Here is a 72,089-nt window from a genome sequence, read left to right on the forward strand (position 1 = left end):
TATATTATATATATATATATATATAGACACAATGCAAATGAGCTGCCCGCATGCGTTTGAATTCAAGAGTTAAATTTGTAACTCCCAGTTTTTACTCTGCACCATTCTTCGCCGTCACTACAACGTGGCAATATTTCATTGATGCTTTGCGCGGCTCATTCTTACATAGTTTGGCTCTGCAATGAGCCACCAAAAATGAAATCGCATAGCGACAGCTTCTGATGCGATACGACATGGTCGTTGCAGGTGTCTTGCAGAGCAATCTCATAGACAGACGACGCCAGCTTACAAGCGCTGATGTCATTTTGCGCTCTATGGTTACTTCGCAGGTAAACATAAAGCGTCCCTGCAGGCGTACATTCATTAACCAAGCCCGTTTTTTATACCTAAAAGCGCATACAGATCACTAAGCTGTAGCTTCAGACTCAGTTTCGAGCAGGCTGTCCGCGGCCGGCCTTTGACGCACGAAGCAGTCCAGCAACACAGCCGAGCCGGAGCTTGTTGCGTGCCGACGCGTGCCAGTGGTCGCGTCTCAATTTCATAGCTGAAACACGCGGTATTGTTGCGCAACCTCGCTTACACAGCGACTCGGGCTGCGCGTCACCGACAGAAAATTGTTGTTCGTACTGGAGCGTCTTTTATGTTTCGCCGCGCGACAAATACCCCTCACACACGGGCAAAACTAAAGTCCTTTCCAGTAATTTGCTACTCTGAAGGACCCTTTGCAGAAAGGAGTGGCGCCGATGACACACGGCACCGCACTGAACTTCTTTAAGTAGTTCCTCAGATGAACGCCGCAAGAAAAATAGCGCTGGCTGTTAAAGCCACAAGAGAGAAAACATTAAAAAGCTGCGTATTTAATTACAGTTAGCTACTGTAGAACCTAAAAATATATTTTTTTTCATTGTTGATGGCTGATAATGCTTATAGTCGTTTATTTTATTCGCGTTTTTGCGTTGTTAGCAGCCATTTAACTTGGTCCAGCAACTATGTGCAGCCGGTGTTTTGCTGTGCGTGCTGTTTATTCTGGTGATGCCCACGTTTCTGTCGTCCCTTTTCACGTCTTTGTCGTCCCTTCCTTTGTGCGCGCAGGTGTAACGCGTTTTATTCAATATGTTATTCCAACAACTGTGGTTTCTTCTGGGTATTTCCTGCGGGCGCTGATTGTGCAGTCTCCATCTCGCGACGTGAACACACCACATGGGCGCAGCAAACGACGACGACACTGCCGGAATTCAACATGGCGGCACTAGCGACGTTATGCGAGTGTTTGAGAGTATAGCTAGAGGAAATTTTCACTATTCGACAAATTGTATTACCGCTAACAATTAAAACATTTTCGCAAGGTAAAAAATACCTATGGGCACCGTAGTTGTGTAGCAGGTTTTCTTCTATTGACGAGTTGTGCACGCTGTGTGCGACAGTAACTCCTTTTCCCCTCGAAAAGTAGTTGCGCAATCTCCTTTCCCGAAAAGGAACTTTGCCGTAAAGGAGATACTCCTTTGTCGTGTGTCACTGCACATGAACGCCTTTCCGGGAGATGTCCCCTTACCTAAAGGACTTTAGAGTCACCGTGTGTCAGGGGTAAAAGACGGAAGGAAACAAAAGTGTCGAGAACTGTTTATTTGCTATGTGGCTGAGTTAATGGCGGACTATTTTTTCCTCGAGAGAAGCTTATGCCGCGCCGCAAGGCAGACATTAAATTTTTGTAATCGGATGCGCGTCAGCATGGCTTCCTTCAAAGCAGCGCCTCAGTTTCTCGAATAGCTCACTATGCACGAATGAAGCAGGAAGAAGCAACGTAAAAAAGAAGGGGTCCCCTTTCGCAAGAAGAAGACAGGCGTGAGTGCTGTCGAGTTTGGCTTTCCCGCGAAAAAAATTTCCCGCGCAGATGCAGGTGTGGCCGCCGGCAGGCGCGGACAGACCGTCGACAAACAATTCTCAGGAAGGAAGCACGGCGGGTTTGTGTGGCCCTCCTCGCCCCGTGTACGGAGAAGCCCCCTCCGACGTAGTCGGGCATCGCTGTATACTGCAGCCACCCACGAAAAGCTGGCGCTGCGCGCGGGGTCTCGCCTTGCGGAAACGCATGAGAACTTCCACGGCGCATTTAAGGCAGCCGATTAGAAAAGCTGGGTGCAACTCTTGCCATGCTTCGACCCAGCGTAGGCGGCCCGAAGCATCGGCCTCGTCCAGCGCAGAAGCTTCACAGCGAGGTCGGCACGAGCTGGCTGCGTACTCAACAGCGTCGTTACAAACTGCGTGCGCGTTGTCAAATACTAAAAAGACGAGACTAATATGAAAAGGGGTTGCTCCGGATTACTGCCATCAACTTGGTTCTTAGACCGAAATCGCAGGACAGACATTTTTGACAGCGCTTCCGTCGAAATGTGGCCGTCACTGCATATCGAACGACCATTGTCGCTGATGTCACCGCGCGCTGGACAAAGATGCACGCGCCAGAAGCCAGCAAAATTATCGCCGGTGATGCGCGGGGATCTACGCACGCAAGCGAAAACCCCCGATGCACGCGTGGCTGTTTGCGCGTGATTGCGGTACTGCGTAGATGACGCGTAATGCTCGAACGCATGACGTCATTGCTTTCGCGGGTCGCCAAATAGGGAAGCCAAGCGCTGGCATTTACCCGAAGCGTATGCAGCGTGGTCGCGGCTGGCGTCTCGCGTGGCACGAGTCGCCGCCTTTCGCGTAGCGGCGCTTCAGCCAACCTTGACAGGAAACTGTGGCCTCGATTTGGCCGCCGCTAATGTTGCAAAAGGTTGTTGCATAAACTCGATTACTATTATTCGCCATAGAAACAACGAGAACGCATTTCGGAAATGACACGAGCTGAGGCGTTCCACATGTGCACCGCCCTGAAACACGATCTGATGAACGATGTCTCGACGCCACGCGGTCGGAGCAGCGGTGGTGTGACAAGCGCGCTCGGGACGGCGCATCGCAAATGCCAAATTGAACTCGACGTATTTCTTTCTTTTAACAGTTTCATGCCGGAGTCCAACGCTTCACTTCCTGTAACGGATGCGACGTCGGCGCCAAGGAGTAAAATAGCTGGCTGGTTGTAGCACTGTGCAAGCTACACAAATTCTTAGCCGATTGGAAGACCGAATGCCCCTTGCACATTCGCGCCTCGACGTCTGCTCCTCAGCGTCTGCTTGCCATCCTGCTACATGTTTCATGGTTGGTGAATTGACGCCGTAACCATGAGCTGCGTTGACACGCATGCGACAGCAGGTTTCACCTCGTACGCTTTCTCTGCAGTTACCTTGCAGCCTCCTTAACCAGTAGTACGCGCGAATGCCCTTACAAATGTTCACCTGGGCCACAGTGTCTGCTCGGCGTCTACTTGGCGTTCGCTCTCTACCGCCATCATGTACCATGATAGAGCGGGTTTGTAAATTTATGATGCAGTGAACAATTGAGACTTTATAGCGTTCTGCATCGTCAACGCATCACAAATACCAATGCTATGGCGTCATCTACTAACCAGAAATCGAACAAGTTTTACTGCTCTTTTCCGTGTCTGTAGTGTTAGCAGCGTGAAAACAAGCAGCCGATCTCAATAATTACGAAAAGACATACCTAATGATTCGGCCTTAGCTTGAGATGAGACTTGGCGATGACGGATGTGGCGCTTGATTCTTGCTGACAGGGCGGAGAGCTAGTAACGAGCGCACATTCCGATCGAAGCGGGTGGTAGGCGCTGCCATGCTTGATCACGGTCGCTATTACGGTTACCGGCGGTAACTGCCACAGTAATTCTCGGCATATGACGTGCATTCACAAAGGTCATAACATGTCACGTATCGCTGTACCGTATCACGTATCGATAAAATATGGCCATTCCACTCTGAAGATGAAATGGCAGCGAAAGCTGACGACAGTGAAAGCTCTGAAACGAAAAGTGCTTTCGCTGCCACTAATGCACACGCCCAGTTTTGCGACGTCCCATGCAGTGCACGCGGTGGTGTCGGAAAGCAGGTGCGTGCGCAGCCAGTGTGCACCGGCATCGCGCCGAGCAGCCAACGGGAAAGGCTCCCCGAAAGAGCTTTGCATACATCGCCTTGAAACTGGATCGAAGGGGGACACGAGGGCTGTCGGCAACAATGTGTGTATCAACAGGCACACAGGGAAAGTGAGAACGTTCTAAAAAGCAATAGTCACGCTGTGTTTTTATCAGCTAACCTATGTGCCCCCCCCCCGATCTTGGATCGCAAGCTACGTTTTCACGAAACCGAAAAAGTCCGGTCAAGGTCTAACCGATGGGTTCACGCCCTGGGGGTCAAGAAAGCGTCGGGGACTGGCGCTATCGCACACTTTCCAAGCCACAAGTATATGTTGCAGGTTGCATAGATTGACGCTTGGGCGAGACAAATGCTACAAGAACGGCAGCGATAGGGGTACGCAGTCCCAAGTTATTCAGCATAGAAAATACGAGAAAGAGAATACGTGCCCTCAACTGAAATTTTTTGCCATCTCCTGCACTCATTTCACTCACCTGTGCTGGATAGAACCCTTCGTTTCCAATGGCATCGTTACCATGGTTTAACGCAACGTGAAGCCACATCACATCGTTTCGTTTACACAGTAGGCCACCGTAAGTAAGCTAATGCGTTTCTCTGACGATAATGGCTAGAGGCACGGCTTTCCCGAGCATCTTGAGACGTCTGTTTTCATAGCCTGCGCAGCGCAGCCACTTGAGCCCAACAACAACGATGAACCGAAGCGCCGCATAATGCTCCCGAGCGTACAGAAGCGAGGGTGCACGAGCAGAGGCCTCTACTACCGTGCTTTTGTAGATTACAGCGGTATTCTTCTACGGCTGCGTCCATTTGCGTTAATATAAATAGTACAGCAAACAAAACGAAATCTTTATCACGTTCTTGCTACAGTGCAGTGGTTATCTTCGGCTTTGTTCTGAACCAATCAAGGAGGAAGGAATGTGTCATCGATGATGCTTCTGGTGAGTGCCACTGGGCGATGATGCAGTCGGCAGCGATGTAGTGATTCGATCACGTGAATAAAATATGACATATCGGTGCTTTGACCAACCCTAAAGGCGACTACGACACGCAGCCTGCAACAGAAAGACTGCCTCGAAAACTGTTGGAACATAAGTAAGCTTTAGTAACAAAATTTCGCAGTAGTGTGTCGCTTCATGTGTTTGCACACAACTCTCTTAGAGAACTGACGAGGGCTTTTCATATCATTTTACTAACACCGCTTACGATTCTCAATGTACAGAGAATTACTCTAGTGTAATCTGAGAACACGTTCAGTCGGCATCCCTTTAAATGCGGCTCGGGCAGAGTGCATAGGCGCGCACACGGAAATACCCGTCAGATATCACGCGGCGGGCAAGCACACGCTTGCTTGCTTTCTTGCCTTCTGTGCGTGCAATCGATGCGTGCAACCCATGGGGAGGGGGGCACGCGCCACGATGGCGGCCGTGGACGACAACAAAACTCGCTTCGGCAACGTGGTCGTATTCATTCATCGGCTGTGGAGTGACTCACTGCTCCAAATGCGTCTTGTATGTGACGAGGCCTTTATGCTTAGCATGCGAGTCTCCATGCTTTATTCGCAACTTTCACAGATGGTAGCGACGCCATGCGGCAGCCGTCGTAAGCCTCAACGAGGGGATGCCCGCGTTTCGTACCCGCGTCGTCCGTGTTCAGTTAGTGTGGTGCACTGGAGCCTTTGTTTTGTATTTCATTGGGGTCGCTTTTCACAGCGGTATTTCAGAGCTCTACAGTGATCTAAGCAGCTGAGGCACAGGTTGCCTTTCGAAGTGACACTGTTTTGACGGGTTACGTGTTTGATGAAATGGGCACGACGTACAAGAGCAACAAAATGTGCTGTGTGCCTCAGTACACACACCGTGCAGTGAAAGGCGAGGTAAGCCTTCGCTCGTTTCCTTGCGACGAACGAATGAAAAAGGAGTGGACAGTGAAATTGCGCATTGGGAAGCCTGTCCCGAAAACAATGTGTTAAGTGCATACACTTCGAGAGCTGGCTTCTCGCACGCCTTGCCATATCTCGTGGCGTCGTTTCCTTGGAAGTTTTGCGTCAGCAGTTTTTCAATTTTGTTTTGCCAGCTGTTTGTTGGTGATGGCACAAATCTGTACAATGTGTGGCACTTGCTTCCTGTTATTCTGAGCATTCGCTCTCTTTGCCACTGTGTATTATTTTGCCCAGCAGTCTCGGCACAAATTCTAACTGCTTGTGCTGAGCTCACAGCAATCATGTCCTTATAAAATTTTGCTAGCTGAGCACTCAGATGGTTCATATCAGCTCTGTAAATTCTTAACTTGCCCCAGTCTCTGAATGCGACTTTACAGAAGAGAAGTTCCTCAAACTTTTGTGCATGCTGGTTGGTTAGGATATGCTGCACAATTAGGTCAGGCTCACAGCCTGTGTTGCCTGCTTACTTGCCTGCTTTGCAAGAGCAGTGACCCTGTAAGAAAAAAAAAATATTGTTGCTTCAATGCAGGACAGGCACTCTTCGTGTTATGTGAATAAACGTGACGTATTGCTCTTTCTCCCGTTTCATTGTGTATCTTTTTTTGTTCCTTTCGCGCTGCCTTCGTGCAGTAATTTCCTAGCGGCTTTTCGCGTCTCGGCTCAACAACAACAAAAAAATGAAAACTCCAAAGAAGTACTGGAAGAACCACTTTTGAGGTGGGGGCACGCGAATCGAGTTCTACGGTTCATCGGAGAATGACGAAATAAATGTAATGCTTCTACGGCGATGAAATCAGCTTTGTGGTATCATTAAACGTTTGCCATGTGCTGTACGACTGCATAGACGATGTTTTAGCAAATGAATGCGAGCGAATACCCTTTGTTTACTGGCGCATAAAGCCAGCATAGTTTGCCAGGCAACACGAGGCAAGGGTTCGGACACCGAAGCCGCGACAGTACACGGGGCCCCTCTTAGCGCGTAGCCGTGCTCACAGCCGCGCATCTTAGAAAAATGCAGACGACGTGAAGCAGCAACTCGTGGTCCCTTTACGCATAAACCAGTCTGCCTGGAAACGCACATGCGTCGGACGCACTTGCAGGCTGAAGAGCGCAGCCATGTGCTCGCGTGTTCAAATTAAGAGTGGACGACCGAATATGTAGTACACGTACACCATACCACACGCACCAGCAGCAAGCTATTCATTCTCACGGAGCGTTGGGGCCCGCTCACGCCTCTGCAGTAAACACAAAGAGCTATTTTGATTTCCTGAAGTGCGGCCACTGAAGCCTATTTGGCGAGGGACTCGCAAGAAAAAAAAAACAAACAAACAAAGCCAGTAAATAGCGCATGTAACCACCTTTATGGTTTCGTCGCTTCTAAATTCGAACCACAGCTCGTGCGGTTTCTGCCGCACTTGTGATGTTTGCAGGCACAATCCTTGGACGGTGTACGACGAGAATGTGCATTCTTTCAAGCCGCAGCAAACGATGTGTCCTGCGTTCAACACTTCTTAACCTTCAACCAGTCACCGAACACGCGCTTCTGAACCCCCGATGTGGGTCATAATACATCCCAGAGTCAGTGGTCTTTCAAATGAAGACCTGACAATACCACGCTGCGGCCGGAAACACTATGCGATCCGATGCAGCGTGTACACTAGCCGGTGGCGTCTACACGATCCCCTTAACGACAACCATATTGAATTTCGAGTAGCGCCACCTATAGGCGATGAAAGTTGCGAATATCTCACACTGGTCGCTTCGCATCACAATGTTCCCAATGGTGACCATCATTTATTGGCATGCCCTTTAAGACAGGGCGTTGACAAATGGCACGGCCGCTCAATGGAAAGGCACTTGGTGCGGTCCGTCGCGTCGCGCCGGCGGTTTCACTGGGAGAGTGTACAGTTTCCGCCGTCGGGGCGCCACTGCTCCGGGACGCTTTGCAGGAGGAAGTGCGCCCGAGCGCCGCAGAGCCAGTGGCTCTCACGCGTCGCAGCGGGTTTCTTTATGACATTGACGCGTGTACTTATCTTTATCGGGCGACCACGTTTCGCCGCCTAACAAATGTAATCGCACAGCGCTGGATGCGCCTGCATGCATCCGAATTTTCTGGAAAGTTATCGATGCTTCCATCCGGCTGTCTGTTGTCGCAGGACCTTGTGTTATCTGATCTCATCGCGTGACGCGAATGGTGTAGAACTTTGTGGAAGGCACGCGGGTCCGAAGGATTAGTCTGGAACATTCGATGACTGCTGTATAAAAGCCGACGCGCTTGACCCGCTGATCAGATTTCCGACGATCGCCGACCTTGTTCGCCGCTATCGTTGTGCTATAAGTGTAGCCTGTTCTTGTGGGCACAGGTTCGCCCAATAAAAGTTAGTTTTTGCCTTTCACAGTATCGCTACTGTGTTCTTAACGTCACCACCACGTGACAATATACGACTGCCCTACTGGATCTTCGCACGTGTGTGATCGTGTACGGTGTGAACAGACGTTAGCACAGATGCCGCACAACTGCTGTGTGCCGCTGTGCAGCACCAACGCAAGGAAAGATCCGACGATCCCTACCATGAAATTCCGTGCGATCCTCAACGGCGGACAGCATGGTTGAAGAACATGGCGAAAACAGCCGTTCCCATTCAGGATGGTGAAACTTGTCTTGCCAGCTGCCGTCTCATCTGCAGCCAGTGACCTCTCGAGTGAGCTTGAATTCATCACTATGTGGAGTGAGCTAGCGGCTGATATAGAGTTAGCACCAATTGCATACCTGGCAGGCTACGTTGCACGTGCATGTGAGGAAAAGGTACAGTTGTTTTACAAATTTAGAAAATTGGATTAGGCTTGCATTCCTTTGTCCTCTGTTTAAGCGACTAATTCACACGCACATATATATATATATATTGTTACGAATGATGTTTATTTACAGGGTGAAACGAGCTCCGAGAGGGAAGCTACAGGCCAGGCCCAGCCGGCGCAGAGTACCGCGAGATCACGCGCGCACACTCTACTTCTTGCTCTGCCTCAGCCGCGCAGTGCTGCGACTATATATATATATATATATATATATATATATATTGAAACATGTCTGTGGTTGATTTCATTACGAATATAATAGAGTATGTTCTTTTAGTACCGTTTTTCAAGCTAAATTGTTATGCTCGTCTTCAGGTGGCTTGTGATTCCTGCAAACTCCTTTTTCAAGCAGCGAAGCCAGCTGAAGCAATTTATAGATTGATCCGCAACGTTCGTGATGGATGGCTAAGGTACCCAACAATAGTTGGCCTGTCTAAGCTTGTATGCACCTTCGTCACCAAGGTCTTGAAGTGTTCAGACGTGAGACGAACCAGCAGGCTATGCAACACCTTGATGTCAGCGCTACTTCCTCATTTCACACAATGTCCGGCGCTGACTTGTGAAAAAGAGGATCGCAACCACGCTGAGGACCTCTGCAGAGTATTTTTGAGCAAGCTCATAACACCATTGTTGACGAACTGGGCTAGCAGCCTGAATTCCACAGTGGAAAAAATTTTGCTTACACATAAACCTCTCTCGAGGAAAGTTCTGCGCTTGTAACGCTTTCAGATGTTGTGCACATGAACTTTGAAATGAAAAAAAAAAAAAAAAACTGGACTCAACCTACTGACTTCTGGCTTTACTGTTTTCTTTCCGACCATTGATGTAGGCTAGTAGTGCCCATTTGCAAAATATTTCCCGCATATACCCGTGAACCGGCTGAACTATAATGCAGTACATTTCTGCATGTCCAGAAACGTAAAACAGCATTAATAATCGGCTCTAATTGCGGACCAGACTGATCAGAGTTCGGACTTCTTAAAACAAGCATTTTTATGCTAACCAACTAATTATATGCAACAAGTTAATATAGCGGATAACCGGCTTCGTGTGTGTCGAACGCTCGAAGAAGCGCACCAAACATGGGTGACTTCCGACACAAACTGTCGCTGATAACTGCAGCGATGCTGACGTATTGCTATCAGTAGCAAATCGCCAGTTGACATTACCATTCATATTTTGTGAAACACCGCTACACAGTTCTTTATCGGAACAAATCAAGCGCTGTCCGCGCGGCGGGCGGAGCACAGCTCTCCCCCCGCAACTGTCCCGGAGCAGTGGCGCTGCGGCGGTGGCGATGGGAACTAGGCGCGTCACGCCTCTCTCGGCCGACGCGACGGCCCGCACCAAGAGCGTTCCATTGAGCGGCCGTGCAAATGGTCACCTAGCCTGATTGAGTTACTGAGGTATGCTATACATGATTTTCATTCTAGCATTTCTGTATACATCTCATTTATCTTTTTTCTCTTCCTCAAAACTTGTCTATCTGCCTTGTGCCACTATCTGCGCCAGTGCCAGATCCGGTCGTATAAATCTCCTCGCTGCTTTTTTTTTTTTTTTTTTTTTGCCACACATACTCGGAACGTCTTTTGCTTATCTCGACTACTGACCGGTTTATGCTTCCGTTGACTTTAAATACAAACGCTTTTGGAAGGTGTGCGTTACGTATGAGTCTCACTGGGTGAATACCTTCTCATTCCATTAGGATGTGCTAATTGGTATCCGGATTTTCGCTTCAGCAAGCACAGGCCTCCTCCTGTTGAGAATATTTGTTCCTCGTTGAGGGCGACCATCCCTTGAAGTCCCAGCCAAGGGGTCACCTGCGAGCAAAGTAAGCCCGCGGTTTCGCCACGCTCGGCCTCGATTTTTGAGCGTTATATTGAACCTCTAATGACGACTCGTATAAGCGCCGGAAAAAAAATGTTTGTTCTCTATGTAAATGTGCTAGTCATATTCGGAACAAGCGCAATCAACGAAAGGAAAAACAATTGGCGGAAAATTTTTCAGCCACAGGAGCCAAATCACAGGCAGAAACTGAAAGTGGGGCAGCCCCAAGCAACCTAAGGCACCGTTTGGAATATGTGCAGGCAGCTGTCGTCATATGTCTGAAGTTTGAAGTTGAAGTTGTAGCGCAAGAGAAAACAAGCGTACATCTTCAGCAGTACATTAGGAGGTCCCAAAGTCGAACTGTCCGGGAGACCCCCTGTTTCACAATGCATACTTGATAATGGTATAAACAGCAGTAGGATGCATTCAACAAAAGATTAGCAGATTATTATATAAATACAAAATAACAAGATAAAACAATGAAATAAAGAACTGTGCTAACAAAAAAACATAATTATGATAAGCCAAAGAGGCGCAAACAGATTATCAAGATTGTTTATCAATAATTTATAACAATACAACACGAAAGTATTTGCTTAAAATGAATATAAACAATAAGAATCAGGAAACTTATACATAGTAGAAGTTGCTGCAAAAATAGTAGAAAACACGCGTCCTCAGAAAAAAAAGAACGAAATCGGCAACAACAACAACGAAAACACACAGAGGAAGAAACGACGATGACAGTGCAAGCAGCTCTCCTAACAATTTTATTTTGAATTTTCATTTAACGGAGTACAAAGAAGAGATGATCTTGCTGTCTGCAGGCATTGTATTCCAAACAGTTATACAACCGAATCTGAGGGTGAACTTTCCATAGTTTGATGTGATTCTGGGTAAAAGAAGGTTATTCTGCTCAGAAAACGTAGTGTTGTATGAATTAACGAAGTGACTCAAGGAAACGACATCGGTAGGTATGTCAAGATGAGTGAAACGAAACGTGAGAAGTGATAATTTATATTTAATTAAGTACCGAAGGGGTAGAATATGAAGACGTTGGTAAATAGGCATGGAATCGTAGCGCAGAGGTCCGAATGTAATGAGTTTCATTGCTTGGTTTTTAATGGATTATCAAGGCTTTAGGTGAGTAGGATATGTCTTTCCCCATGTAGAAAAACATTTTAAGTGGCTACCTATACATGCATGATATAAGGAAGTAAAAATATGTGGCGCAAAAGAGAGAGATTTACTTACAGAAAGCAGAAAGGTTGGCCTGAGCTATAACTTGCTCTGGCCTGCTACTCTACACTCGGGAAAAGGGACGGAGACGAAAAGGGCCGATGAGTGATGATAATGCTATGAGGAAGAGATGCGTATATACAATAGTATGCAGGTGTTTCGATGAGAACATGAATACCAAACGATACTTAGTATCAGTAATGAACTGACATGACAGTGGCATTTTAGGTGTTTGTCAAGGGCAACACCAACTAATCTCACTGTTTCAGATATCGGTAGTTAATAATTATTCAAAGAAATTGTTACGGGATTTACTATTACTTTTGGTGGACTATACGGAACAGGACAAACGTTGTTTTAACTGGATATATACGCAGTTGGTTTAAAGTGCACCACGTGTGGGCGTTGGAGAGGTCAGTATTGAGTGTAGCTTGCAGAGCTGTTAGTGTGTGCCGAGATGAGTATAATGTGTTATCGTCGGCATATAATAGGCAGTCTGAATCGGTCAGTACATTAGGCAAGTCATTTATGAATAATAAGGAAAGCAACGAACCTAAGATGGAACCCTGAGGAACACCAATGGTAACTAATTTATTGGTAGAGTAACGATCATCTACACCGACAACTATGGAACGATTAGACAAGTAGCAGCGGAAAAGTTCGAGAGGTGGACCAGTGATGCCTAATTGCGTCAGCTTTTTTAATAGAATGCACTGATTGAGGCTGTCAAATGCCTTTGTAAGAACAATAAATATAGCCCCTACAATTAGACCCCGGTCAATGGCTTGCTTAATTTTTACAGTTAAGTGAACTAGAGCTAAGTTGAATAGCTATCCCTGAACACAAACTGAAGGAGACTTACAAACCGTAACTTATTTAGATAGTTCATGAAGCGAGCATAGACAATTTTTTCAACAACCTTCCTAAGAAATAGCAAGATAAATATGGAACATTAATTGTTAATACTTCCTCGATTGCCTCTTTTGGAAGACAAATTATTTCACCACTGTAAGTTGGTTAGGAAATATCCCAGCACGGAATGAGCAAGAACAGGCGAGTTGTCAGCAGAAACAAGCTTCCCATGAGCTGGTTTGATACAATCAAACCACCGAGATATCGATGTACTTGATGGTGAGCCACGTACTTGATGGTGAGCGTCGGAACGGGGCATGAAAAATGTGCGGCAATGCTCGCGAACTCACTTCGTGGCTTCAAGGTTGTCTTGAGTCAAGTGCTGTATGTTGGATAGGTCCGGAGCTGCAAGAATATATTTGCATGCTTTCAGTGAAGTCATATCAAACATCGTTAATTTGCACACTGAGCCTTGGGGTTGCGCTGAAAAGGCAGCTTGACAGCCGATGGAATGTGCAGACTGTTGAGATCGCCTCCGCAGTGCTCGTCTGTGTCGCGCTAAAAAGGCAGCTTGACAGCCGATGGGATGAGCCGTCTGTTCAGGTCGCCTCCACAGTGCTCGTCTGCGTCGCGCTGAAAAGGCAGCTTGACAGCCGATGGAATGTGCCGTCTGTTCAGGTCGCCTCCACAGTACTCGTCTGCGTCGCGCTGAAAAGGCAGCTTGACAGCCGATGGAATGTGCCGTCTGTTCAGGTCGCCTCCACAGTACTCGTCTGCGTCGCGCTGAAAAGGCAGCTTGACAGCCGATGGAATGTGCCGTCTGTTCAGGTCGCCTCCACAGTACTCGTCTGCGTCGCGCTGAAAAGGCAGCTTGACAGCCGATGGGATGAGCCGTCTGTTCAGGTCGCCTCCACAGTGCTCGTCTGCATCGCGCTGAAAAGGCAGCTTGACAGCCGATGGAATGTGCCGTCTGTTCAGGTCGCCTCCACAGTACTCGTCTGCATCCCTCGGCTCGTCGTCAGAGGCGCAAGGGGTGCGGGCAAGGGAGGGACATTGCGCACCACCATTGTCAGATGTTTCTCTTTTTATTTACGAATGCGTACTTGTTCATTTTAAAAAAATAAGTACATGATCCGCTTTGTAAACTCGTTATGAAAGCTTAATTCAGACATTTGCATATGGGCATAAGTAAAGGTGTGTACTTATGTGCATTTATATGTATTTTTGCACCTTTGATATCACCAAACTTGCTGTGCATTTGCAGGTCTGCTAGTGTGTTCTTGAAGATTGTTTTGTTGGCGTTTTCATTTCATGAACAGGTGTGCGTGTGCTTGCGTGTGTGGTCTTTTTTTTTTCATGCCAACCTATAGCTTTTTTCGATCGTGCGCCTTCGAGTGCAGACTATGATTTATCTAAATCAGATTACTAACGCAAAAAGTAGTTTTATAGTAGGATGTCAGTGCAGGTGGCGGGAAAACCAGACGTCAAAAGAACGATCATAACATACGATCCAGATTGGGCACTTGTATTTTTGGAAGGATGCTCTGCTTTCACCGCACCGTTGCTACGAAACGAAGTACGAGGCTATTTAGAGATTTAGTTTTAGAGGCGGTTTAGGACATTGCCTGTTGGCAATCTTCAAGCATTCAAAATTATGCTGTAAGAGGGTGTACCCTGTTTTCAACATCATTTGAAGCAGCGCGAGCCGTATGAACAGCGAACACCAACAATTGCTTGATTTGGGCGAGTTGGTTCGCACTGACAGTGATCTCAAAACGTCGATGTGAACGAGAACGTCCTCCTCCATAGAGCTGTTTAAAGAAGATCGTCATGATGAACCGATCAACTTACTTGAAATACATGTACGTTGTTTTAAATGACGCGAAGCAGGGCGTGCCGCTTGAACCGCGCAGGTAAAGTTTATCGGTCGCATACAAGAAGTCCAATCGCTTCAGAGCGACCATGTATGAAACTGTACGTATGTAGTAACTGAACTAAAGATCGTGCAGAAGTCATTGACGATAACTTGAATGTAAGAGAATAGTCCCGCGAACGAGCGACACGCGCTCCCATGTTCAATTCAATGCTTCATTTGCCTTTCAGTGAAAGAAAGTAGCAGTCACAAAAAGCTGCTACAGCAAGTAGCTTGATCAGCTGGCCGTTTTTGCCAGTGTTCCCGCGGAGGGCACGCGTCACCGAATGGGTTTTATGGAAGAGTGTTTGTTGCCTACGGGCGATATTACAGAAAAAACAATTGTTTCCTGCTGAGTTTCGGTATTGAGTACGAAGGTTCTGGATATGTCTATTTGGCCAACACTCAATGACAAGCAGCAAGAGTAATTTTTTAGAGCAGGAACACAGGACGAGGAACAACACGTTTGGCACGTGACTCGCTTTCTTTGAGGTCGACGGAGACAGATCACGATGCAAGATCTCCGCCTGCAGTAGTGTCACAGACGTGATGGAATGCACGAGATATGTGCACCTATGGCTCACATGACAGCTGTCTGCACATATTCCAAACAATGCCTTAGGTTGCTTGGGGCTGCCCCACTTTCAGTTTCTGCCTGTGATTTGGCTCCTGTGGCTGAAAAACTTTCCGCCAATTGTTTTTCCTTTCGTTGATTGCGCTTGTTCCGAATATGACTAGCACATTTACATAGAGAACAAACATTTTTTTTCCGGCGCTCATACGAGTCGTCATTAGAGGTTCAATATAACGCTCAAAAATCGAGGCCGAGCGTGGCGAAACCGCGGGCCTACTTTGCTCGCAGGTGACCCCTTGGCTGGGACTTCAAGGGATGGTCGCCCTCAACGAGGAACAAATATTCTCAACAGGAGGTGGCCTGTGCTTGCTGCAGCGAAAATCCGGATACCAATTAGCACATCCTAATGGAATGAGAAGGTATTCACCCAGTGAGACTCATACGTAACGCACACCTTCCAAAAGCGTTTGTATTTAAAGTCAACGGAAGCATCAACCGGTCAGTAGTCGAGATAAGCAAAAGACGTTTGGAGTATTTGTGGCAAAAAAAAAAAAAAAGCAGCGAAGAGATTTATACGACTGGATCTGGCACAGGCACAGGTAGTGGCACAAGGGAGATAGACAAGTTTTGAGGAAGAGAAAAAAGATTAAGGAGATGTGTACAAAAATGCCGGAATGAAAATCATGTATAGCATACCACAGTAACTCAAGTAGGCTAGGGGACTATATGTCAACGCCCCGTTTTAAAGGGGATGCCAATAAATCATGCTATCATCGATACTCCGAAATTCGCCAGGGACCAGATGATTATACGATGATCCCCTATGAAATGGGTCGGTGACAAAGTCACCGTGCCTGATTGATGTAATGAGGTATACGGTACAAGTTTTTCATTCTAGCATGCTTGTATACATCTCCTTAACAATGTTTTTCCTTCAATTTCTACCTTGTACTGATATGTGGAATATATCCGGTCGTATCAATCTTTTCCTTCCACGGATACTGTATGTCTCTTGCTTATCGCGACTGCTGGCAGATTGACACTTTCGTCCACTTTAAATTCAAGCGCTTCGGGAAGGTGTACGTGTCCTACGGATCTCGCTAGGTGAACGCCTTCCCCTTCCATTACGACATGCTGGGGGGTCTACGGATTTCTTGCTGCAGCATACACATGGCTCATCTTGACTCGTATATTTGGTCTGGTATCTTTTTGTCTTTAGGCAACCAGCTCGAGCCTCAAATAGCAAGGCACTGCCCTTTGTGTTATCGTACAGATTTTCCCCTTCTAATTTCTTCCCATTCTTATAAATCTCCACGGTCTTATTTGTTTTCATCCTTGTCATCCAATTCGCTGTCTCTGTTCCTCTTACTTTCATTCCGATTCCACCTGGTTATCTATTTAGACTCAATCACCGCATACTTGGTTGCCAACTTCCTTGAATTCTTCCTCCATTCTCTATCTATGCTTTTCAGGTACAGATACTTGTGCACTTTAGCCTCGTATTTATTTTGATTGATGTCCCCGAGTCTTTCTTAAAAACAGATTTTGCTCTGGGCTTCTCTTACTTCAAAAGAGGGCTATCCCATGTCACCCTGCACTGCCTCAATTGTTGTTTTATTTATTTTTATTTATCAATACTGCAATCCCCACTGGGGATATTAGCAGGGTGGGAAACAATACATATGTAAAGAACACTATAGCATAGGAAACAAACAATGCAAATCAGGTCAACAGAGCTTAAACACTGGAATGGCACAGCAAGATACATTTTTACTCAATACTTGAAACAAACGCCGAAAGTGATGGTTTTAAAACTTGGTCATTGGTTAGCTGATTCCATTCAACCACTATTCGTGGAAAGAAGGAATACTTACAACAATTATTACGCGTACTAAATTGGGTTATTGTTCGGCGATGTCGTTGACTAGTAGCATAACCAGATGAAAAAGTAATTATTCCCGTGAGATCTGTCTTATCATGACCTTTAATAAGTTGAAAAAGGAATTTTAGTCGTGATATACGGTTTCTTTGCATTAATGGTGGCAGTGTTGCTTTTGTTAGGAGGTCTGTCACTGAAGTGCGTCCGAAACTGTTATAAATGAAACGAGCTGGTTTCCTTTGCACCATTTCTATTTTGTTAGTGTACATTTTAGTAAAAGTGGTCCCAAATTATCTTTCAAAAATGAACAAAAAGACAGGACAAGGCGCTACTTGCTACTGTTTATTGAAGTCAAAAGTGGCTGATTATATAGCCATGGGGACAGGGGGACGAAAAAAAGAGGGACACCGACTGCGTCAACGCGCACGTTTTTTTCGTCCCCCTCTCCCCATGGCTATATAATCAGCCACCTTTGAGCTCAATAAACAGTTGCATGTAGCGCCGTGTCCTGTCTTTTTGTTGCTTCTTAGCGTGCCGTTACCGTTGGCGCTTCATTTTTTGAAAGCTATGCACTAACTAGCCCCACAACGTGTTTTACTGCAATACCTTTCTTCTACAGTGGGCCCCTTACTATGTTTACTTTCCAGTGCACCAAATCCTTCGGTGGTGGTCTGCCATATCGCCCTTGCGACGTGCCGAGCGGGAACCCTAGGATACTGCTTTAGGAAGGGACTTGTGTCTACAGAATTTACCGCTCTGTTCGGTTGCGTTAGACCATCGGCTGGCCATGTTAAAAGAATGTGCCGGATTATACGTTCCGAGTTTTGGCGACAGGTTCAGCTGCTCTACGACTGGCTTCACCTGGTATGCTTTTCACTGGATCCAGTGAATATTGCAAGTACTAAGCTGCAGTCCCTTCGGAAGCTTGCATCTCAGAACACGCAATTTTTATGGCGTAAGACCCTAGCCATTCTTGCCAAAGGAGGCGCAACAAACAAAGCCAGCAGCTTGGCGCTGTAAGTTCTCGGGGAAGCCTTCATCCCGGAAGACATCGCTGACGTCCTCAAGAAAGGCCCCAAGTTCAGCTCCGAGCCGAGGATCGCGGCACATGAGCTTCTTGCCTTGAATAGAAGGATTTCCAACAAAGCCACTTCAGAGGAGAAGGAAAGGTGTCTTCTGGACGGAGTTGACAGCCTGACCAGAACTGTGTCTAAAAAAGGAACTCGTCCAAGAACCCCACCAAAACGTATTGTGAATATTTTCAAGGACAATGACGTTCGACTCCTGCAGGCCGACAAAGAAGGAGGGTTTGTAGCCATGCCGTCGGGCATGTTTAATGAAAAAGCTCTACAAGCCATCCAGAGGAATTTCAAGGTAACGAAAATGAAGCCAAGTAAGGAAAACAGCCATGCCATATCTTTGTGTGAAGACCTTGGACTACAGTAGCTCGCTAATGGCGTCCAGAAACGTAGGGAAAACTGTTTAAATGTATTCTTTACTACAAAAACGCACAAAGATGATATACCGTTCAGATGTACTGTGAGCGAAAGAGGATCCTGGCAAAACAACGTTAGCCGCTACGTTCTAAATCTGCTTAACACCTTGGTTATAGATGACCCGTTCATGGTGAAGAATAGCCTTCACATCATAGGTTTTTTACGCGAGACCAAGTCGCTAGGATGCTTGTTTTCAATTGATGTAGATCTTTTTTACTCTATGCCGCAAAAAGAATTGTTAGCTGCCGTCCCGAGCTGCATTGATATAAACGGGCAGGTGTCCTTCCAGTATACGGCGGGAATTTCTGTGGATAACTTCATAGCACTCCTGGAGTATTATTTGTGTTCAACAGCTGTTTGTTTTCAAGGTCAGTTTTATGGGCAAAAGAAAGGAATTTGTATTGGCTCGTGCGTGGCTCACGTACCTTGCAACATTTTCCTTGCGGGCATCGATAGAGCGCTATCCAAGGTGTTCGGCGGAGGCAAAGTGCTCAAGCTATTTAGGTATGTTGATGATTTTCTAATTTTACTGACGGAACGATCATCCATGACTTACTCGCATACTGTGCAGGGCATTTTATTTGATTTTAAACAGCAAGACAAAAGCTTAGATTTTACTTTTGAACTAGCCAATGATAACAGCTTACAGTTTTCAGATCTTGACATAACCCTTAATGACTAAGGTTCCTGCTGGATGAGCCGACCCCGTGCCCGCAAGGAATTGCCGTACGAGTCTACACACTCCAAGACTGTAAAATGGGCGATTGCCACTATGTGCCTCGAATCCGCCCTTAAAAAATCGGGCTGTCATAAGGCACACGCAAGCTTTGACGAACAGATTTTGAAGTTGAGGAAGGCTGGCTTTCCTTGTTTGGTTTTAAGCGCAGTTTCGGAGGCGATATTGAAAAAGGTGAAAAAAGAAAGAAAAAGAAGCAGTGAAGAATGTCAAACATTCGAAAAGAAAACTAAACCAGTGGTGATACCGTATTCTCATAAAGTGGCGCATAATCTTAAACACGTCGCCGTGGTTTCTTCCGCGCCCCGAAAGCTTGCTACATTGTACCGCCTGATTGGTACTGATGATTTGAAGAAAGCAGGGTGTTCTATTAAACATATGAAACCTTTTGTTAAGTGTGAAGAAGGGGTCGTATAGCGCATATTATTATAATTATTATTTGTTTTGAACACATATACACAGTTAACAGGAAAGGGAAAGCGAGGAGCAGGCTGGCAACTGCCACCGGAAGGGGCGCAACGCCTGCCTACTCTTCTGAAGGCAGGTGACAGCAGCACAGAAAAGGAAGATAGGAAGGAGGGAAGAGGAAAGAGGAAAGGAAGAGCAACAGGACAAATCTAAAGTCTAAAGTAGAACACAGTACACTACGCATGTTGTTCTGCCGAGTTTCGACTCTGCAGCCGGAATTAAAGTGACATCGCGTCGAACAGCCTCCACAATTATCAACCACGTCAGTGGCGTAGCCAGAAATTTCGTTCGTGGGGGGCTAACGTTGCAGCTCGGCCTCCTCCTAAGAGGAAACATTAGGTCGCATGCTCTTATCTAAATACATCTAAATACATGTAGAAGGAGAATTGGTTTTTCTCGGGAACCACTGCACCAAATTTGATGAGCTTTGTTGCATTTAAAAGAAAAACTTAAAATCTAGTGACTGTTTCGAATTTTCCATTTAGGTAGTCAATATTTTATTGAAAAGTGGCAAAATCGAAAATTTTCAGGAAACGAAACAATGCAGTTTACAACTCTGTATATCCGCAATGAAAATTGATATCACAATTCTGTGATTTGCACATAACAGGACATCTACAGCGGACAAAGTTGATATGTTACACATGAGTCTAAAAAAATGAAGTCTTATGGAAATACGGCTTTTGCAGAACCCTTGTATATAACATAACCAATTCACGTAAGATACAAATAGACATATCGAATTTGTCCGCTTTGAATGGTGCAATGGATGCTGTTTACACAAGCGGGATATCTGTTCTTGATGCAGAGCTATTAATTTGTAAACTTCGTGTTTCTATTTTTTTTTGAAGTTCCGAATTTTTTAAAATATTTTAAACAAAGTACAGGCCCTAAATCGGAATTCCGCTTCCAACAGACACTAGAATTTAACTTACTCTCTGAAATGCGACAAATTTCCTTAAAAGCGATTCAGGAGTTATCTCAGAAAAGCGTTTCTACGTTTTACATGTATCTGAATAGGCCACGTCGGAGTTCGGCCCGAGCTAAAGCTTCCTCTTAAACAATTTGCCTATGGATCAAATACATGAATAATAACTGCATTATCATTGCCAAAGATGCTGCAAACGAATTCTTGAACGCTACGCACTGTCAATACAAGTAAAATATGTATTCTTTTCATAAAATATTATACTCGTATGTGCCAAAAATTGTGCCCAACATAACTGGTGTCAATGCTTCCATGTTTTTCGTCTATTTAATAAGTAAAGAAAATATCACACTAACTTTAGAACTACATCAGTTCGAAACCACCAAAGCATTCCATGCCGCTGATATGAAAAATGTAAAGGCCATGAAATGAACAAGTTGAGGATAAATATGTTAATGAAACTTTGTCATTCAAGATTCTTGTTTACATTCTTGTACATATGCAACGGCCAGTGAAAAATCTCAATGACGCTGGCATTTCTTCCAATGTATTACACAGGAGCAGCTGTGACCGGTCGTGTATCGTGAGTAATTGCACCGAAATTATAGTCGCAACAGAGAGCACGTATAAAAAGCAGGAGTTTTGCAGAATATACGAGGGTGAGTCAAATGAAAGTGAGCCAGGGCGAATATATGAAAAATGGGGTACTTTGTTTAAAAGTAGCCTTCATTTGCATTCAGACATTTGTCCCATTGACAAACGAGTCGCGTAATTCCCGTCTCCTAGAGTTGCTTGGGTTGCTGCTTCAAAACGTCTGCAACTGATATTCACGTCATCGTCCGAGACGAATCTGGTTCCCTTGAGCTGTTTTTTCGGTTGCCCAAAAATGGGGAAGTCGCAAGGCGACAGCTCTGAGCTGTCTGGCGGATGTTGCAGCGTTGCGCGATTGAAATTTGCCAGTTTTGTATTAACCACATCAGCGACGTAGGGACGGGCATTGTCGTGGAACAAGATGACCCCATTCGTCAATTTGTCACGTAGTTTGTTCTTGATTGCGACACGCAGCCGATCCGGCGTTTAGCAATATCGGAAACAATTGATAGTCTCTCAAGATTAAGCAAATTCTATCAGTAATGGCCCCTGACAATCGAAAATTAAAGTCAACAATACCTGTCCGGCGGAAATGACGGCCTTTGCTTTCTTTGGAGGTGGTGAATTCAAATGTTTCCATTATAAGATTTGCTGTCGTGATTCAGGCTCGTAGTAGTGGCATGATGGTTCGTCTCCGATCACAATTGCAGACAAGAAATCGTCACCCTTATTGTCGTACCGGATCAGATGAGTGAAGGCAGCGCCGAACATCTCCGTATTCTGGCGGTGGTCCAAAATCTTGGGCATCCATTGTGCATACAAGAGCCGATAGCCGAAATGTTCATGAATTACGGCGTGAACGGTGACGGTGAACCGAACCGTGAGCGATGTTCGTACGCTCTGGCAGTTCATCGATGCTTATCCTCCGTTCTTGTGTCATCAGCTGATCAACCTGTGCAATTTTGTTAGCTGTGATTGCACGATGGCTTTGGCCCGGTCTGGGATCGTCTTTGTAACTTTCACGTCCTTCTTTGAACCGTTTGTTCTAACGCTTCACAGTGGCCAATGAAATGCAATGTTCGACGTACACGGCAGCCATACGGTGACTTAATTTCTTTTCGGGAAACACCTTCAGCTGTCAAAAACCTCACGGCACTACGCTGCTCCACTTCTGGAGCGTCCATTACGTCACGCTACCATGTTCATCCCACTGTATGAGAGCGTTAAATAACATTTATCCTCAAACCTGCGTGTCACTTTTGTAAATCACAGATGCCTGTGTGCTACGCGCAAGCCTTGCAGATAATGAACAGAACCATAATTGCGCGGGGTGGGTAGGCTCACTTTCATTTGATTGCCCTCGTACATTAGAAATGCGAAGATACAATGGAATATACAAATGCGAAGACACATCTTGATAACGGGCAAAAAAGTGCCACTGGAAACATAGTTCACTGCACGTATACACAAAACATACGTATAAGTCTCCAATAAATCTACGTATCTAAGGAAGAGTCACGCTATATAATGGGTCAAACAAGGCAAATAAACATGTTACGCAATCACAGATTCACAGAATCCTAGATCCCGCCCCCATTCCATCCACTCCCCCCGATGTATTGTGCGCGACCGAAGGCGGCGCGCTTGCTCCTCACTTGTCTCCCTTGCGCACGCAAGACTGAGTCACCATCGTCGGCTCACCCATTCCCCCTCACCCCCCACATGCTTTCACTCGCACATACAGCATGCGGTGCACGGTCACGATGTTATCGCCCTTAGAATTTATGCGGAACATGAGGGCGACGGCGACGGCAGGAATGCGCCTAGAGTGTCCCTATAATTGCTATTGCAATAATATAATAAGAGTATCCGCAGCTGAAGCGTCCCATGGCCCATTACTTTCCGCAAAATAAGTAACAAAATAGAACTTTCATCACGCGACAATTCGCTGCGCCTCAACGTTTCTTTTTTTTCCTTTTGTGGGGCGGGGGCACCATAATGAAAAAAAACGCAAAGGAAAGTATGTTGGTCACAATCGAATGCCTACTTTGGGCAACTAATGTGGCTATTAAAGGAATATCGAAGAAAACACGAGACGCTTGGTCCACCAAGAACCATGCGCATACTGCTCGGTATCCTACACCGGCGAGGCAAGACATTCTGGAGAGGTTGCGCTCAAGCGAACGCGGTGCAATCCGTCGTCCCCACAGTGATGGCGGCGAGCGACCATTGTTTCTTTTTCTCGTCTGCTAGCCAGAAAGCGTCTAAAACTGCCAGACGGAAATGCACTCGGCCAGAGAAAACCGAACTTGCACCGCAGTGCGCCGCGCGGTGGTCGGGGCAACACGAGAAAAACGCATGCGCTCTGGCTGGCTCTCGCAGCCCGCGGGCAGGGGAGCGAGAACAAAAAAATTGCAGGGGATCAATGTGTCCTCGCGATTAAAAGTCAAAGTAGAAAAAATAAATAAGAACGTAGTTACCTTGGCTGGCTTTAGTGTCTTCACTGGATGCTTTCGCGCAGGTGAAAAATATGTTGATATTTTTTTATGTGACATGACGGCAGGAATGAACCACCACAACGCTTCGTCCCATCGGGCCTCGCTGCGGGCTTTGTACAACTTGTCGGATAGTGTGTTGATTTGGCTTGTCTCGTTGTATGGCCCGATGTGTTACTTTGGAAAAGTTAATGCACCTTTGGCGTCAAATATTTATGGAAACATTAAACTTACAAAGTTCCGCAATCGAAAATCTAAAACACATGTTTTGAAATACAATGCAGCTTTCACATCAAAAGTTTATGAGAACTTTATACCCATAAAATTTCGCAATTAACATCCACGCGCTCCGTAGATTCCATGATATAGTGTAGATTTCGCGGCCTCCGCGAGATGCCGCGCCAGCCCATTCGCCATCAAAAGGTCCTTGAAATTTTGTGCTCGGATGGGGCTGCTAGCGTTATGCGACTCCCGGTGCATGGGCGTTGCCGCGAAATCCAGCCCGAGTTGGCAATTTTCGCGGTGAAATGGCTTTTTGAGCGTGAAAAAGACGTTCCAGACAAAATCCAGAATGATTTCCGGCGCCGGGGCTTGCTTTGGTCGGCGGTGAATGGACAGCACGAAAAAATTTAGGGGGGGGGGCTGAAGCCCCATAAGCCCCCCCCCCCCCTGGCTACGCCCCTGAACCACATCCATGGCTAGTTCGCTATGCGGCTAATTGTGCTCTCCACAATGAGACGCCAAGTACAGCTGCATGCAATCACCGTTTCACCTGTAGTCGGTTCACAATATACACTACAATGTGTTTGAACTCGCTACCTCCCATCTTCGAAGGAAGAGGCGTTAGGGCACAGTACTGATCACACACAGTAGGGCCGGTCACTGGAGGTCACGCTGCTACAGAATGTTGAATGTTCACGCTACAAACGTGAACCTAAGTTAGTTAACTCTAGAAAGGTTAGTAGGGCGCGATGGGCCCGATCACGTTTAGATGCACAACCACTGGGATATAAACATTCCTCGAGTGTCGCACACCGCAGGCCAAGGAGATGATAGTTTCTCACTAGCGACATGCCCTGCGCACTGAAAGCGGGACACTCAAATATAAGGTGCTGAAGTGTCTCGTAGCAGCCACAAGACGTACACAATGGACTTGCCACACGCCCTTGTCTGTATAAACATTCGTGCACGTTCACGCAACCAACCCTCAGCTTGAGCAGTTGTGCTCTAGCGCGACGAGGCAAGCCTCGACCACGAACACGAGGCGGGAACGTTCCATTCGCGACGCGCTGATCTGAATGCTGCTTGAGTAGGTGGCGATGAATCAGCAGACGAGCGTCAGCAAGATTGCGTAAGATTTCTGGACAGTCACAGTTGTTATGAGCGCAACTTGAAGCGAGCCGATCAGCCTCATCATTTCCGGCGATTCCTACGTGTGAAGGTATCCATTGAGCAACGAGAGATACCCCACGTGATGTAATTTTGCTCGCAGAGTCAGTAATGCTGCGCACAAGCGGACAATCAAGCTCACTGCGTTGTAACCTGCTAAGGGCAGCACGGGAGTCCGTAAAGATGACAACCTTCGTTGTAATTAACTCCTCTTGCACGTATTTCAGTGCAACATTAATCGCTGCTAGTTCCGCAGTTGTTGACGAAGTTGGATGAGGTATTTTAAAGAGTCGTCGTACTTGAGTTTAAGGGCAGAAGAAAGCTGCAGAGATGCATTGACCGTCGTTGTGTACAGAAGCATCTGTGAAAACTGAAATCTGGAAACTTTTCGAACATGTGAGACTGAGCCAATTGGAATATTGCCGGAACAGCCATATCAGACTTTTTGTGCATGTCAGGGATTGTGAGGTAAATGGGGATTACGTGTTTCGTGATACCTTTTGGAGGCGGAGACGTATCTGAAGCAGCATGTTTAGAAATGGTAGTGATATCCATAAATAATGCCGCCACCTTTCTGCGAGATGAGACGGTGAATGAGACGATCAAAGAACGATTGGCCATTCAATGCACGGTGCAGACGCTCAATATGATACAGAGCTCTCTGATCTGCTTGCAGCCTCAGGGGTAACTGATGCGCTTCAGTGAGTAATGCAGTAGATTGTGCCTCACGAGGTAATCCAAGCATTAGTCGAAGGGCAACGCGATGATCTCGCTCCAGTTGGGCCATCAAACTAGGTGGTATGTTCAAAATTGGTAATGCATACAGCATGCCTAAGAGTACAGATGACTGGTACACTTGAAGAGCCGTTGTTTGGTCACAACCAACACCACGAGCAGTCAAGGCGGCCACATACTTAAGAGGGAGTGCGATTTGCGTCGTACACATTTAACGGCAGGACGCCAAGAGATGCGATCATCCACAATTAGCCCCAAATAACGGTGTTGTCGCACCCAGTTTATAGGCGTTTAGTCAAGATACAGTCGGCTCATTGTTCGACGAGCGCGTTGTTTAGGGTGATATGCTATTGCAGCCGAATTAGCAGGCTCTTTGAAGGCTTGCACGAAGCCGCGGACCAAGGTGCGAAGGGCCGCTTATTCACAGAGCAATGTCATCTGCGTAGACAGCTATGCTCACAGGGAAGTCAGTGTCTCGAGGCAAACGACTTGGAAGCGCGGCGAGTACCGCGTTAAACAAAAGTGGCGATAATACGCTGCCCTGTGGAACACCGCACTTCACATTTCGGTATTCACTAGTTACTCCTCCGACACGCACTTGCATCCGGCGCTCCGATAGAAAATTATGCACAAATTGGAGCAGACGACCCGAAATTCCCGCGGTTGCAAGAGCGAAAATAATCGCCTTATGCGGAACTGAATCGAAAGCTTGCTGTATGTCCAGGAAGAGCATGTAGGCGGAATGCTTGTTTTCTTTAGCAAATTCGAGTGCTGAGACAAGGTCTGATATGCTGTCTAGAGCCGAACGGCGGCGACGAAAGCCACTCATGACATGAGGGAAAAAATTGAGTTCCTCCAGTCTGACATCTGAGCGAAACAACACCATTCGCTCCATTAATTGATGACATTTGAAGTTAGGGGTATTGGTCGGTAGGACTTGAGGTGCCTTGCAGGACCGATGTATTAATGAACGCCTGCGGGAGCATAAGCTTTCATTGAAAAATGTTTATGGTTCAAACTTGCCGCTTCATTGCAAGGTCTGCGGGAATGATAACAAACAAGTATGAAGCAAGGCTTCATGACACAACAATCATGTTTAAAAGTAAAGATTCTGTGGCACGTGAATTGTTGGAGGTCAACCAGATTAAGAAAGGAGGGGACGCCTGTGTGAGCACCCCGTCTCTGAATATTTATAACAATGAAAGCACGTTTCTAGGCAAGTTTTCGATTTTGATTAATCGCGATTCCCTTCATATATACCTTCAGTGTTCTCGCACGTGCGCATTGACATAATCAGTGTCCCTCATTTTTTGTCCCCTTCTTCCTATGGCTATATAATCTGCCACTTGACTTCAATAAACATTTGCAAGTAGCGCCTTGTCCTGTCTTTTTGTTCCTTCTTAGTGTACAGTTACCGTTGGCGCTTCATTTTTGAAAGCTATGCACCAGCTAGCCCCACAACGTGTTTTACTGCAAGTCCCAAATTACATATGCATAATAAAGGACCTCTTGTTGGGCTAGTTGGTAGCTGTTCATTATAAAATATGAAGACGCCAAATAAACAGACACACACAAGAGAAGAGAACGGGACAGGGGGCCACTCGCAACTGTTTTATTTACAGAACGCAGGCACATATATACTGTCAGTCAACACATACGCACAGAGCAAACATTCATTCACGCGTCTAATCAAACATTCATGGCGCACCACGCTCAAGAAACCTCGTCTCGGCCTTATATAATGTTATCAAAGTTTCGCTAACGCACAAACTGCATTTCTTGCCTATGTGATAGTCTTCAAGCAGTTCCCTTGCTCTAGTATCTTTACTTCGGGCAAGAATCCGCACGTCTGAAAAACGTGGTTCACAAGAGCGTGAGGGACAGGTCCCGATGTGCGTAGGCAAATTTGGGCCCTCTTTCAATTGCTCAACATTTCTTTCATGCTCCCTGACACGCTCATTAACACAGCGCCCGGTCTGACCGCACGAAAGAGGGATCTCGTAGACAACCCCTTCGGCACACTTCATGAAAGGTCGCCCATGTTTGGTTCCACAGCCTCTTTCACTTCTTTTTTCTTTTCTTTTGGTGATTTGGGAGCACAGGCTTCCGAGCTTCCTTGGGGCTGAAAACACTAGCGGGACGCCATGTCTGCTCACTACCTTCTTCAGATTGTGGGCCACCTTGTGCACATACGGTACAGCCACCGGTCTCACCTCTTGCCGAGGGGCCTCTGCTCCAGCTCTCATCGCCTCTCTTCATTTTCTGTAAGAGGCTTTCGGCTACTCCTGTTGGGAGCGAACCAGGGAACCCAGCTGAAGCCAGCTTAGCCAATTGATTGTCGAAACTCAATGCCATCTTGTGAACACACGACTTCCTGAGCGCGGACTCAAGGCAGAGTGACGCAATTCCTCTCTTCCCCAATTTCGAATGCGCTGAGTCAAATGGCAGAAGCCCTTTCTTTGCACGTGGTGCATAGCACGAACGAACATGATCCTTACCGAACTCAATGCTAAGATCTAAAAACTGTAAAACTTTTCCTTGCGGCAGTTCATGTGTAAAATCCAAGCCTTTTCCATGTTGTCTAAAAACGGATAAAACATTAGCCACAACCTCTGCTGAGTTTAGACTCCCGTCCTTAGTCAAAATAATTAAAAAATCTACATACCTAAACACTTTTGAAACTTTGTTAGCTGGTAACACATGGTGCAATACTTGGTCCATTTGTGAAAGAAAAATGTTACACAACACAGGGGCGACACAGGATCCTTGCCAGAGAGTAGGCCATGCGGTTGCCAGCGACCCCAGACTGACCAGGTATCCATGCGAGGCGGACAGTGTGGCCTCGTCGGTGATTCGCATCGCCCGGTGTATCGCTGAACTGCAGACAGGGCGGCAGGAGGCCGCGGCGGTACGTGGGCCGGTGTGCGCTATGGCTGAAGCTTCGTCACCGAGGGCGGCGTCGGTGTAGACAGCGTGGGGAGGAGCGTCGCGAACTTCATGCCTGCTGCGTGATCGGCATTCACGGTGCAACGGTCGCCGGTCAGGGAAAGAGGGCAGATGCGTTGAGAGGACGGGAAGATGAAGAAGGGAAAGGATGCTGCGATCGGATATCGTGGATACTGTGCATGAATCCAGAGCCTCGGTCGGATTCATCTGGGCCAGGCGATGTAAGGGGGTGAAACGTGGTAGGCCGGTGACAGCCCTCATGGCTTCGTGGTTGAGGAGCTTGAAGGAAGCACGCCACATTCACAGATCTCGGGCACGTCTTTGATGAAGGTGCATACTATGCGTCCGTTTACAGATAAACTCGCATGTCTTGGTGGTCACATCTGCTGACACATTCATAGGAGCCTCTCTTTTTCACGAGGCCAAAGAAAGCTTGTGCTCAGACGATGCCGACGTGCATAAGCAGCACAATTTACTACGCAGTCCGTCGACGCGTCACTATTGCAGTCCCACCTCGACGTCATCTTTGCGGAAGCACGCAAACCATAGCGTGGGATGCACTGCATTGCAGCTGCGCAACGAGTGTGCAAGGCACGAGTTGCGCTATGCCAACTGATGTTACCGTAATGACAGAGTTTAGCGTTTCACGTCACAATCGTCTCTTGATCGGGTTACAGCAAATTATTGTGAGAAAGAACTGCCATATAACACAAGAACAACAGAAATATGGAACGTTCTATATTCTCACACTGGTTATGGTCAGCAAATACCTCACAACAAACATTCTCCGCTTATTAAATTATAATAAAAAAATAGACAACCGCGAAGTAAAATTATCCGACTTCTACGCGTTGTTTCAAGTCTGAAAACTATACCGATGTTTGATTTCTAGTTAATCATGTTCTTAAACGTCACTATTACCATGTTTCATTACCATTATTTATCGTTTCTGAAGTACTAAAGCACCATACAGACGACACAAGAAAAGACACGAACGAGCGCTGTGTCGTCTGTTTGGCGCTTTAGTACTTCAGTAACATGCACCAACTAGCCGAACAAGAAGTTCTGCTGGAATTTATCGCTGCTTTATTTCATTTATTAAGCACAAGTAGTAATTTCCCCTATGTTATTCTTGGTGTCAGTGTTTGTTGGCTTCTTATGATATGACTATTACAATGTGTACGTTGTAAATGGGACTTGTGCATGGTGTCTGATGCTTAAAAGCGTGGCAGTTTGGGCGAGTTGGTATGTCGTGACTTTTTTAGGCTTGTAGTGCAGCTCAGAAAGAGCAAAAGGGAAGGTGGAAGGGGTAATGAAAAGGAACGGAGAACAAAGTGAGCGCTCAGTCTGTTTTCCGTTCCTAATCATTACCCCTTCCACCTTCCTTTTTGCTCTATCTGAGCTGTGCTACAAGCCTAGAAATGTCTGATGCTGATGTGAAGTGATTTACGATAATTAGGGACGCTCTGTATAAGAGTAATTATAGCGATGCGCTTAATTTTATGGTTTACGACAAATAAAATGCTAATGTTTCTGCTGCTGTCTTTGCCAGTAACTCCCTCAAGCTGCTCTTGCATGGCTTTTCCTTTCGCTTCCGACCAGATCGATCAACCAATCAACAAATTTTTGGAAATGCCTTACAGCGAGAGTCCCCAAAACGTTCGGTTGCCAACGCAAATTGCAATGCGCGGCGCACATGACGTCCTGTGGCACTGTATAACCCGTCCCAACAAATTCAGTCAGAAGTTTTAGTGGCACGGCGGGCTATGGCGGCATCATCGGTTGCGAAACTGCCTACATTCGGGCAGGCCACCACCACTCACGTGGCAGCCTGACAGTATCAAATAATTGTTTCTCTTGAAAATAAACATACACGTGGGAGGAAATCGAGGAGCAAGCTGCCACCGGAAAGCCTACTCTGGACAGAAATGGGAAAGAGAAAAAGCACACCCTCGCACACAAAGCACAGCTGCCACGCACACTGCGGTGAAGCAAACCAGCGCAAATAAAGCGTGCGCCGACCGCCGCTTGCTTGCCGCGAGAAAAACACGGCTGACGCACGTCCGCACGCGCCGAGGAGCCACGCGCAACGGGCGCGGCACTTCGGGCCGATTTGCGCTCGGGCCGCCCATCGCCGCGAAAAATTGCACATATCCAGTACTCGTGCACAAATTACCATTTACACTGTGTGCACAGTGTGTACCTTACACATTGTAAACCGAAATTTGTGCACAAGTGTTTGATACGTGCAATCTTCCGCGCGACCACACGCGTGCGGTGCGGCTTACGGCGATGGGCGGCTCGAGCGGAAATCGGCCCTTCGCGGGCTGAGAAAGGAAACGCAGGCTCGGGCGGTACTTCCAGTACAGCGGTGCAACAGCATCTCGCCTACACGCGTTAGCCATAAAAGCGGAAAGCCCCAAGAATAGAGGGAAGGGATAAGTAAAAGCAGCCAAGTCATTCAGCAAACTATCGTGAATTTCAACTATGCTAGACATTCCCGGCGACTTCCGCCCGCTGCGAAAGCCGAGTACTGGGAACCAAACTTACGAAATTGTTTGTCCACAACTGGCTTTCGCTAGTCCTCGCTATATCGAGAACGCGAATGGCGCCTTTCGGTCGCAACCGCTCTTGCGCGCACTGCACGTTGAAGCCTGTGAATGCAGCTGCTATTGTTTTGTCGAAGCGGCCGGTACTTCACATCTCCGCAATCGCCTTTACTCACGGCGGCTAAAGCAGGACAAGAAATGCCGCCAGTGTTGATTTCAGCTACACAATCGGGTTAGGAAAGACGCCAAATTAATGTAGTTCCTATTTAATTATTGACCCTGAAGGGAAACGAACATCTCTTCCTTTTATCCCATTGGAGTGCGGCCGTAAAAACGTCGACGAACTACACTTTCATTACAGACCTAATTCATATAAGCCGTACAGTCGGCGTCAAATGTTAACGGACCTCGAGATCTCATAAATGTGCAGGTACTTCCGTAGCCTGGCCACGCCGCTTTTTACGGGAACAACATACAGTCTGGTTCTACTCACAAACTGCTCGGAAATTCAAAGTTTTTCTCAGATCCCTCGGTTTGTGAACTTTTAATGTGGACTGCTTTTTTTTCGTCTCGCGTTATGCAAATCGGTTAGTTCCGCCCTCACTAACAATAGCGTCACGTCGCCACGGTGGATGCCACAGCTGCACCGTAGCTCGTCATTGCTTAAATTTGTGTTGTTGCTCCAGAGCATTGTTGCAGCGCTACTAGGCTAGAGCATGCGTTAGAATGTTAAAGGGACACTAAAGGTTACTATTAAGTCAACGTGGACTGTTGAAATACCATCCCGAAAACCTCGAAACGCTTGTTTCGTGCCAAGGAGAGGCTTATTTTAAGAGAAAATACGATCTGAAGCGTCCGCGTACCTCTAGCGCAGTTCAACTCGCCCGCCCTCCGATCGAGGAGTACTGACATCATGGTCTCATAGTGACGTTGCGCCATCGGTGAGTAGAACGGCGTCCGCAGACGGCGCTACGGCTTTTCTGAGCAAAACGCAAACGCGCGGCCAGAAACAGAGCCAAGACAGAGCCGACAGCAGAGCGAAAGCGGGAGTATGGTGGCTAGCGGAAGGAGAAACGCACGACAATAAGCTGGTACTTTATTCTATGACGCAAACTTCGACGCTCGTCGCAATGGCCCCTGACAACGACAGATTGGCTCGCGATGCTGGGCTCAACTTCAGCGATTTGAGCACTGACGAGCACTACCTGCTGCTGAGGGCTCCCGCTGCCGGCGTCGTTGCGTACTACGACGGCGGCCTCGACACCGGCTCTCCGGAGCGGGAAAGCAACGAGGGCTTCCCACGACATCACATGGACGTGGCATTCTCGCTGCTTGTTCCAAATGAAAGTTTCGCGAGCCAGCAGAACCTGCACAGCACGACGCGATAACGAAACTACTGAAACTCCAAAGCGTGCGCGGCGCTGAGCCGAGCGCGCTGAGTCGAGCGAAAACGAAACCTTTCGACCGCCCATACTACTACTGAAGGGTAACGTCAAAATTTTATTTTTTCTTAGAATCGAATAGATGTAAACAAGTAATAATAATAATAATAATAATAATAATAATAATAATAACTTCTTTATTTCCATCAGTGATGGAGGAGACTGTGGGTAAAAGTAGCTTTAGAGGCAAGCGACTTGACTAGAGCCCGCAGCCTCCTTTACAAGGCAAACAGCGATTCAACAGGAGACACATATATACATAGCAATTGACTATATGTGAAATATGAACAAAAAGTAAACGCAAGAACACAACTTATCTGAAAAACGTTCTTCAATTATTTAGGAAAGATTGAGTGACAAAATGTTCACGTAAAGCTCGTACACCAGTAATATAAATATCAAGACCTGATTTCAGAAACAAATTTAAAAGTGTTGGTAGTGTGTGTGATATCTTTTGTGTAGAATAATTGGCACGCGGAGTGACCACCTTCCACTGTTCCGTACACCTTGTGATGTAAGAATGTGTGTTCCTGGTGAGATTAGATAACTCATGAAGAAACGTTAAGTTTTCTTTTACCTCACGTTTGAAAGCTTGACCTAACTTGTAATTATAAAGGTTAAAAACGGGTATTATATTTGCTATCTGAAATAAGTCTGATGTGTGGGCATTGTAAGGCAGGTTAAATAGTACTCGCAAAAATTTTTTCTGAAGTATATGTATCTTTTCTAGATTCGTATGTGATGTGGTACCCCACACGAGCAGACAATAATAAAGTGTAGAAAAAAATAGGGTGTTATAAATAAGAACCTTGATTCTGTAAGGTAAAAGAGGTCTCAGCCGCACCATCATGCCAACTACACGAGATAATTTGCCCAATACCGATTCTATGTGCATGTCCCAAAGCATATTTTGTGTGAAAATAACGCCAAGTATTTTAAAGCTATCTACAATTTCTAGGTTTACATTTTCTTCCGTCTTATAATCGAATGAAATGATATTTTTAATATGAGTAGTTGAGTATTAGTAACAAATTATGAGGAGTGCTTTCGTCATCGGGCTAGTTCCGGAATGTCGCTGGGGGTCTCAAATTGTGTCATGCATTTACCTCAATTTCTCGGTTACTAAAGCTCCGTTCGCGATTATATTGACGCCTTCGACGTTCTAGAACATTGCTCTACCACTTTAACTTGACTTTCTGGTAAACTTTAGTGTCCCTTTAAGCTTTAGCACCTCACAAAGCAGCTACGCATGGTACGTAAAACTAAACTCGCATATTTATGCCCACATATCCTGGGCTTACATCTTGAATGCACGCTAACGAAACTTTGCATAGAGCTGCCTCAGCGCCCTAAAGTGACCAGTCTGCAGACTACTCGAGCTGTATGTTGCCAGCCATGACAACATTTAGAGATTAGGAGGGAAAGGCCTTGCCAGGTTGGCATTAACACCATCGCCACCAGGGGAAGGGGAGAGAAGGGCAGATGAGAAAAATAAGAGAATAAAAGAGAAACATGCAAAATTTCACTGTGCGGCGTATTTCCGTACACACTGCGAAGTAAGCTATGTTCACACGCTGACTTAAAAAGTGATGCGGACAGATTTTTATTCAGCAAAGATCTCTCGTTTGAAGAAAAGCTTAATTCATTCTGCCATGCTCCTTAAGAAGAACACTCAATAAAAGAAAAGAAATTGTTGAGATTAAGAAGATCCATGTAGAGAGGAGTCAAGACAATGATGCAATAGCTTGTGTTACAAATGAGCTCTTTGCCGGCGATAAGGTTACATAGCCGAAAGGCTTCGCCGCGCGAAAGGCTAGATGTGGTTGTAGCCATAGCGTGGGGTCCAGTTACGCAATCGGCAATTGAAGGCACTTGAACTCGAGATCTTGCGACTTTTTGCGGGCAAATGGGCGAAGTTCCCTGGCAGCGTTTGACCTCTCCAAAGGTGTTGGACGCGTCTGGGTATCTTCATGGGCAGACCGGGCAGGGGACCTTGTCAGCAAGGTTGTTACCGACGATGCCACAGTGAGCAGGAACCCATTGAAATATAATGTTCTGCCCTCTTTCCAGAGCATGGTGGTGCAATTGCCTGATGTCGGATATCATATGCTCGTAAGTTCTCTGATTTAATGCAGACTTGATACTGTGAAGTGCTGCCTTAGAATAACAAAATACTACCGATTTCTCCGTCAGCTCTGCGGTGACGTACGTCATGGCGGCATGGACAGCTGCAAGTTCTGCCGACGTAGATGTAGTCATGTGTGACAATTTGAATCTAACTGTAACCTGCTTAGCTGGAACGACGAATGCGGCAGTTGAGTTCGTAGGTGAGGTCGAACCACTGGTATATATGTATGTGGTCATGACACGCCTGGTGCAGTAATAGAAGCGTAAGTTGCTTCAGAGCAGGCGATGGATGATTTGCCTTTTTGTAATTCCAGGAATAGCAAAATTCACTTGAGGCTGTCGCAGATGAAGGCTTCCCTACCGGTGTAAAAGATGAAGGCATGCACTCTTGATGAGCGCTAATTCCTCTTGAAAAGGTCGCTTGAGGTCTTTTGGCCGGTAGGGAGGCCAAATGATGGTCTGAGATTCTTGAAATATGGAGAATGTGCGCTGTGAGAGATTCAACAGCTAGACATGTCTGGATCGTATGGTATCCCGCGAGGCAATTGTTGCTGCTGTTGAGGTGCAACGAGGCAGCCCTAAACACGTGCGTAGGGCTTGACCTTCAAAGCGGGAAAGTTCTCCAAAGCGCGAAAGATCGTCTTGCATGTATTTGACAACACTGGTAGACTAACGTAGGAGTCCAAGAAACAGTACCCTGTACAGCTGCATCATAGAATGGACTGGTTTACCCCAGTTTTTCCCGCCGAGAAACTTGAAGACCTGAGCAATGGCAACTAACTTCTTCAGATAGACGCAGTGAGGGCTCCACGAGAGGTGCGGTACCCAGAAAGCGATGCATGTTAACATAGGATACAGCTTGACCATTGATTAGAACAGAATACAATGACATTTGTTTGCGCGTAAAGCCAACCAATGCACACTTTTCAGTAGACACACGGAGGCTTTGTTCTTGGAGATAAGACACCGTCATGGTTGCCGCCCGCTGAAGCCTGGCTCGTGCCTGAGGGCGGGTCACCGCAAAGGCCCGGAGGCAAATGTAGTCGGCGTATATTGAGACATGAACTGTCCGCGGTAAGTACGCCGCTAGCGCTACCAGGACGAGGTTGAACAAAATAGGGCTCAACCCTTCACCCTGCGGCACACCATGGCAGATGTAATGTTCTGAAATTGGGCCGTCTTCGGTCTGTAAGAAAAAGCACCTCTCAGTCACATAGCCCCGAATCCATAGCCCCGACTCCCACAGACTGAAGTGAGCCAAGTATGGCCCCATGGGCGACGTCGTCGTATGTTCCTTTTATATCTAGAAAAAATGTCACTGATAGGCGCTTGAGGCTTTTTTTTGATTTTGGAACCAGGTTACGATGTCAGTGACGTTGTCGATGGACGAGCGACCTCGACGAAGGCCCGCCATGGCATCCGGTTAGATGTTGAATCGCTGTAGGTACCATTCCAAGCGAGTAAGAATCATTCTTTCCATCACTTTGCCGACGCAGCTCGAAAGCACGATGGGACGATATGATGAGAGATCAAGTGGAGACTTTCCTGCATAGAGTTTCTAAATAAACACCCTAGAGGGAAATGTAGCGCCAGTGTCTACGGAAGTTTTCATGAGCGTTGCCTCAACCTACATGGGAATGATGGGAAGTACAGGCTTCGAATTAACTTCGATCTTTAGACTAGAGGCATTTGCTTGTGGCGCAGTAAACGAAGCTATACTCAAATATTATCGCGTAAAATTAATTTCTGAGGTATCTCATATAATGTACAACACGTTACATAAACTTTATATGACTGTGAGACTGAAGCACGGTTTACTACGGTTTATCAACAGGGCACACTAGGGTATGTGTTCTTGTGCGATTCTGCTCCAGATTTAACGCCAAAGAATATTTTTTTATTTATGCTTACAACAGCAATAACAACCGTGCATGTACTTTTATAAAAATACTGATCAAGTATTTATGAAAATAAAAATGTTGTATTGTGAGAAAGTGTTGCGCCCTTGAGAGGCATTCCAGAAGAGTCGTCTGCTACGATGCCTTCTCGCTGCAAACGCGAGACTTTTCTCGCACACAACAGGCACTTGCGAACTCTCTCACTCTTTCGAAAGGCTGCGTCGGCTGTCACGATTGCTGAACGTATTCAAGTACTTTTAAGCACATCTGCTGCCGTGCTAGCTAGGACGCCTGTGGTCTCCTACGAGTATGTTTCGTTATATTTTATATTGACGTACCGCTTCCGAAGCGTTATGGCGTGGCTTTGCACTTACCCATTTTGCGACACTAGGCTACAGCCAGGAAGCAGCAACCTTTCCTACCGCAGTAAGTTTGTGTTCTCAAAGTCCTAAAACACGCAATTCAATGAGCACATAAACGAGCAATGCGTAATGAAGCCCTCAATAAAATTTTATTGTAAGGCCACTAGAAGTACAACTGCCTGTCTTGTATCAGCAGTACCTTCTTTTTCCTATTCTGAAGCTTCATGAAGCACGTAACGCTACAGCGCCAACCTAACACACTTAACAAACCAAGGTCCAAACGCTCAAAACATGTTCTTTCAACGTTTACGATGCCGTCGCTTTCTCGTCAGGGCTTCGACACCACACCCTGACACAAACATCGTCCCAGCCGCTGGCCCAGCGCGCTATCGCCACTTCGAGCAACAGAACAAAGGTAGAGAGCTTTGCGTTGCACTGTCCCACTGCAGGTATAGCAACTGCTCTTGGAGCGAAACCAAAACTGCCAAGAAATACTAGTTCGTCAGTCAACAGAATGCCAATCCGTAGCCTGTACTTCCAATCATTCCTATGATGGTTGAACGATCGCAGCGCCAGATTTCCCTCTAGTTATACTAATATGAAACTATGCTTTCCAGGTTTCAGAATGGGGATCAAGCGGCTCGATTTCCATTGTTTAGGAACGGCGCCGTTCTGCCAAGACTCATTGTAGTAGTTAAGCAGCTCATCACGTGCGTCATGTCCGAGGTGGCATATGCCAGCATACGTGATGCCATCAGGTCCTGGGGACGAAGAACGCCTGCAGGTCGCCAACGCAGCATCGAGCTCTTCAAATGAAAATAGCACGTTTATTTCTGGTACACGTGCCTGAGGGATGTCATTCAGTGCTGCGTCAGTAAAGATGACCACGGACCCAGCAACCCATGCACAGCGCTCTTCAGCCGCTTGAAGTTCCGAGCGGAGTTGGTAGAGGGCCAGAGCAGCAAAGGGCTTCCGTTGATGCGGAAATGAGCAAGACTCCTAACCGTTCTCCATATGTGCGAGAGCGATTATCAAGGATCAAGCGACTGACTGACAGAAAGTTTTCCATCACTTATCTGCCAATTTATCCATACGACGCTGAACTTTCTTTTGTATGCGTCGTGAAGCCCTCAGCTCCATGACGGATTTCATGCACCGATACCTTCTATCCACCTGTCGGCGTGCCACACGCAGCCTCTCCAGTTATATGTCCAAGCCTGTTCACCTTGCTTACCTTGTAAGCGAGCAGATGGATGTTTTCTATGCCTCCGCGATTGCATATTCGATAGTGTGTGAAAGGCCTTCCTGACATGCGTCATCCATATCCTTCTTAAACTTTGACCAATCAACTGTACACAAGGCAGTAGAGAAGCGTTGCTCAATTCCTCTAATCTTTATGTATGCTGATATATGGTCGCTTTCATGTGTTTCTATGTACGTAAGCCATTGGACGCTCGAGGCAAAGCGTCGTGACACCAAAGTTAAGTCCAAGCAGTTACTATAGGTCATGCCTCGCAGAAATGTAGGGCATTCACACAGCACAAATCAGGGTCGGTAGCAAAGGAGGCAAGACTCCTGCCTCGGGAGTCAATTTTAGTGCTTCGCCATAGCTGGTGATGCATGTTGAAGTCACCTGTGATAACCCAGGGGCCATTGTTCACTAGTAATGTTTTCTTAAGTCGTTCGCCGTCAAAGTGACCCGCTGGGGATATGTAGGCTCCAATTAGTGTAAATGACACTTCCTTCTTTTGGATATTCAGGCAGACATGTTGGTTGTCATGAGGCTCTAGCACGTTAGCGACATATGTAGTCTGTGCGGATGTAGACGATTACTTTCGTGCTCGCACCACATGTGGACGAAACGAAAAATTCGTAACCAGGCAGTCTGAGTGGAGTTGATGTATTTGGTTCGCATATGACCAGTATGGGGAAGCGATTTGTAAAAATGAATTGGCGAAATTCTGCTATACGGGTCCTTAGACCCCTGGCATTCCACTGAAAGATCGACGCACTTTAACTTCAGTGCGGAAGGGGACTAGTGGTCGAGCCATGATGCTTAAACGATGCTAGCAAGCACTGGATTTAGTGCGTCCAGTATTTGCAGAGCACTTCGAGCTGTTGGTGTTTGCAGCTTGTTCAGTATGATACGCATTGTATTAATTAGCGATTGCAGCATTACAGCCACCTTTTGAAGGGGCAGCGCAATATGACGAATACAGAAGGCAGGAACACACAGGACAGAGCTGAACTCGCAACTAACTTTATTCGAAGGCATACACAGACTTATGTAACAATCCATAGCCACGTGCTCTCCCATCGATGGCGTCATTATCAGTGCGCAGGCAAAAAACGCAAAACCCTGTAATTTAATGCTACACTATGAGACGGCTTAAAAATTCAAATTTACAGTCATGCAAATTTAACGATGGCACCCTTTTTTCCCGATATAGTAGGCCTCAATAATCTCCCTCGTGCTCTGATTTTTATGCGCGGGAAGTATTGTGGTGTTTTTATAGATTGGAGTGCACCCATGCTCAGAGGAATGCCGCGCGACATGCGAGTAGGCATTACCCGTTAGCGATTGACGTTGGATAATGATGCCATCGCTGGGAGAGCACGTGGCTATGTGTTGTGTACATAGGTCTGTGTATGCCTTCGAATAAAGTTAGTTGTGAGTTCAGCGCTGTCCTGCGTGTTCCTGCCTTCTGTCTTCGTCATATTGCGCTGCCCCTTCAAGATTTTCAACCAGTACCAACTCACCCAAATGTCGACCCTTTTACAGCCACCTGCCTGTCTTGGTCGCACAAATCACCAATAGTAGACGTCGGGCGTTGCCCAGCAAAACTTTGCTCTGATTCTGTGGGTGAATGCTGTCGTTTCCGTAGAGCCGGCCAAGATTCGGCAGATGTGGCCTTGTTCTCCGCGGTCCTTCCCACAGTGCCTGGCCTGGGCGGTAGAGAAGGAGGTGGTGTTGCAGGAAGTGGCATGCACGTCGCAGAGGCCTTCCTTGAGGAGCGCCGGCGACGGGAACGCAGCTTCCCGTCTTTATCGGCTGCTTCGCGAAGAGAATAATGATCTCTCGCCATCTCTTTCAAGATGGCCATGTTTCTTAATATGTGGCCAATTCTTCTATGTAACTTCATGTAACCCTCCGCAGTTTGAACACTTCATTACAGTCGCGCCACATTTATCTGCAGCGTGGGGCTCGGCGCAGCGGGGGCATGCTGCCCGATTTTCGGAGACGCTGCTCCCGTGTCCCAGTTTCATGCATTTGAGGCACTGAAGAGGTTTCGCAATGAAAGGCCACACTAGATGTCTGAAGTGTCCCACCTCAACATGCGAGGGTGTATATTTACCCTTGAAGGCAATCTTCACGCAGCGTGAACTGTCTAGCCGCTTAACATCAGCAATGACCTCATCATTGACTGGCTTGATAAGAATCGGCAAATCGCTATGAAGGATGGTGACGTCTACGTCGTAGATAACGCGGGTGACTACGTCAGATGCCAGAGGAATGCAAGAGCGCACCTCAATTCCATCGAGGCTCGTTACGCTGCGTAGAGGGGTCATAGCAGCCGCATGCTGGACATCAACCGCCAGTAGATTTTTTCGGTTGTTCACTCGAATGTCCGATATTTCATTTGGCACCAGGGCTTCCCGTGACATCGACACAGATTGCCTATTAAGTATACCTTCATGTCGACGGTGGGAAGCAGGGGCACAAATATGATGGTATTGGCGTCCGGCCTCTGCGTGTGTCTTACTGTTTGCGTGCTTGACGATGAGGACGTCCTGGTGTTCCTTCTCTTCGCTCTGCGGCTTTGCACAAGCTGAAAGCCGCCATCGGAAGGGCTGCTGAGAGAGTAAACATGGGTGTGCTCACTGTCGCTCTGCTGACCCATCCGCTTCTTGGAGGCGGCCGCCGCTGACTCCGCCGGCATACATGCAGGGTGGTCCACTTGCATCACGATCGAGCAGGGAGCGAAGACTAGCGGATGAACTTAGATTTTCACAGAAATAAACCGGAAGTAGAAAGAACTGCGCTGTATCAAAAAACACTTCGTCGTACCCTGTAGGGAACGTTCTGCCGCAAGAATTTTTCAAATCGGCTTATTAATAGCCGAGACAAATATTCCAGTGCCGCGAATCCATGAGTTCAGTATGCGAGAGTCACTGCCTAGAGGGACAGCTATCTCCACTTGCCCCGTCTAGCCTTCCCTGCGTTCTCCCATACCGGTGTTGGATTATCGCGTGACGCATACGTATCAAGCCCTTCCTTCATTTTTTGTCCTCGCTTTTTTGCGGCGCGGCGCACTTCTGCTGACGGCGTCGCGCGCGAGCTGTTGTGATTGTCTCGTTTCGCCCAGCACAAGATTTTGGGTGCTATGTACGAGAATACCTTACTAGCGGTATAAGTCACTGCTCCACGAATACTGAGGCAGATACAAGTGGATCACGGAGCGTGATCGCGCGCTAGAACACGGTAGAAAATGACAGATTTGGTGTCTGCGCGCGCGACTGCACGACGTGGGAATAAACACACAAAACAGAAGTACATCTCTCTTGCTGCGGTGCGAAGTAAAACAAAAACACGCATACATTTGGTTTTGTTATATTTTAAATTCGTCTATAGAAGCAACATATTACAAAAATAACAGATGTTGCTTCAATAATTCTCGAAATCACGTGTCACTATGATCGAGGTCACAGTATTGCCATCTACGTAGTCGCACTTGTGCGATATGCATAGACTCTCGCGCTGGGCGCCCGCGAGGAGAAGGGCAAACGGTGCTCGGCTAGAAATGTCCGCTCTTTCCGCGTCGTGTAGCGATTGTCTACATAGCCGACAAGATCGTTAGCGCGCACTGAATTGACGGCGCTTGTCAGCTCAAAATGGACAGGCCTGGTGAGGGGCCCTTTAAGCACAATTTCGGCATGTGCCATACAGGTCGCTATTACCGCAGCAGCAGCCTCTGATGAGAGGATGTGCTATGAATTTCGTGGGCTTGTAACTCGCAATAAATCTACATCTTGTAAATATTTGAAAACCAATTTATGGTCAAATGTTGGTTCTGCTCCAAGAAACATTAATAAGGGGAATGTGGCATCGGTGTGCTAGTGGAAAGTGCCGTTTTCGGTCAAGGCGTATTTTGGGGCTAGTTGGTTCATATCCGTAGTAAAACAGCGCCAGAGAACATAAGGGACCCGACGAAGAAGAACGAGACGTACACAGGGTGCTCAACCTCTGCTTCCCGACACTCCTGCAAGACGTGGAGAACGGTCAGCATCTCACCACACCTACCACAGAGAGGAGGTTCACCAGCAGATAAGAATGAGTACCGTATGCGTGTCCTATTATCAGTCGACAGAACATGACATCAGTTTGTCGCAGTTTTGTTACAGATGTTGTTACTGATGGCCAATTTCGTAGTCTCGGTTCAATTAAATAAAGTTTATTAGCGGTTTCCCGGTCCCAGATAGATTGCCAAAAGTTTCTCAGTTCTTTTTTTTTTTTTGCGCATGACATCCTTCAATTCTGTGGAAGGGATAGCTATGGTAGAGTTACAGGCTCTTGTTGTTAAGGATGTAGCAAGTTAGTTAGTTAATTCGGGTTTAATGGCGCAAAAGCGACTGAGGCCATGCTGCGCCAGTCACAGGACAGTATCAGATCCCTTGTTACTGCAGCATTAGCTGTGTTATCTTAAAGTCGATGTAGATAACCAGTTTCATCTAAAAACTCGAACAAGTTAGTGAATGGCACTAGTGGATCGTCCCCCAATATTAAGGCAGGGTGCAAAGGTACATGTAAGTGATAAAAATTTTTGAAATGTTTCCGCCTCTGCGTTTCAGTGTGTGGACATGATATAATGATGTGGGTTACTGTAAGCGGTTCATGACATTTCTCGCATGTTGGTGCGTTTTCCTTTCGAAGTAAAAAATTGTGCGTTAGATGAGTGTGTCCAATTCGAAGTCGACATAACATTACCTCATAGAACCGTCCTTGGTGAATGCATGATTTCCACTCGCGAAGCAGGGGTTTAGTGATATGTAACTTGTTATTTACGTAAGAGTTCCATTCTTGTTGCCATTTTGATGCTAGGGCCTTACGAACCGCTCGGATACTGTCTTTGTATGGAAGTGTTATATGTGTTATGCTTTTGTGCGCTGCCATGGACGCGCTTCTATCTGCTGGTTCATTCCCTGGTATCCCAACATGGCTTGGAACCCAGCAGAATCGTATGGTTCCTTCGTATTTCTTGTTAAGTACTATGTTTAAGATATCACCAAGCAGGGGTTCAGACGCGGCGTTTAAGTTTAGGGCTCTTAGAGCACTTAACGAGTCGGTATAAATAATAGCATTCTTGTGCCTGTCGGAAGTAATTTTCTTGACTGCCATCCATATGGCATAAGCTTCGGCGGTAAACACTGAAGAAAAATTACTTATCCGAATGCTATTTTCCCAATTCTTCGTCACGATCCCAACACCTACGTGTTCTTGTGTTTTGGAGCCGTCAGTGTAAAATTCAGTGTAGTTTTTGTATTTTTCTTGAATAGCTCGGAACTCTTGTATTATGTGTTCTTGTGGAATGTCTTTTTTCTTCACATGTGTTAACGTCCAGTCACATAGTTGTGTAAAATTGCACCACGGGGGCAATCTTGGTGGCCTTTCGGCAACCTGCAGGGCTTCAGGAGGGACATCATAAGTCTGACAGTATTGTTCGTGTCTTAAGATAAGTGGCCGAATCCTGTTTGGTTTATTTGTGTAGTGTATTCGTGATTGGCACTGTGTTACGATGTTGTAGCATATATGTTGTGGTGATGACCGAATTCCTAATACATAGCAAAGTGTAAGTTGTGCTCTGCGGTGCTGTAATGAAGGCTCATTAGAGTCAACGTATAAGCTTTGTATAGGCGATGTCCTGTAGGCACCACTTGCCAGTCGTAGGCCGAGATTATGAACTGGATCAAGTCGCTTAATGTAGGACTGCCTAGCTGCACCATAAACTACACTGCCGTAGTCGAGGATGCTACGTACAAGGGACCGGTATATACGTAGTAGACATGTTCGGTCAGATCCCCAGTGCTTATGTGATAAAACCTTGAGGATATTTAGCGCTTTGTTTGCTTTAATTTTGGTTGCGTTAATGTGGGCCAGGAAGTTCATCATCATCATCATCATCAGCCTGGTTACGCCCACTGCAGAGCAAAGGCCTCTCCCATACTTCTCCAACTACCCCGGTCATGTACTAATTGTGGCCATGTTGACCCTCCAAACTTCCTAATCTCATCTGCCCACCTAACTTTCTGTCGCCCCCTGCTACGCTTCCCTTCCCTCGGAATCCAGTCCGTAACCCTTAATGACCATCGGTTATCTTCCCTCCTCATTACATGTCCTGCCCATGCCCATTTCTTTTTCTTGATTTCAACTAAGATGTCATTAACGCGCGTTTGTTCCCTCACCCAATCTGCTCTTTTCTTATCCCTTAATGTTACACCTATCATTCTTCTTTCCATATCTCGTTGCGTCGTCCTCAATTTAAGTAGAAACCTTTTCGTAAGCCTCCAGGTTTCTGCCCCGTACGTGAGTACTGGTAAGACACAGCTGTTATAAACTTTTCTCTTGAGGGATAATGGCAACCTGCTGTTCATGATGTCAGAAGAAGTTCAGTTTAGTGTCAAACGTTACGCCTAGAAATTTATAGTGTTCTTTGACCGGTAGCGTTGTACCATGCAATGTGAGACTTGGAGTACAGTGTAACCCTCGCTTCTGGGAAAAGAGAACTGTAACAGTTTTGTGTGTTGAGAACCGGAAACCATTTTTGTTAGCCCATTGTGTAAGATTATCATTATTTGTAGTTGTCGTTCACAGGTGGACAAGCTTGAGGCGTGGCAAGCCATTTGCAAATCGTCGACATATATTGAGTGCATTACAGATGATGGGATGATCTTATTTACAGAGTTCATTTTGACTATGAAGAGCATCGTGCTCAGAATGCAACCTTGTGGAACGCCATTTTCTTGTGTGAATGTGCGCGAGAGTATTGTGCCGAGACGTACTTGAAATGTTCGGCTTGACATGAAATCGCATAGACAATTTAGCATTCTTCCGCGAATTCCCATGTCAGCAAGGTCTCAAAATTCCGTATCGCCATGTGGTATCATTTCAAAATCAAAGAAAACCGCGAGGCAGTATTGCTTGTGAAGAAACGCGTCACGTATTTCATGCTCTAGTCGCACGAGATGGTCAGTGGTGGAACAGCCCTTTTTGTATCCGCACTGGTGTTTGTCTATTAGGTTTCTTGTTTCTAGGATGAATATGAGTCTTATGCTTATAATGCTCTCATAAGATTTGGCTAGACAACTTGTTAGTGCAATGGGTCTATAGCTGCTAGGGGATGTTGCGGGTTTACCAGGTTTTAGAAAAGGCACTACTACCGCTTTTTTCCAATCTGTGGGCATTACCCCAGACTCCCATATCTTATTGAAAAATTTAAGAAGTGCCCCTACCGACGCTTGGGATAGGTGTGCCAGCATTGTGTAGTGCACACGGTCAGGACCTGTTGCCGTTTTTTTACCAGCAGAGAGAACTCTGTTCAATTCATGTATTGTGAGGGGGTTATTGTACATTTCAGCTGAAGCCCCAGTGGTAGGCAGCCTCTCTTTCTCAGCCGATTCTTTATATTTTAAAAATGTATTTGAATAGTTTGCTGAGCTGGATATGTTATGAAAGTGTTCACCTAATAAGTTGGCCTGGTCCTGTAGTGTTGTTTGTGTGCCTGGACATGTAAGTAGTGGTATAGTGTATGATGAGTACTCTCCTCTAAATTTCCTCACCTGGTCCCACATTCGTTTTGATGTGACTGTACTATTGATTGAAGATATGTATTTTTGCCATGATAATTCCTCTGCATTTCTTCGAATATATCGTGCTTTGGCTTTGGCCTGTTTGAAATTTAGAAGATTGTTATAAGTGGGGTACCTCCGTAGGATTCCCCAGGCCTTATTTTGTTCTTTTTTGGCTTTAGTACATTCGTTTGTCCACCGAGGATTTAGCTTTTTGCGCACAATACCGGATGACTGCGGTATCGCCTTTTCTGCCGCTGTGATTATGACTTCAGTGATTTTTTTATTAAGTTCATCAATACTGAGCTCTGGCGAAAAGACATTTTCCAGTTTCGCGTTCTGCATAAAAACCTGCCAGTCAGCGAGCTCTAATTTCCATCGGCGTGGTCTAGTTATTAAAGTTTGTAGTGATGGTAGGAGTTTGATGAGTGCGGGTAAGTGGTCGCTACCATATGACGTGTCGAGAGCTTCCCATTTAAAATCAGTAAAAAGAGAGGGCGAACAAAAAGCTTAATCTAAACAACTAAATGTGCGGGAAGTCGGTGAGAAATAAGTTGGCGCACCTGAGTTTAAAAGACAGATATCGTTTGACAGAATAAAATCTTCAACGAGTTGCCCTCTTTGGTCAGTTTTGACACTGCCCCAAAGAGCACAGTGAGCGTTAAAATCTCCTACCAAGACAAATGGCTCTGGTAACTGATCTGTTAGATTTTCGAAGTCGTTGATAGTAAAATGTGTGTGGGGTGGAATATATAGTGAGCAAATGGTGATTGTTTTGTAGGATAGAATGGTGGCAGCTACGGCCTCTAAATATGTATTTAATGGGACATTTCGGGTAGGAGTGCCGCCCTGCACGACTATAGCCACTCCACCTGACAACCGGTTGGAACATTCGCGGTCCTTTCGGACAACGGTGAAACCTCTAAGGAATTGACTATGTTTAGGGCCTAAGTTTGTTTCCTGTAGGCAAAATGCGATTGGCGAAAAGTTATTTGTTATGTCCTTAATGTCACCTAAATTGCGAATCAGTCCTCTACAATTCCAATGCACGATAAAAGCCATAGTAGTAGAATTGAGAATGTTAATTTACATATATGCATTGAGTAACTGTAGGTGACATTTGTTAGTGGGAATTTACTATTGGAAGAACGGTAACCGTTCAGGTTACCGGTCCCTTTATTCACGTACTTATTGTGAGCTTGTCTTTCTTAGTGCGCTCCAGAGAGCGCTGATGTTTTGGCGTCGATGACGCCGGAGTTTTGGAGTCGACATCCATAGCCTTCTCCGAGGCGCTGGATGATCGAGAACCAGGCGCTGAGACGCGCGTCTCAGGCCTGGGAGTTCGATTTAGCCTCGGGTCCTGTGGAACCGGGGTCTGCAGGCCCGTCTGTGATGATGATGATGGAGGAGCACTCGCTGCTGCCACCAAGGGGACGGATGGAGTTACTACTGGGTCACTGACTGCGGTCCCTGTAGACTCCTGAGACCACTGCGGTGCTGTCCCCTGCCGCACCGCACTGGCATAGGTTGTTTGATGTAAGTGTGCTAGTTTCTTTCTTGCTTCATAAAAGGAAATCTTCTCTTTCACTGTAAGTGCAATTATCTCTTTCTCTTTCTTCCAGCAGGGCCAAGATCTTGAATATGCTGGATGATCTCCTTTGCAGTTTGCACAGTGTGGAGCAGCATTGCAGTTCTCCGACTCATGGTCATTGGCACTACACTTTGCACATGTCGATTTACCTCTGCATGATTGCGATGCATGTCCGAATCTCTGGCACTTGAAACACCGTCTTGGGTTTGGGATATACGGTCTTACGTTGATCTTAAGATAGCCTGCATCAAGTGTAGTAGGTACAATACTGGTACCAAAGGTAAGTATAACATGTTTGGTCGGGATTTGTTGGTCATTTCTTTGGAGAGTTATTCTTTGAACCTTGATTACATTTTGTTCTTGGAAGCCTTCCAGGAGTTCTTCATCGCTCAGGTTTAAGAAATCTTCTTCTGATATTACGCCTCTGCTTGTGTTAAGCGAACGGTGTGCTGAGATTGTGACTTTGATGTCACCGACAGTGGCGAGATCAGCGAGCTTTTCTACTTGATCTTTGGTTTTGAGTTCAAGGAGGAGGTCCCCGCTTGACAGCTTTGAAGCTTTGTATTGTTTTCCGATTTTTTCTATTAGGCATTTTGCTATTAGGAATGGGGATAGTTTTCTCATTGGCAGAGATCCTTCGCTGTGGATCACATGGTAGCGTAGGAACGTTTCTGCGTTGGTTCTCAAAGTGAAATCGAAAATTGCTTCGGTGCGCCCTCTTTTGTAAGGACGATCTGCAAGGGGCGGGGGATGCATTTGCCAAGTATTATTAGAATATTCAGCGGCGATGGTAGCCACCCACCACCGAGCCCAACAAGGGGACGGTACGAGGTTAGGAACATACCTGTAGACGTCAGCTATACAACGACGCTATAACCTAATATATGTACCCAAGGCTGGGTAGATACACACGGTTAACCCTTGCTGCCTGAAGTAAACTGAAGTGAGTAGAAGACAGGAAAGATTCAAAGTGAGAGAAAAAGACGAAGAGTGGAGAGGGGGACAGGAAAAGGCAACTACCGATTTCCCCCGGGTGGGTCAGTCCGGGGGTGCCGTCTATGTGAAGCAGAGGCCAAAGAGGTGTGTTGCCTCCGCCGGGGGGCCTTAAAGGTCCAAACACCCTGCATCGGCTCAACCTACAGGATCCCCCTTTCCCCAGACACGGCTAAGCCGCGCACGGCTACACGCGGGAGGGTCCGACCCTCGTGTGCTCGGGTCCGTGGTGTCGCAACACACCAAACGCCTGCTGACGCCCCTGCGGGGATGTAGCAAGTTCGTCTAGAAGCATATTGCCCACTACGCCTCTGTGGCTAGCACCCAACACATTGCTATATATTGGTTAGATGCATGCATAACTACACAAAGATGAGTAGAAGTCATTGACTATTGGATTCTTATGTTTCCGTAGAGACAGTAAAGCACTTACTACGCTTAGAGAGTTTGAAATTATGATAGCATTTTGTAATTTGAATGTCCTCATGCGTTTTACAGCCGAGAGTATTGCCTAAGCCTCTGCCGTAAAGATGCTCCTCACTGCGTGCAGAACATTGAATTCCGAGAAGCATGGCCCGACTGCCGCATGTGATACGCCCTCAGGTGACTGATGCGTCGGCATAAGCTTCCGGACAGGAATACTTCCACTTGAGTTCCAGAAAGTGCGTGCGGATGTGCATCTCTGGAGCATGCATTGTGACTTCGACAAATGATGTCTCGCATTCTATCAGTTGCCACAGCGGCAACAGCCGTGTTGGAGCCATCACTGGCTGTGCACGCAGTGGGACATTCATTTCTTTGCCCAGCTTCCTCGTGTGTAGTGAGAAAGGCTTTCTCGTTGAAGGTTGGTTTTGAAATAGTTTGGCAGAAGTCAAATCGTTAATGGTTTTATACCAGGACTTTTCAAGACTAGAATGCACTTTGAGGAAATATGTGACGCTTATATTTGTTCTTTGCAGGTCGAGTGACCACTCATTGGATTCTAGATACAAAAACTCGACATAGGACTTGTTCTGAAGGCGCCTGTGGCCAGGTGAATATCTAAATGGTGAATGGGATCCAAAGTCTTCAATGCATTCGGAGCGGTTCATCACTTGGAGTGATGCACCGCGGAACCGTAACCTACACGTGACCGTATAAGGTTCCTGTATAAGTTTTGGCTTTCAGGTACTTTACATGTGGAATGAATATAAGTTTAAAGTCAAGTATGACACCAAGAAATTTGTGCTGCGTATTCCGAGGTAAGCTCTGACTATGAAGCTGGGTACTCGGCGTTGGCAAAGCGGTTGAAAGGGTACACCTGCTGCGGCAGTAGTGCGCCAGGTGTTGCGTGAGGGGGGAGGGCATCACCGCGTCGGTGTCACGTGGCGTTGGCACCGCGGCCGGTTGTTGGCTCGAGCAACACGTGCGGCTGTGGACTCGCAGCGCAAATCTCGAAGGACCGCTCAGCGCCGTTCAATTGGACACTAATGCTTTCACATTCATAACTCATAAGAAGTGCTTAGAAGTCCTCGGATTATTGTTCTCGATTTTTCGAAAAGGAAATGACACTGATGATGGCAAATGCGTTATTATTATGATCATCACTAGAGAGTGGAGAACGCACGAGTACGTCACTTACGTGGTGGGAACGAAACGTACCTGAACGTCAGTGAAACTGAAAGGTTTAAGGGTTCATAAGGGTGCAAATCAGTCTGTAGCTCGTGCGGGTGCGAGTTATAGACCGATTTGCACCCTGAAGTGATGTAAGTCTTTACAGTATACGAAGAAATTAAAGTGATACATAAAACCAAGTTTTCTTGGTGTTACATTGTTCCGGTCGCGAGGTCAAGGTCCACTCTCCTCCCAGATTGATTCCTATCAGCCACCCAATAATGCTCGGCCGACAGTGTAATTTATGCATACGCTGTTGCAGCGTATTTTACGATTCGCTTTCTTAATACAGTGAGAAGCTCGAGTGCTTTTCAATGCAATGGGCGTTAGAAAAAACCTGATAAACTGAGACACGCTTTATAAGAGAAATGAACTTATTAAAAAACAAAAGAAAGGAAAAGAAGTTGTGAAATACAAAAAAGTATCTTTTTCCTTGTGTGACTGCAGCGCCGAAAAGATACCGAGAAAGAAATCTAACAAACGGCGCAATTGCGCGACTCTGCAGAGTAACAATTGAAATTCTAGATAAACTTGCTTTCTGGAGTTTGAATTAATATTTTGCAAAGCACTCGTTTAACTAGCACAATATTTTCTCACCCACAATGCCTATAACATTCCTTCCGCATTTAAACTTAGTGATGCATCATCAATTTTACCTAGAACACCAAGAATACGTGCGCGCAACAATTTTGAGTGCTTTAAAATTGCCGCTGGAACTTCTCTAAAAAAATTCAGCGCGTACCGCGACTGGCCTCTTGTTTTATTCGCCAGATGAGTGAATTTAAAGCATGCACGCATAAACAAGCGCAAATGTGTTCTTAAAGAAGAATCGGTGACGATTAAGCGGTGAAAATGCGAGAAATGCCTAAAGCCTGTTTCATATGATGCAATTTTCGTCGCACCGGAAGTGCGATTTCCGTGTGACGAAAATCGCAGTCGCAGTGCCGACCCCGCGATTTTCGGCTGCGGCCAACCGGTTGGTCGCACTGTCGCAGCAATTGCTGCGATTTTCTGTCGAAATTGCCCAGAGAGCTATTTCGCCGGTTTGTTTTGGGAAATGGCGTCTCGCTCAGTAAGTGCAATGCGCGAAGACGCGGCATGCCCAATTCGGTACGTACGCGAAGGGACAATAAAAAACCGCAGATTCTATTCTGCCATTGCTATGCGTTCGTTGACACGCAGCAAATTAAGCTCACTTTCACGTTTGCTTCGTACACCTCTGCGAGTTGCCACGAGACGACATGGCCTTTTGGGGTCTTCCCAATTTTCTCTTGTTGAATTCCATACGAATATCGCGCGTACGGAACAGCTTAAGTAAGTTCAACCTCGGCAAGGGCAAATGGCAAGGCAGCAAAGTACCCGAAGTTTCGACCTTGTGCTCAACACGATACCGTTCAGTTGCATTTTCTTGTCGGTTTTCAAGCAACAATTTTCCGATCCTTCTTGAAAGGTTATCTTACCTCGCTTACTTATTAAATTTCACAGAACAAACGTGTAGACTATCGTAATGAATTTTCTACGATAGCATTAACTCTGTGACTTGGATAAACAGCATCGTTAATTTGTTTTCGAATATTTCATCCACGTTAAGTTGCATTCCTTCTCTGGGGAATATTTTTCTTTGCACAGAAACCAATAAACATTGTATATGTTGCGGACTGTGTATTCTTACTGCACCTGTATTAGCATTTACTTTGAACGTTGACTAACTCTACAGTTCGTAAATTAAGAAAATTATTCGAAACTGGGCTACCAGAGCCCAGAATCGCGAGAGGGGATAACCGCCATCCCCAAAGAAATTACCAACAGGTTAAGAATACCCCCCATCCAAAGAAACATGCACCCCATACACAACGAGGAACGCAGGACAAGCAGAGTCCAAAGACTGCAAAGCTCCCTCCTCCCAAAACAAGGGGTAGTGTACACCGATGCGGCATAGTACCCAGAAGGGCACTACGCTGCAGTAGTAGTGAGCGACAAAGGCGAGCTAATCTCGAGCTGTAGCGTGAGACACTCTTCACCAGAGGAGGCAGAGATGGCGGCGGTTGTCCTGATAATCACACACCCATCAACCAGAATAATTATCACCGATTCTAAAACTGCAATCAAAGCCTATGACACCGGCAAGGTGTCCAAAGAGGGTGGCAAAATTCTGCAGGCAGGCAAGGAGAACGTACCCAAAGACCTAATTAGAATAATATGGGCGCCCGCTCATAGTGGACTCACAGGGAACGAGAACGCCAACGAGGTCGCCCGAGGACTCGCACACCGGGCCCCAGCGCAGACAGACTACTTCCTGTCCAAAAAGCTAGACTTAACCACTTACAAAGACATTCTAGAACACTATAATATGGGCAGGAGGACCCCCCCTCCCCCCCCCATATATATCTAACGAAGAAGGAATAAGTAATCTGGCGAAAACTGCAGACGGGTACCTTCCCAAAAACGTATATCCTACACAAATGGCATCCTGAGGTGCACTCTTCCAAATGCAAAAATTGTCAAGGCATAGCAACCCTAGATCACATGCTCTGGGCTTGCCCAGCGCTAAATGGTCTACATGGGAACAAAGAGTCATGGGAATCCTCCCTCCGTAGCCAGGAGGAACAAGCCCAAAAACAAGTCATTCGACCCAGGCCACCGCCGGAAGCCAACAAATTCCGGCCGACGTCTAGGGGGGAGGTAGATGGTGAAAGGTGGAGCTGCGTCTCACCCCGATCACCCATACTCTCTGACGGTTGCAAATAAAGTCCCCTCTCTCTCTCGCTTGCTTGCTATAGTGGCGCAGTGACAACGCGCGGTGCTGCACCGTCATGTAAAGCTCGTGCGCCAATGCGAAAAGCAGGCAAACAGCCTGTTCTTGTGGAGATGAAACAGTAGAACACGACACGTTAATAAAGAAAAGTTAAATCGAAACTCTGCCGTGAAGTCAGCCTGTCGCATCCCTTTCGGTGAGTGATATTTTTTTTTTAAGTACGAACGGTTCTTGGACTTCACAACTGATCAAGTGTGCAGAAAGATTCATGCCTTACATGTTTCTATTGACAGTTTCTAATAAGTTTGTGATCACATATATTAATGTGCAAACCCATAACGATATCCACTGTGAGTACTACGTTTAAAAGTAATGAAATATCATGCTACTTTCAAGAACTTATCACCCTGGGATTTTAAAAGAACTTTCTGCATTTCAACGATACACAATATGCGGTTTATTCAATAAAAGACCAAAAGATGCTTTCTTGCAGTGACAAACTTATTCCAAGTTTTACCTACATAAACAGGTAAGACAGAAAAACTGTAAACAACAAAATTGTTGTCCAATTTATTCACCTGCTCCTGCGGCTATAGGATTCTGCTGCTACACAAGGCGAGGCGTTGAGTTGCCAGCCATGGCAGTCACGTTTCGATTGGACTCATAGGCAAAAACAAGCGTTTTCATGTAGATTGAGTTCATTTATTGAACCCTTAAACTTCCAAATACTTTTGCATAGGAGGGATGCTTATGTAAAATGTAACAGCAATCCAAAGCAAAGGCCACAATTTTAAAACAAGCAAATTTTCTCATACTTGGAGTGTGTAAACATTCATTGAATCAAAATGTATTGTTCAGCAGCACCACACAAATAAGCATGATCAGGCAAAGCAAGTACTCTGTCAGAAAGCTGGTTCTACAGATGTATAAATGTCAAGACATGAATGCTCATACTACGTCGCACACACAGCACAAAGAAAACCTTTTGAAAGAGTTGTCTCTTCTGGCAGATATGAGTGGACCATAAGCAGCAGAAACTTCATTACAGGTCACTGTGTAATACCGCTGATGAAAGAATGAAGAGAGCGAAGAGGCTTTTAACAGCAGCACCTCATGCTGCTGTAATAAGAGGAACGATGAGCAAGAAAATTCCTGGTAGAGCACTCTTAAGTTCAATAGTAACCTTTTGAAAGACAGACAATTTCAGGTCAAAGTTGGAGGTACATTTGGCCCACCCACACCAGCAACACAGCCATACTACAAGTACTATAGTCTATGGTGTACTACAGTCCATGGGAAAGCTATCTTATACAGAAATCAAGAATGATGCAACAAGCTCTCGACAGCACTGCAGACTTTCTTGGCCAGTCTGGCGTCTCGCTTTCTGATAAGTCAGTTTACATCGATGTCGGAAAAAATACTATAATCAAGAACTACTCCAGAATGCACATTGTGCTCCACGTAGCTGAACAAATATACCCGCAAGTCGACATCCACAAATCCTCAGCTAGTGTAAGACCATGACGGCAGAGCCAGGACGTCGGTGAAACAATTATGCCATGCCTGGACGCAAATTCTACACCTGGTGAAAAGAATAATCTCGAAATCATGGGGAGTGGTGAGCGGATACTATGGAAAATCGCAGATGCTGTACTTGTGTCCAAGCTATTGCACAGCATGAATTAACAACAGTGCACAAAAAGAAAACTCATTTAATACAGGTATCGGGTAATAACAGGTCTTACCAACATTACCATGCTTGAAGACCTCTATGAGAAAGAGCAGACGAACAAGCACCTAGACAGAGTATAGTTGCAGTCTGGAGCACAAATTATTTGCCTCAAGAGCTCAGAACCTGGTCCTAAGATACTATGCCAGCTAGCGTATGAGATGCAAAGACGACTACCCCTCTCTTCGGAAACAACCTCAGGAGCACCTGGACTTGAAACACAACCGGCCCATACCGTGCAATATGGGGCGAATAATTAGGCCAGGAGACTATATGCAACTGCCAAACACACAGAGGAGGTTACTAATCATGAAGATGCAAGCAAACATCAGGAACATATAGTGCACTGATGTGGCAATAGCAGTGTTACAGTAGTATACAAGTGAGTACCATTCCAGATACTCCTACATCTGGAAAAGCTAAACTGAAAGCAATCGAAGCGGCACTTGCAGTGCAAATTTGCAGACTACAACATCCTGCACACCAGCATGGATCCACCAGAAACTGTCTGGGCCTGCACATCACATAAGATTGTCAGGAGAATCAAGACATCGACACCCGACTTGCAAGTACTTGGCCAAAAATTAAATTACAGGATACACATCCATGCACATATTCCAGGACACAAGCGGGCTGACGAGCCCGACATAAGAACTGAAAACTGGACGAGTTGGCGTGTATTCATTATTAACTGAAGTGGAAGAGATAGACAACGCACAAGAACGATGCGATCTGTGTGTTCACTTCGTTCTTGTTCATTCTATTTATGTTGCACTAGAGTTAATGAATTCATGAGGCTGCACAGGAGACGAACGATACACCCGCCCAAGGCTCCGATTTCACATCCAAATCGCACACACGCACACGCGCAAATGTTGCAAGGGTGCATAGCATGAAGCAGTATCAGCAGGATGACACTAGAAACGGATGAGGGCTAACTTCCAACTAAGGTTCATGGTAAAAATGTGGCGATTTATAGTTTACCAGAAAAAAATACAGCTTTGAAAGCTAGATAAAGAATGGTGCTTGATACAACGAAACAAATAAAAACGCTACAGAAAGGAAATACAGAAACATTCCAAGTGCAGGAAAAAGATCATTACAACTGCCAATCGTGCATGCCAGCACCTTTCAAGAAACACTTCTTTTTCCAATAGACAGACTGACAGCTTGCTTATGCAGGCACAATCTTCTAGTTCCATGCCATTGGAAAAAAATCTTTGAAGGTAGTCGCATGCGCACATGGTGACCACAACGTTCTTTTTTCCCTGGACTTGTATATTTATTTGTATTTTTCTCTTTCCTCTTTTTTTATTATGTTGGATTTGATCAAAGACTAGCTTTTATCAGGCTTTCTTGTGGCACTATTTTCTGATAAGCTTTATAAATCACTGCATTTTCACACTAAACCACTTGATTAGAAATTAGCGTCCCCTATTCTGACTGCTTCATACTGTACATTCTTGCAATATTGCCAAAATGAAAGATTATATAAGGTACACACAAACATCAGAAGGGTCATTGAAGTGACTTGTTGCAGTCTAAAAAATAAAGAATAGCCTGGCTGCAAACAGCACCAGAGAAGACACAGGACGAAGAAAACCGAGATGATCTAGCAACCAAAAGTTTAATGTACACACCGAGTAAATGCTGGCTGACAAGCAATAAACCGAACATACACAAAAAGGAGAAGCAAAAATTAATGTGTGTTTCCTGACAGGAAATGCATCCATTTCTAACGGAGGCCATGCTGACAAGATTCTCCCAGTGGTTTTAGATACGCAGCTTCCATAATTCCTCTAGGCAGCCGATTTGCACAGAACGCTAGCTTCTTACTGCACGCTCAGATGTCGAAAGTGCATTGTATAGGAAGAAGCTAGCATTCTGTGGAGATCGGCAGACTAGAAAAGTTATGGAAGCTGCAGATGCAAAGACACTGGTGCAACCTTCTGTCAGCATGGCCTCTGTTGCACTTTCAGAGATGGGTGCGTTTTCTGTTAGGATCCGTATGGACACACATCAGCTTTTGCTTCTCCTTTTCACGTAACTTGGATTTATTGCTTGTCAACCAGCATTTACTCGGCATGTTCAATAAATTTTCATTTGTTAGTGATCCTTATGAGCGCCTTGGTCTCCAGTAGAAGGGTGTTCATTCTTTTTAGAGTGAAACTGTATATGCCTAGGCGACACGCTCGTGGTCCGACGACAGAAGCCCTATAGCAGGGGTATGGGACATAGCATTCGTCTTACTTGACGGACAAATTTCTCGGTGGGTAGGCATAGAAATGCTTACTCATTTAAAACACATTTATCTACGTATTATTGCAGGGAAGGGACACAGAGACGGACGGGGTTAAGACAAGATTATGATGACATAATTATCTCGCAGCAAAGGTGTGGCGAGCCATTGGCTACACCGATAGTGACGTCGTTTCACTCTCGCAGCAGAGCGCGCATGCAGCAGTCTCTCTCCCACTTCGCAATAGGTTCAAAATGTGTGCCTGCATGTAATTAAATAAAATGTGCACCTGCTGTGAATCACTTGGTAACTAGTGTATAACCGAGTCATAAATACTACGTTTGACGCATTGCGAAACACAAATGCGTAACATATTGAAGAAAGACTGATGAACCCACTGGATTAACACAATGAACCACTCATTGCACCCTCCACGATGGTGATTATGCCAAGCGCGATATGTGGCATTTCAAGTAAACAATATGATAAACCCAAGCCAAACGTGTGCGTAACCTCATGAAGAAACACAGACGTAACCAACCAATTCAGAAAGACTATTAAACCGTCGGAATAACAGCATTGCCGCTTGTTGGGCGTGTTGGTAAACTGACATTGAAAGCACATTTAGCGCCAGCGAACAAGGACAGAAGAGAGATGACACCACAATGCGCTGACTTCAACAACTTTATTTTCAGGAAACAACAACCTATTTAACCCATGCACAGTGGCGCCATATCATCCAAAGTTTTACCCGAATTTTCAGCCATTCAAAAGAGCCGTCTACTTATGTAACAATTCGACCGAAGGGGCGCTAACACACGCATCACTGTTCCGACAGATAGCCCCGAGCCTCAATAACCTCTCGCACATCTTTACCTTTGTGTTTCGCAAGAATACGGCAGGACCCATAGACCGGCGCACAGCCACATTCCTGACAGCGAGTTGACATATGACCGTATTGCTTATTTCTGTTACTCCTGCTTAACTTTTTGAAAGGGGGTAAAAATTTGGATGAAGTGGTGCCACTGTGCATGGGTTAAATATGTGGTTGTCTCCTGAAAATAAAGTTGTTGAAGTTAGACCATTATGGTTTCATTATCACGTGTATAGCAAGCACTTCAGCGAAGAAGATTTTGTGTGCGGTGTTGGGGCTAAAATGTTCGGCTAGTACGACGTGGAACTTCCCGGGACTGCGAGCAGAAAGCAGCGCTAAACAACAGGACGCAGAGAGGGACACAGACCGCGGCGCTGACTTACAACCAAGAGTCTTTGTTCAACAAAGCAACATGCAATTCAGAATGCGCTGGTGCAATAAATTGCAATCAATGAGATAGGAACTAATCATGAAAGCAACCATGAACCAACCAGCCCAAATGCGTACTCTTCCTGGGACTGTACGTATTAGAATTTGCGACGTTTATTCGCGCCAGGCTGGAAGTTCCCGGAGCAGTGCCATCGCGGAAGCTTCCTGTCCGGCCCTTGGACGGTCCGAAACACGCCGAGCTTCGCCGCGATCGGGAGATAAGCTCGCGGCTGCTTTCCTTCGGGTTGCATAACTTTTGGGAGGTTACGCGCAACGTGCAATCCGGAACCTGACGATTCGCTAGCCTATGTGAAGTGCTCGGTGTGGTATCGTTACGTAAAGCTTTTGTTGCGAGAGCAATTATATGGACACGCCAAGCGCATTTCAGCCGTCGCCGTGTGAGAGAGAAAAAAAAATATAGGAAGGCAGGGATGTCAACCAGTCTCCGGTTGGCTACCCTAAGGGAAGGGAGAAGAGAGAGAATGTGTAAAGGCGTGCACGGACAGTACTTGAGTTAAAGCCGCTCGCGCATGCCAGACGTTCTGAAAACGCACAAAAGTGTCTTGACTGCCTTCTGAGCCAATGATCGGTGGGGACGCGGTGCTCTAGTACTGTCTGTTCACTCAGAGGACCATCTAATTTCCTCAACGTGTTGGACAAACAGTGTCTGTGTGCTTGAAATTAAGGACAATGGCACAATAAGTGGTTCTCCTTGCATCCGCAAACATCACATGCAGGACTATCAGCCATTCCAATGAGTTCTGATTAGGCATTCGTGAAGGCAACTCCAAGCCACAACCGACACAGAAGAGACGCTTCGCGTCGGTGCAGTCTGGCCGGAGGTCGAAGTTGCAGTGAAGGGTTTAGTCTGTGTAGGCTTATGCACCTTGTATGTGCGGTATAGCGTGAAGTTCTGTATAAAGTCCAAGGGCAATAATGCCGTCGCCGCGCATAATTACGCAAAATTGCCACGGGACTGGCCGCTCGAGGCACATTGCGAGTATTCCTGGACTTCTTTCACGCTCTGAAAGCAAGGCTACCATACGTTTGCATTTATGTTTCCTATAAAATAATCACAAATAGTCAACTATGTATTAGCATGGAGAACTAAACTTATTTTCTCTAAATTGAATAAGCACGCTTATTACCTACTTAGTTCAATTTCAATAGTAGGATAATCAGCTTGAGCAAAAAATAAATACATACTTATGCATACAATATGTGCGTACACTATGCGAAAGCTAGGTGCAAGTGGAAAGTCAGTGTTGCACAGAAGTAAATGCCTTTTTTATTTTTTTCGAGTAAGAATACGCGTTCATACCCTGCTTTGCAACTACACGATGCGGTCTCGACTACTCGACCCTTGATCACGACCTCGCGGAGAGGAACGTCCATTCCAGCTGTATGCAGCACAAGGGCGGCGAGAGGGAATTTGATCCCTGTACGTTGCATATTCGAGCGGGGTCAGCCTCACACACTGCCTCTCCTTCTGCTAGCGACCGTGACATGCTGAACTACTGCTCAACGAATTGGCTGGTGCTAGAGATCGGCAGAGAACGAAATATGGCGATCGTCGAGCAAGCGATGCACACTGTGCTTGCAGCGTGCTCACTTGGTATCATGTCAGTGAAAATTATGGTCTTTTACGTGCCAAAACTACGATCTGATTATGAGGCACGCCGTAGTGGGGGACGCCGCAACAATTTGGACGCCCCGAGGTTCTTTACCGTGCACCTAAATCTATGTACACGGGTGTTTTCGCACTTTGTCCCCATCGAAATGCGGCCGCCGTGGCCAGGATTCGATCCCGCGACATCGTGCTTAGCAGCTCAACACCATAGCCACAACCCCCTCGAAAGATTTGGACGTACCAGGAGAAGACGGAGCAAGCGCTGCTCTTAAATCGCTACTTCGGTGCAAGCAGTTATTCCCGCAACGGTGAATAAACTCTTCGGCGCCGCAGTGTGTGCGATGAAATCGGTCGCCGTCCTCCTTTCGACGCTTTCCGCGACGGAGGAGAGCTTGCCACCGGCGGCGGCAATCGGCGGCGCAAACAATGTGGCCGCCGATAACGCGCCGCAGTTCCGCGTGCTGTCGCGGGTCCTGACGAGCTGCAACGGCAGAGAAGCGGCGTCACGACCCTGGTGCTTCAGAGAAACAGGGAAGCCACAGTTTTGTTGATGCGCGACTCTGCTATGCTCGGGACGATTTTCTCGGCGGACGCAAACGAGCACAATTTGTGTTTGCTGTTGCGCGCTGCCATTTTAAGCCTCTTCGTTTAATGGCATTTTAATTTTGTTTGTTTGGTTCTTTGAGGGCCAGCAGCGCATCCGTATTCCCTTAAGGTTACTCTATCCAGCACACCATAACGCACGGCTATTACATTTTGGGAGGAAAAAATAGGCGGAGAAACTTGTATTATTTAGCATTCTTACTAGCAAATTTTGCACAGCAGGAGACTCAATAAACAGAACAATATTATAGTGGGCATATCTCCCATCTATCGTACAAACTGCACACATTCTACAGGCGCGTAATTCCACAAAGCTTCTTGCAATTCCTTTCCAGAGGCGTCTGCGGCCAGCGTCGGACGAGCGCGGTTACACCGAGGGACGCCAGCGATCAACGCACTCCATGTTAAAAGCTACGCTATAAAGCTAACGTCAGCTTAGCACGCACTGCGTGGGAGCGCGACCTGCTACGAAGCTAAATTGGCTCAGCTAAATCTGCTAGGCTCCTTAGTTAACAACTGCGGACATCATAGATGAATATCCGTTAAAGAGGAACACACACGCGGGCTGGTTTTCGGCGACACACATGCTCGCTTCGTAACGCAAGAAGCGCCTGGTGCCGCAGCAGACCAGCGCTGAGAAAACAGCGCTTGCAGTGCTTTCTACACCATGCTCCCTAATGGGGCTCCGTACCTCGCGAAGCTCCAGACGGCTGGCAATGCCTAACCGAGAACAACTGCCAAGCACAGTGTTCTCTGACCTAAGCACCTCACCCGTGCAACAGGCATTCAAACATATTTAGCGAAGATCGATTTTTATTCGTAAAGAAAACGCACAGCGTCGCCAATGTAAAACGAGGTGCGATTTTCGTCGTAAGCATTCAGTCGACTCGGGAGTTGCTGAACAAACACTAATGCATCGCGTACGGCAGACCCTTCCTTTCGTCTTACAACCACTTCGGTAAAGTTGGCGGCAATTCGCTGCATAACGACTGCAAAGAATCCCATTCTCTTGGAAGCGGGTGAAAAATTGGTTTCTCCCCGCCCACCATACGGAGCCGCGCAGAATGCTCTGCATTCCTAATGTGGGCGTTACAGAAACGACACCTGGCGGCGCACAGTGGACGGCATGATAGCGAAAGCCCGTAACGAATGAATTAGTGACCAATTAGGGGGAAAACATTTGATTTCTACATACAAGTCTTACTTTATTCTTAAGTTCCAAAGACCGCCAAATATGCAAAAGGCATTTTATTTTCCGCGGGCCGCGCTAATTGCCAGATACCGAAGCTATAGCCCAGTCAGAGACGGCGAGTTGGGAAGCGCCTGTAGGCACGGTCGTGCAGGTCAGAGGCAAGGCACCGCAAATCCCGTTGAACATAGAGGTCGACAAAGGCAACTCGCCGGTGATCAGCCGGGTCTCGCAGGCACCTTTCGAGTGGCTTAATTCAAGTACACTGTCACGGCATGGGGCTTTATTTTGACGTGCGCACCAGCTGTTTGGCACGTCACATTGACTGTTACCACTTTGGTGATTTGTGCATTTTTGTACATAGTTGCAATTTCACTTCCTGAAACTCGTGCGCCTTCAGCTGCTTAATTAAGTGTTCGCATAGTGTCGCAGCACTTATAAGCAAGTAATCAACAAATTTCGTACGAAGGCAACGCTGCACACTGTTCAGTGTCGGCCGTGCATAACGAAGTCGCGGTTTAAGAGGAAGCTTTAGCTCGGGCCCAACTCCGACGCGGCCTATTCAAATACATGTAAAAACGCAAAAACGTTTTTCTGAGATAACCCCTGGACCGATTTTAATGAAATTTGTTGCTTTTGAGAGAGAAAGTTAAATTCTAGTGACTGTTGGAAGCGGAATTTTGATTTAGGGCTTTAGTTTTGTTAAAGAGATTTACAAAAGTTCATAAGTTTGAAAAAAATAGAAACACAAAGTTTACAAACTAATAGCTCTGCATCCAGAACTGGTATCGCGGTTCTGTAAACGGCATCCATTAGATCATTCAAAGCGGACAAATTTCATATGTCATTTTACATCTTACGTGAGTTTGTTACGTTGTTTACGAGGGTTCTGCAAAAGTTGTAATTACATATTAATAAATTTTTTGAGATTCATGTATAAGATGTCAAATTTGTCCGCTTTAGATGTGCTATTAGGTACAATTCACAGAATTGCGGTATCACCTATTCTTGCTGAGTTACAGAGTTATAAACTTGATAGTTTCGTTTTCTGAAAATTTGCTATTTTTGCCAATTTTTAATAAAAAATTGAAGACCTAAATCGAAAATTCGAAACGAACAGTCACTAGATTTTAAGTTTTTCTTTTAAATGCAACAGACCCCGTCAAATTTGGTGCTGTGGTTGCCGAGAAAAACGAATTCTCCTTTTACATGTATTTAGATAGGAGCACCCGAGCTAAAGCTTCCTCTTAAAGCTCTCTGTTGTGCGTCAAGAAGACGCCTGCACAGCTGGGCCCCGCAGGCAAGCAGCAGAAAAGAGGCAATTATCTGTTACTCATGCATTTGATTCTACTGATCCATTTTTCTTGGTGCGTACTAGGCTTGTGAAAGGAATTTTTGAATCCGTCCACATTAAAATTGTATATTTTAGGTCTAGCGAGTGCGCCTTCTTGCGCATTGAGGTTTGTACAGTTAAGCTTTCCATTTGGTACAGGAGCCGCTTTTCTCTGTAATTCTACTTTGATACACCTTCGGATTCCTCGCCCGCTCCTTATGCATGTAAAATGCCTCTAGTAACGGGTAAGAGGAAACAAACCAACCAAAACTTTTTGCTCTCTTCGCCTGTTGTCTTGCGGTTCTGAAACCTTGCACGGCATCCGCCCGGCTTTTGTCGGCGTTCCGGATGCGCGGCTCGCTTAACGCGGCGAACTCCATCGTGACCGAAATGCAGACCTCGCGCTAATAAATTTACGGTTAGAGCTGCATATATCTACTGCAAATATATAGTATATCGGCACAGAAGAGGCGCACTGTCAGAAAGCATACAGCTTACGTTGGTCGTTTTTACCCCCATGTAACATACTCAATGTCAGCATTTATTCGAGTGTTCCGAGAGCATCTCGGAGCCGGAATCAGTAAAGCGTGTGAATTACCCGGAGTGAGGGAGAACTGGTCCCGCATATGGCGTCTCGCGAAGCCTCGCGTACATAGCTCGGCGTCAGGCAATGCACGCCACCAAGCGAGCCGCAATGGCGCTCACGTGGCTAAATCCACTCCTCGGGTGTGCAGCGCCCCAACGAACGCCGAAGCCCTGCCGACGGCGCCGGCACGTGACGACTCGTGCCAGGGAGTCGGGCTCTGACGTCATCTGAGGCGTGCCTGATAATCCGCGCACTTGTGCGTCGCCGTCTGCCACAACTCAGATATGGGATAGTCGGATCACGAGTTACGCAGATAACGCCCCCCAACGCCGGGCCCGCAGTGATGCTCTAGAAACCGTGTCACTATAGATAATAACGTCGAGCTTCGTGGAAAAGGAACCTGCGGACACGCCATGAGTCTAAAGCATTCGAGGTGCAATTACGTGAAGGCCGTTCTTAAGCGTGGGACACAAAAATGAATCAGCAAGTTAAACTGCGCTATAGTATAACACGGAATATGCCTTTCTAGAATGTGGACAAACCATGATTGGTGCACTCGGGACGGCGAGGCTCGCTCGAGACCGCAACCGTGACGCCCCCGTACGACAGCGTCTCCTCCTGTGTTCAGGCACGCAGGGGTCGACGAGGTCATTGTAGAAATTTTTTTCTATTCTAGAATACGAGCAGCTCTGAATTCCTGACGCCACATTGACGCAATGGTGCTGGCGTTCGCGTTATTCTAGGAAGGGGGGCCGAACTTATTCTTTCATCTGGCAGTAAAATAGTTTCTTTAACTGATGAGATGCTGTGTTATGATACTCACTTTCTTCGGGGCTTTTTCGTCGCCTGGCTCCGGTTTTCTTTTCTTTTTTTTTAAGGGAGCACACGCAAGAATTATCGCTCGGAAGAAATGCAGCCCACGCAGTTGTAGCAGCGACCGGGGACAAATTGGGAAGCAAATGAAAAACGCACAGTGCATAGAATGAAAACTGAGCGTTTCGTGGTGCGTTTCGTAATGCGTGAAGCTATAGTGAGATTAGTTGCCGCGAGTGAAAGTGAGTTAATAAATGGTCAGTCTAGTCGTGCATGCCGCGAGTGGCTGTGTTTAGATGCATCGGCACGCAACTACCGGGTGCGCGTTCCCAGGCGGTCAATCTGGAGCCCACGGCGCATCTCGCAATCGTACTGCGCACGTAAAGTCGACAATCATCTGCGGAACAAAGTTTTAAAGCGAAAGCTTTACTGGCCGCGAACTTGCGATTTTGCCGTGGCGGTGCTCCGAGGAGGCACATGACGTCACAACGCGCGCCTCGTCGCGAGTATTTCTCTCTCGCTCCCTAGCCACTACTGCGCATGGGGCACTAGTAGCACCGAGCCACAGGTGTTCCGCCGATGCGCAGCGCCGCGCCTTTCCGCGCCCGCCATTTGGTATGACGTCACACCACGTTCCTCGTCGTTACGCTCGCCTCCGCTCGCTTCGCCAGCTGCGTCGCATGCCTGATAACATGTCGGAGGATTGAAAAGGAGAGCTCGCGTGAGCCGCAACCACAGTTGAGGCGGCAGTACGGACGGCGACAATTCTGATATTATGGAAACAACGAAAAACTGCGCAAAAAAGAACAAGACAGAGAAAGAACCACACGACACAGGGGCAAAGAACACGACACTGTCTTGTTCTTTTTTGCGCAGTTTTTCGTTGTTCCCATAATGTCATACCAACTAGCCCCTCACCGTACGCTTCTAGAATTCTGATAAGCAGGAGGAGGCCTGGAATCGACATCGGAACGAGATGGAAGAGAAAACGGATCGCCCAGGAAACAGACGAACAGCGCGTCGAACGACTGGCTAAACTTCGCAACATAGCTAGACAACCAGACTAACCTGGACTTGCAATCAAGATTAACCAAGGCTAACCATGCTATGCCTTAGCTTTCGCTACGTATATCCTGGCGTAGCCGAGCTAAGCCACTGCCAATCTTTTTTTTAAGGGGGCAGAGACAAGTAGACAGCGCTGCGATGAGCGGCGCAATTGAGTAAAACTCGTTGACGATAAACCTAATTACGAAGAATAGTTAAATTCTATGGTATACATCAGGCATTAGCGCAATCGACTGATCAAGCTCTCCATGGTACGCAAGCCATTTAGCGCATCGTAGAATAGAGCTTCACGCTTTGACTGAACTGCCTGTTATAGGAAATAAAACTAGCTCGGCTACTCCGCTTCCGAGAAACGCACTTATTCAAAATGTTGAAGCATATACAAGCATCAAGTGTAGAGACACTCGAGAACGATACGCAGCTCGCAGATGGCCGCCTATGTCGAGTTTCATAAAGGGCTCGTTGCACTCGAACGCGGCACACTATACTGCTGCTAGTTTCAGTCCTACAAGTTTTGCACGCGGCCCTCGCCGGGATTCCAGCGAGCATCTCGCTCCACGCCGACCACATCTGCGGGTTCTCGCGTACAACACAGCTCCAAAGGGGACCGCGTCTGCACATCGTCGCAGGAAACCATCTGAAGGCCCACAGACACAAATGACCTGGAGGCTCATCTGCACGGACTGAGCTGCATCGCAGGTAAATCACGCTGCAGCGCCATCCTTATCCAGCGCGGCCGAAGCGCCCGCGGTGCAACGAGTGTCACATGCAGTCTGCCACCGCGCTGTCGTCGCTGGCTTCAAGCCGGCCAGCCTCTGGGTGCGTTTATTCCCGGACACTTGGCGGTGTTCGCAGCGAGTCGGGGCTGGCCGCCCAAGGACCGACCCAGCTACAGTCCGTGCTAACGAGGAAAAATACGCGCAGTGACTGTTCTAGAATGACGGCTTATGCCTCGTAGTCGTTGTAATGACTTCTTTATTTCCATCAGTAATGGAGGAGACTGCGGGTAAATGTCGCTTTAGAGCAAGCGACTTGACTAGAGCCCGCAGCCTCCTTTACAAGGCAAACAGCGCTTGAACAGGATATATATAGCAAGACTACATCTGAAATATCCACAAAAATCAACAAAAATACACAAATTTCCTGAAAAACGCTCTTCAATTATTTAACAATGATTGAGTGACAAAATGTTCACGTAAAGCTCGTACTTCAGTTATATGAATATAAAGACTTGATTTGAGAAACAAGTTTAAAAGTGTTGGTAGTGTGTATGATATCTTTTGTGTAGAATAATTGGCTCGCGGAGAGACTACCTTCCACTGTTCCGTACACCTTGTGATGTAAGAATGTGTGTTCCTGGTGAGAACTCATGAAGAAACTTTAAATTCTCTTTTACCTCCCGTTTGAAAGCTTGTCTTAACTTGGAATTATAAAGGTTAAACACGGGTATTATATTTGCTTTCGGAAATAAGTCTGATGTGTGGGCATTGTAAGGAAAGTTAAATAGTATTCGCAAAAATCTTTTCTGAAGTATATGTATCTTTTCTAGATTCGTACGTGATGTGGTACCCCACACGAGCAGACAGTAATAAAGTAGAAAAAATAGGGTGTTATAAACAAGTACCTTGATTCCTTAAGGTAAAAAAGGTCTCAGCCGCACCATCATGCCAACTACACGAGATAATTTGCTCAATATCGATTCTATGTGCATGTCCCAAAGCATATTTTGTGTGAAAATAACTCCAAGTATGTTAAGATTATCTACAATTTCTATGTTTACATCGTCATAAACAAGGTTAATAGAACTGATTATTTGCTTAGATTTGGGCCTAAAGATTATTGGTTTTGTTTTGTTTATATTAATTTGTTGACAGTTTTGTTTTGACCATACATGAAGAATTTTCAGAGCAGTGTTAGCTTTATTCTCAAGGCTACTAGAATCAGGTGATGAAAAAAATATACTGGCATCGTCTGCGTACATTACGTATTTCGCATCTTTATAGATATTTACTAAGTCAATTATACATACAATATACAGGCCAAGAAGAACGGGCCAAGAATACTACCCTGAGGAACGCCTCTGGTGATATGTTTCAAATTTGAGCAGCCATTGTTTAATTCAACATATTGATAACGATTATCAAGATAAGATTTTAAAAGGCTTCCACAGTGCCCTCGAATACCGTAGGTTTCAAGCTTATCAAGTAGAACCGAGTGAAGGATGCAATGAAATGCTTTAGAAAAATCAATATAAATACCAAGGACAATGTTCTTAATTTCAAATTGCGATAAAATAAATTCTTTTTGATAAAATATAGTGATAATTCTGTAGACCGTCGTTTTCTAAATCCAAACTGGGCTGGAGAAATTAGGCTCGTGCTTGTCAAAAAGCTTCGAAACCTGCATTAGTATTAGTTTTTCTAGACCCTTCGAAAAAATGGGTAATATAGAAATGGGTCTGGAATTTTTAGTATCATTAACGTCACCTTTCTTGAACAATACTGACACTTTGGCTATTTGCATCCGTTCAGGAAAGATAGCGCTTGACAAAGACAAATTACAAATATAGGTAATGTACGGAGAAATGATATCAAGCACATACTTGACAGGGCGAACCTGCATGCCTTCTGCATCGCAACTTGAGCTATATTTTAGTGAAAGGAAAACTGATGTCACCTCGTGCTCAGTAAAGGGGTGAAGAAAAAGTGAAGATGAATTTCTGCTTGGCATAAATTACCTAATATCAGACGGCGCACTACCACCAGAAAAGTTTACAAGGTAATCATTAAAAACATTTGCAAGAGCACTTCCCGATACTTCGTTTCCACCAAGTATTAGAGTATGTATTCGCGGAGCTGCTTTTCGACGATTTAAGACATCATTTAACTTTTTCCATAAGGTATCAGGTTTGTTCAAACAACCCTCGAATTCTGCATGAAAATAGGACTTCCTATGTAATTTTAGTTCCTTATTTAGCTTGTTTCTATATGACTTGTATTCTTTCAATGTACTTGGATCCTTAGTCTTGACGAACTTGTGATAGAGCGCATTTTTATAATGAATTCATTTTAGCAATTCGGGGGTTATCCACGACTTCCGTAATTTTTCACCGAGCCTGAGCTTTTTCTCAGGAAGATGGTTCTTATATATTCGAGAGACTTCATCAATAAGCTTGCCATATGCGATTTCAACGTTATATATTTCTAAGATTTGTTTGAGGTCGCACCGTAGGAGTTCGTCTCTGAAGCTATATAGACGTGTTGGATTAATACTGTGACAAAATATATACTCATGCTTCCTGTTCTTTCTAAAGTTGTGTTTAAAAAAAAGAAATACTGGAAGATGATCACTAAGACCGTGTGACATCACTCTGGCAGTAGCATTTTCAGTGTTAGCATTTTTAATGAGCAAGTCCAACAATGTTTCACTTTCGGATGTAATCCTTGTTGGCGTACGGATTCAATTTTCATAACCATTTGAAGCTAAAATATTTAACATAGTCTTTTGTGGTAGAGAAGTTGTCAGCATGTCGATATTGAAATCACCAGCGGACACTAAATAATTGCTATTTTCTGCAGTAAAAGACATCAGTTGTTCATAAAAAGAAAGGAACTGAAGAACATTTCCATTTGGAGGCCTATAGCAAACTGAAAATAGGTACTCATTCGCACGAACTGTTACCATTTCAAAATCTTCGCAACAAACACAGAAGTCGGGAAGCAATTCCCAACTTACATGCTCTTTCAACAACAGCAAAACACCACCGCCGCGGCGGTTTGATCGGTTCACACAAAACGATTGATAATGTCTAAACTTAGGCAGGTCACCACCATCTCTGCACCAAGTTTTACTGAGCATCACAGCATCAAAAAAAAAAAATGAAAAGCGTTGATAAAGTTATCCATATCTGTTTCTTTGTTATAGAGCGAACGCACATTAAGGTGAAGACACTTCAATAAACCAGCATGTTGATTTGAGACCAGATTATCTACCTCGTGCGGAATCAGTAGCCGTCTTTAAGCGGGACAGATACACTTCAGTTCGCTCACAAGAGAGCAGGCTCAGGAAGGAAAGTCTGATCTCTGACGCACTACGATCACAGAGTCGCCCTCGGTCTTTCGCAGCAAGATCTTTCCATTCCTGTGCCCCATGAATTTGTACCCATTCACTTTCGCCTAGTCTTTAGCCTCTCGAAGCAGTTGCCGGTTGTATCTGGTCATGTTTTCCTGAAAGAACACCTTTGATTTCTTTTCCGTTAGCTTTGAGCGGCTGTCCAGCCACTGGACTCGAACAGATTGGCTGACATACCTCACAATTATACCAGGAATGCGGCCGGCTTTGCATGGAAGGCGGTGAATGGCAGTGACATCGGTTTCACGAAGTACAGGGACCTCAATCAATGTGGCAAGAGAATGCACTTTCTCAAGCAAATTTTCATTTTCAGCAGCACTAACACCGTGAATTTCTAGGTGTAACCTGCGGTTTCTCCATTTCAGCTCATTTAGATCCGCCTCTAACTTCCTTGTCGCATCGTCACTAGCATGAGAGCTCTGTTCAAGGTGTTCAAGCCTTTTCCGGATTTCTCTCGTGTCCTTTTCTTGCGCGGCCAATCGTGTCAACATCTCGTCATACTTATCAGACATTAGTTGTACCGACCACTCAATGTTTGGTGCGGCCTCTTTGAGCGGCAACAACTCATCCAACTTTTGACTTATGTTCGCTAAAAGCGACCTTATATCAGTTAGTTCATCAGCTGACGACTTTCCGCTTGAGCCTTCACTATCCTTTCCTGCAACTCTGCATGCAGAGCAAGTACACTTTTGTTTAGCCGATTCAGATTTTTTCTTATATTGTTTATCCGATAAGCCAGCACATGTCCCAATGTGGAAGAGCTGCTTACATTCGCCACATAACACAGACATTTCACCTGAGCTAACAGCTTCATTGCATGAGCAACAGGCGCGTACAGTTGCCATGGGTACAGGATACGGAAACACAAGGAAGCAGTCTCGAGTGGCAGCAGCGGTAGATTAGACAACATGAAATGAACTAAAGAGCGAATGTTACAAGGCGTGGACTAACCTGCGTAGAACAGGGGAATGTACGCCAAAGTGCCAGGTTCGCTACCGCTGCTGCCAAAGTGTCGTCTTCCACGTCGGCGGCTTTTATAGCGAGGAATCGGGACGGCAGTGGCACCCGGTGGTAGAAATCGTCGACGCTATCAGCTGCAGATGGCAGCCAGGCTGAGGAATACGCACGTGTAGGTAACACGCGAACGATGCAGCACCAAAGACGAAAAGGGTAGGTAGCTCCACAAAGAATACTGTCGGATGAGCAAAGCGAGAACAAGGTGAAATCAGGAGCCAACGTTTTGACAAGTAGACTCGTCTTCTTCAAGGCCTTGAGGAAGATAAGCCCACTTGTCGAAACCTTGGCTCCTGCTTTCACCGTGTTCTCGTTTTCCTCATCGTCTTGAACTTCCATCTCCCGCCTTCCCCGTGCTTAGTCGTTATGCGTATCATTTGTTATAATAGCTCTGTAGCCACGTTTAGGGGACAAGATAATCGCAATGGTCAAGCGGCATCAAAACCAGCTGCGTAGAACAAGCAATAAAAAAATAGTAGGCGACCCTAATCTTTGACTTACGTGTCTCGTAGTGACACTCGCGCCTCGGCGCTGGTCTTCCCGGATCATGGGTTTCTGGCTCCAAAGTAGCGGGAAAGCATCCCACACCATCAAAACATTTAAAATCACCGCAAATAACATTGCGCAAATGATCCGTCGCGTAACTTATAGGAAAGCGGGCATGCAAGAACACGACACGCTGAGACTCGTCCAAGCACTAGTGATAAGCCGAGTCACGTACGGCCTGCCCTACCACTTCCTTAGTCGCGAGGAGGAGAGGCGGGTCGACATCATAATAAGATCAGCATGCAAAGCAACCCTCGGGCTACCCAAGGGGACGTCCACAGAGCGCCTGCTAGCCTTAGGAGTACCCAACACATTTGAAGAACTAAAACAAGCCACACTAATCTCCCAGAGGGAACGCTTGAACTACACTCACGCAGGGCGGGCCCTGCTGACAAAGGCGCGTATTTCCCCCCACCCACAATTTATCAGCGAACACTTATTACCACTACCAGCTTCAACACGAGCGCGAATAACAGTGGCCCCCCCTACCCAAAAACATGCACCCTGAATACAATAAAGCAAGGCGAAAAGCACGCGCACAACATATTGGAGCAATGTATGAAAATAATCCCACGTACAACACAATATACACGGAAGCAGCCGCGTATTCGAACGTACACTCGAACGCCAGTGATGCCCAAAACAACGTCAGGAGGTACGTAGTGGCAATCGTCGACACGAAAGCTCAGCAACAATTTACGGCATCCGTCAAGGCAGGTACTCCGGCGGCTGCCGAAACTTTCGCCGTGGAAATGGCCCTCGCTCGCGCGGAACGCACGCAAAAGGGCGTCA

The sequence above is a fragment of the Dermacentor andersoni genome, chromosome 9 (genome assembly GCF_023375885.2).
Source record: "Dermacentor andersoni chromosome 9, qqDerAnde1_hic_scaffold, whole genome shotgun sequence".
Classification (NCBI taxonomy): Eukaryota; Metazoa; Arthropoda; class Arachnida; order Ixodida; family Ixodidae; genus Dermacentor; species Dermacentor andersoni.